The sequence below is a fragment of the Bufo gargarizans genome, chromosome 9, assembly GCF_014858855.1.
Source record: "Bufo gargarizans isolate SCDJY-AF-19 chromosome 9, ASM1485885v1, whole genome shotgun sequence".
In the NCBI taxonomy this organism is placed as follows: Eukaryota; Metazoa; Chordata; class Amphibia; order Anura; family Bufonidae; genus Bufo; species Bufo gargarizans.
In genome coordinates, this window is record NC_058088.1 from 131,922,525 (window position 1) to 131,994,613 (window position 72,089).

Consider the following 72,089-nt stretch of genomic DNA (forward strand, 5'->3'; position numbering starts at 1 on the left):
GGCAGACACTAGTTCCTCTGGGGCACACTCTGTAGATAGGGACCAGGCCTGATGGTATGTGAGGTGCCCTGGATGTTGTAGGTGTTTTGAGTGCCTTAGGTAAGGTCCCTTTAAGGATCGTGACGCCAGTGCCTGTAACGGTGGCACACCGGTTTGTAGGAGGATTAATAGAGTACGCAGTTAATAAACCAAACGTTGCTTTACTTTATGGAAACAGTCCAACTTTATACATACAGTTGCAGTAGATGAAAATAATGCAGTCCTTTCTAGTGCGAACGCGCTGTAAAACGCATAACCGATGCAGACCAATGCTTCCCTATGGGACTGGTTCACATTTTCGCGTTTTACAGCGCGTTCGAACTCACTGAAAAACGCCCGATGTATAAACAAGTTCTTGAGCTTTTTTGGGGGCGTTTGTCGCGCGTTTTGGCCCATAGACTTCAATGGGAACGCGCAACGCTTGTATTTTGCGCGTTTTTGACACAGAAAACGCGTGAAATAATAAACAACCAAAATGGAAAATAAAATAATATTGAAACACTCTTTTCAGAAGAAAAATATAAATTAACATAAACTTAGATGGCTTCCAATTGCCAGAGTAACGCCCCATGTGGTGATAAAAAATATGCGGTGAAGTGGTCCCGGACAGCCGCACCATGTCTGGTCCCACGCACACCGCTCGGATTAGGACTCTCCAAAGAATGGCTGAGGGAATCTTCAAAATTAAAGCCATTCCGTACACGGACAAAATTATGCAGAGCACACGCTGCCTTCACGGCCACGATGGCGGTCTCCAATTTTAAATGAATGGGAGAATGGAGAAAGCGCCATTTGTTTGCTAAAATGCCGAAGGCGCACTCCACCACCCTGCGTGCCCTTGTCAGCCGGTAATTAAATACCCGCCTGGCAATGGAGAGTCCCCGGCTGGAGTACGGCCTCATCAGATGCTCCCCCAGTGCAAAGGCCTCGTCCCCAACAAAAACAAAGGGCATAGCCGAATAAGTGGTCCCAGGCAGTGTGGTGTTCCCCGGGAGGTCCAGCTCATTATTATTGAGCATTTGCCCAAAGAAAAACAGCTGAGTCTGAGCTGCTGCCGTAGGACCCCACGTCAATGTACCTGAAGCAATAGTTTGCATCACACACTGCAAAAAGAACAAACAAAAATATTTCTTATAATAAAAAAATTGACTCCCGCTCCTGATGGGCTTCTTAACGCGGATGTGCTTGCCGTCTATTGCGCCGACACAGTTCGGGAAATTGCAGGATTGAAAAAAATGATCGGCAATTTGCAGCCAGTCCTCCTTCTGTGGTTGGGCCATCACAGCAGGATGAAGGACGTCCCAAATTGCCACGCAGGTTTCCCGGACGACCATACTGGCTGTGGACTTCCCGATGAGAAAGGCGAAGTGTAGACTGGCCAATGACTGTCCGGTAGCTAAATACCTGAAACAAATGTAAGAAAATAAAGAGACATTAACGGATGTTTTTTTTTTCTTTTTTCATAGTCAAATGGAAAAGCCTGAAAGACGCCTTTATCCGCCATAGGCACAAAGAAAGGGAGCAGAGGAGCGGATCGTCCCTAAGCGCACGCTCCAGTTACGTGCATGCCCAACAGATGTCATTTTTGATACCGTGCACGGAAATGCGGAGGTGAGTCAAGGGCATACACATTGAGGAGAGGATGTGGTATGACATACATTCAATTTCATATGGGGAACATACTTACCTATATTTTCCACTTCACAGCACCGATAGTAGCTGGGAACCTAGCCAGGCGCTAGATGACGATGAAGAGGACGAGGGCACAACCATGGACAGTGAGCCCGGAACCATCTATGGGGCCAATGAGTCCTCCAGGCCCCCCACCCACTCTGAGTTTCGTGAGCCCCATGCAGACTGTCCCAGCCGTCCCAGAGGCAAGTCGGCAGCCCCGACATTAAAGGAGGAGAACAGAGAGGCATGAGGACAGCTAATAGGCTGCCTGGATGCCCTGGCACATCCTGTGCGAAAACTTACAAGTGATGCCTATTTTCTCATCAGTCTAGAGGAGAAAATGCTGGTCACACAAGTAAGGGATGAGTTAACTAAGACCATTGATAAATATTGCATCCCTTATGAGATCCCAACATCTATCAGTGCCCCACAGCAGGCCCCACAGCAGCCAGCACAATATGGGCAACAATATGGCCCACAATATTGCCACCAATATGGGCCACAATATGGGCCACAATATGGCCCCCAATATGGGCCACAATATAGCCCACAATATGGGCCACTACATCCCCAACATGCACAACAACACCCTCACACATACCCAGCACACACATACACACAAAGTAACATACAACACCCTCTTGACACATGGCAGACACAACACACATCATACCCATATCCCTCTACAAGCACGGGCCCAAGCACCTCCACCACCACCACCACTGAAATGCCACCCGCCAATCAGTCTCGCGGAGCCAGAGAGACACGGCGGGATCCCGAAGCGGAGTTTTCGGGACCGCAATATGAAACCCTTTGAAAATTATACGAGGGAAATTCTCAGGCTCAAGGGTTTTGGAGCCAAAAAGGTCACATATATAGGAAAAGGTTTCTAATATTTTTATGTTATTTAAAAAAATGCTCCTTTGTTTGTTAAACAACACATTTTAGTTGGAAATGTACGATATTAATACATTCACCAAAGATAAAAAAAATTGAAGCAAATGTTTGGACTATTTTTTGAAAGTGAGGGGTAAAACATGACCAAATGTGGATACATGATGCATGTATGGGATATCTATGCCACACGTTGACAACATACACATCACATACCCCCCGCACAAACACTCATACATCACAAACAACAAGAGAAACACGGCGAAACTCAGATCCTGGCACAACACACTGCAAATGGTTTAAATGGCCACGATAATAGGCTACTTACCGCAAAGTAATGACCAGTCTTTCCACTGGTGGGATGCAGTCTCGCATGAAGGTGTCCTGACGCTGCAAATAAGGGGACAACAGCACCAGGAGCTCGTCAAAGCTGGGAAACAATAAAATGTTCATGGTTAACAATACAAAAAGCACAAAACACTTAGCTTAACCATTGAAAAACATTGCAACAGCGTATACGTACTAACCTGTGGATGGACATCCTTGTGTAGTCAAAAAACTTGTCCTCATGGGCACGGAGGTTCACATACAGTGCCCAGAACTGGCCCCTCTCCTATCTATTGGCAATGACAGGATGGACCCAAAAACGTTGCCCGCTGTCCCGCCTTCTCCTCAAGCGTTCCAGGTCGATAGCTGCAACAAGTGCCGCAACACGTAGCCGTCTATAGCATTCCATGACTCCAAACCACACACTCTACCAACACACATGGAATTTCACACCTACAATGCCTTATGATTGGCCAAACTTCATATAGACAGGGATATTTGCTCATTGGACAACACTGCAGTCAATCACACAAACGCGCGTCAAATGAGCGTTTACTATTGCAAAAAACGTGCATAAAAACGCACATAAGACGCGCGACAAATACGCGCGTAAAACGCACATCTCAGAAACACTCAGGTGTGAACCCAGGGTAAATGAACCAGCAAATACTGGCAGTCTGACAAAGAAAGCTTATCCTGAGTCCCGACCAATAGGACACAAATTATAATATATAAAGTCTGTGTGTGTGCGGTATATAGTGTGTGTGCGTTATATAGTGTGTGTGTGTGTGGTATATAGTGTGCGGCATGACAATGGATGTGCAATGTGCATGTGAAATATATTTCTCTGCTTTCCATACAAATATTCTACTACAACAGTAGTGGGTGTGATGTCACAGGAATACTTAGTGCAACAATCACTAATATCTTGTGAGACCTTATAAAATGTGACGTTGAGTGCATTTGAATCGCCGAAGTTTGCACTGGCAATTTTTTTTATAACACTCTTTATGCATATAAAGCGATTGTTCAGACATGCAGGTGAAATGTATCAAATACACTACTTTAATGTAAGATTACTTACAGTCACCAGGAGTTCTTCTTTGTCACTGAACTTGGTTCCAACCATCGCATCCATTTAATTTCTAGTCGGTGCAAACCAATTGCTGTAAACCACGCCCTCCTAGCGCATGTGCTCTTGCGATTGATACTTTACCGAAATTTTGCATATAAAAAATAATGCTTGTAGATCACAGATTCGCTTAATACTTCTGTCCATGTTGTGGGACTATGTGTGCACATCTAGTAAGTATTTTGTGGCTGCAAATTTTTCAGGTTCGCCTGCCATTAAAATGAATAGGACCCACCGCGAACCTGCGGTTAGCGAACATTTGATTGCGTTCGCGAACCGTCCCAGCAGATGTTCGTCCATCACTACCATTTAATACCGCCATTACATTTTTGGGCTTCAAATTCCCAATTTTTGGTGTAAAGTACCTCTGAGACCTGCACATGTGACAGGCAGGCACATAAATTCAGCAAATCCATCTGCTGCATTGTAGGTATGACATATCCATAATTTTTTTTTAAAACCTGTGCTTCATTTGTGAGAGTGCAATATAATCTCAGTTAAATCCATCTGTTTCATTTAGGGTTAAAAAAAACTTTGGCTGCCAGACGCCATACATCCGGCCTCAGTAAAACGGATTGATGCCGGCCTAGCCAGTTGGATGCCATATGCACCAAGGCCTGACTATGTACCTGGATTTTGCCATACGCACTCTAGTTACAGTATCAACCACGTTATTCACTATTAAGTGGTTAGAGGTAGCCAGTACCTCCCTCCTAATAGCCTAGCATTAGCTCAGTTTCTTATGTGGCTGTGAGGTCTCTTTTAAATAGACTAAGTTAACTAAATGACCTTCTCAAGTCTGTCCTAAGCCACGGGCATCTAGTAGTACATCACCGACACCTAGTGACTCAGACAACAGCCACTAGTACCAACCCCCGTCCCCTGACGAATCAAGAGGTTGTCAGTACTAGTATTTTTTCTATGTATGTTCTACTTTTGATGAAACGCGTAGGGACATATGAGCATACTCTCATTTATCCAGGGACATATGAGCACATCCTTATTTTGTCCACGGTGTTATCACCACCATTAGTCTAACTAGATTAGGTGTTCCCCTCCACATCACCCTGACAGGGTCTCATAGGGACCTTAGTTCAGGGTAAGGTTCCGTACAGGACCACCCCTTGCGGGGCACGGATCCCATGTTAGGTTAACAGGGTCACAGTAGGTCACGTAGGGCGCAACAGGGACAGCTATTCCCCTTGCGGCCCCCCTCTTCAAAAGGCATTTCCTTACCTACGAAGTACCCTTCCCTCAGATCGGAACACCCTCTCCATGTGCGAGAATAAGAACTTACCTTGGTCGTCTGCATTGCCCGTTCGTCACCAAGCACGGCTTGCCCCGGTACCGGTAAGATCCATCCTTATTTCTTATCCCGACTGGGCTCTCTCCTGCTCTCCAAGCGGGATCCAGGACACCCTTGCCGGGGTCTATTAGCACTTTTGTGGCATCTCGTGACCCTTGGGGTCCACACAGCCTTATAAAGGGGACTCTGAGTACAGTGAGTCACTGCTCTAGTGGCACACCTGTACACAGTACCCGACCGTGTCTGTTTGTTTGTCTTGTAAGGGGACTACACTTGTTTTAGTCATACCAATAAATATCACGTTTTAATTGTTACTGCCCCTTTGATTTTCCTATTATGCTTGACAGCAGTACCTTGGGGAGAGGTGCGCTTGCACCGTTCTCACCCTCACAGGACAACTCAAATTTTTTCTTTTGCTATTCCAGCGCACCTACTCTCTTTGTTTTATTTTTTATATTTCCGAATGTTTTGTGGTCTACCCAAATTTAAACAAAAAAAAAAACAACTAATAAAATAAAAAACAAAACCAAAAACAAGCCAAAAGTGTTGGCTACATCCTCCTCCTCCACCGCCGCTTCCACCTACACCGCCACATCCACCGCCTCCTCAACCTCCTACTCCATATGGATCTCCCCCTCCTAGATCAAGATTATTATTTTAAATATTTACGTATTTTATGTTATTTTAAGTCATTTCCCTATCCACATTTGTTTGCAGAGCACTTGCCAAACACTTAACCACATTTTGCTGCCCTCTAGCCCTTTCCATGACTTTTTTAGAGCCATTTTAGTGCTCCAAAGTTCGGGTCCCCATTGACTTTCATGGGGTTTGGGTTAGGGGTCAAGTTCGGGTCCTTAACTCAAAATGTTTTGCGAAGTTCGGCCGAACCCGAACCTCCATGTGTTTGCTCAACTCTAGCTGACAACCCTAAGGCTCCAGGCAGGTATGGTTGTCTGTACAGTTGAGCGGACACCTGGATGTTCGGGTTCGACGGGTTCGTCCGCACTTCACAGAAAAGTTCGAGTTAGGGACCCGAACTTGACCTGAACTTGACCCCGAACCCGAACCCCATTGAAGTCAATGGGGACCCGAACTTTTGAGCACTAAAATGGCTGTAAAAATGTAATGGAAAGGGCTAGAGGGCTGCAAATGGCATAAAAATGTGGTTAAGAGCATGGCAAGTGCTCTGCAAACAAATGTGGATAGGGAAATGACTTTAAATAACATAAAATACATAAAAAATAAAAATAAAATCTTGATATAGGAGGACGAGGTCCATATGGAGTAAGAGGTTGTGGAGGCGGTGGATGTGGTGGTGTAGGTGGAAGCAGAGGTTGAGGATGAGTAGGTAGCCGACACTGCTTTTTGGTTTTAAATGTATTTTTTTTATTTTTAATTAGGGCAAACCCCAAAACATTTGGAAATATAACCTGTGATAACCTCCTCCAGTCATGCTAAACACACGTTCAGACAATACACTGGCTGCAGGGCAGTCCAGCACCTCCAAGGTGTAAAGGGCAATATCAGGCCATGTGCCCAATTTAGAGACCCATCAGTCAGTTTGTGTAGCCGTGTGCACACATACTGCCCCACCATGTCATCCACGATCCATTTGGATATCTTCTCTATCAACTTTCGATGTTCTTTTCTGAACTTTCCATGTTGATCACGGTTATCGGAGAATCAGGGTTCCACTTTGGAGAGGGAGCGTGAGAAAGAGAGACCACATCTAAGGGGGGTTAATTTTGTGAAATTAAATATGATCGAGCGGAAAAGTGGGACAAATTATTGAAGCGCAAATGTGGGACAATTAAAGAAGATTTTTTTGAAATTTAGGTCCCTAACACCTATGCAGAGCTGGGGTTTAATCACGGCAAAAAATGGTCAAATTTCACCCAAAAATGTAACAGACAAATTAGTGTTTTTTTTTTTTTTTTAACTCTCTACAAGTTATAGCAGTGGTATATCACACCCGGAAATTGGTGAATTTCACCCGAATATGTAACAGACAAATTAGTGATTTTTTTTTTTACCTGTCTACTAGGTATAGCAAAATATATATTTTTGAATTTTTTTATTTTAATCAATTTTTTTTATTTCTTTTATGAATTATGCTTTTCACACCAATATTTGTCTTATTATGTTTTATTATGAAATATACTCCCTGTGCACTTTATATTTATTCATATGATGTGTAATCATGTATCATGAAGTTTTTCTGTAATTATGTACTACGAGATTTTGTATAATATGTCTACTTGTATGTATTTTAATACTAATCCATCTATAGAATGAACACCTATATACTTTTGGGCTTTACTAATATACACATTGTTATTATCTTAGGTGATGCCCAGGAGAGAGGGGGTATAATATGCCAAGGAGACGTATACGAGAGACATTTAGTATGGGATTACCATGGAACGCTTGTTCGCTCAAATTTTCTTCCCGTGCGATGTGTGCAGATGACGTACGAGGCGATGCGTGGCACCTCCCATATGGCGTCTTGACGTCGGCCAGCCACATGACAAGAGACGTCACGTGTCATGGGGGGTACGACGTGCCGCCGACTGGGGGGAGGATCACATGCCAGATTGCGTCCATCAGGTCCTTGCTGCCGAACATCCAGGTGACTAAAATACCTATATGATTGGAGATATTGTGAATGCAACCTGATTGGAGGATAGACATTCATAATCACAAGATCCACGGTGATGGCACTACCCCCTGACGAAGGCACGCCAAAATGCGCGTTGGGGTAACGCCATCCCGGTTTAAATACATTAGCTTCTCTGGTTAGTCTCCTCCACGTATGATTACTTTTTGTTCTTTATGGTCAGCAGTCTGCCAGATGTTATGGTTCCAATTAGGCTTTACATGTCTTTGTTATAGCTGTAGGTCTGACTACTGGTGCCATCTCTAGTAGTGATTGTCCTACACAGAGATATTGATTGTATATAACATAGGAGACTCTGCCTCATGTTATAGAGCTTTACTAGTATTGCTTATTATGTTATCATTTATAGCGTAGTGTACCACTGGGATGGTGGTTTTTCCTGCTGCTAATTCTTTGTAAATATAACGTCTTTTATGTATTAAATCATGTTATTTAATAAAGTATATATTTTTTGCATCTGTAACCGTGGGCTTTGCTATTTGTAGGTTTAGGTAGCGCAGTGGTATATTGCACCTAAAAATGTAACAGACAAATTGCTGATTTTCTTTTACTTGTCTACTAGGTATAGCAGTGGTATATACCACCCAAAAATTTCACCCGAAAATGTAACAGACAAATTAGTGAATTTATTTTACCTGTCTACTAGGTATAGCAGTGGTATATCACACCCAAAAATTGGTGAATTTCACCCTAAAATGTAACAGACAAATTAGTGAAATGACTAGAGTTGAGCGAACACCTGGATGTTCGGGTTCGAGAAGTTCGGCCGAACATCCCGGAAATGTTCGGGTTCGGGATCCGAACCCGATCCGAACTTCGTCCCGAACCCGAACCCCATTGAAGTCAATGGGGACCCGAACTTTTCGGCACTAAAACGGCTGTAAAACAGCCCAGGAAAGGGCTAGAGGGCTGCAAAAGGCAGCAACATGTAGGTAAATCCCCTGCAAACAAATGTGGATAGGGAAATTAATTAAAATAAAAATTAAATAAATAAAAATTAACCAAAATCAATTGGAGAGAGGTTCCATAGCAGAGAATCTGGCTTCCCGTCACCCACCACTGGAACAGTCCATTCTCAGATATTTAGGCCCCGGCACCCAGGCAGAGGAGAGAGGTCCCGTAACAGACAATCTGGCTTCATGTCAGCAGAGAATCAGTCTTCATGTCATAGCAGAGAATCAGGCTTCACGTCACCCACCACTGTAAGAGTCCATTTTCATAAATTTAGGCCCAGCACCCAGGCAGAGGAGAGAGGTCCCGTAACAGACAATCTGGCTTCATGTCAGCAGAGAATCAGTCTTCATATCATAGCAGAGAATCAGGCTTCACGTCAGCCACCACTGCAACAGTCCATTGTCATAAATTCAGGCCCAGCACCCAGGCAGAGGAGAGAGGTCCCGTAACAGACAATCTGGCTTCATGTCAGCAGAGAATCAGTCTGCATGTCATAGCAGAGAATGAGGCTTCACGTCACCCACCACTGCAACAGTCCATTTTCATAAATTTAGGCCCAGCACCCAGGCAGAGGAGAGAGGTCCCGTAACAGAGTATCTGGCTTCATGTCAGCAGAGAATCAGTCTGCATGTCATAGCAGAGAATCAGGCTTCACGTCAGCCACCACTGCAACAGTCCATTGTCATAAATTTAGGCCCAGCACCCAGGCAGAGGAGAGAGGTCCCGTAACAGACAATCTGGCTTCATGTCAGCAGAGAATTAGTCTGCATGTCATAGCAGAGAATCAGGCTTCACGTCAGCCACCACTGCAACAGTCCATTGTCATAAATTCAGGCCCAGCACCCAGGCAGAGGAGAGAGGTCCCGTAACAGACAATCTGGCTTCATGTCAGCAGAGAATCAGTCTGCATGTCATAGCAGAGAATGAGGCTTCACGTCACCCACCACTGCAACAGTCCATTTTCATAAATTTAGGCCTAGCACCCAGGCAGAGGAGAGAGGTCCCGTAACAGAGGATCTGGCTTCATGTCAGCAGAGAATCAGTCTGCATGTCATAGCAGAGAATCAGGCTTCACGTCACCCACCACTGCAACAGTCCATTGGCATATATTTAGGCCTAGCACACAGGCAGAGCAGAGAGGTCCCGTAACAGACGATCTGGCTTCATGTCAGCAGAGAATCAGTCTGCATGTCATAGCAGAGAATGAGGCTTCACGTCAGCCACCACTGCAACAGTCCATTGGCATATATTTAGGCCTAGCACACAGGCAGAGGAGAGAGGTCCCGTAACAGACAATCTGGCTTCATGTCAGCAGAGAATTAGTCTGCATGTCATAGCAGAGAATGAGGCTTCACGTCAGCCACCACTGCAACAGTCCATTGGCATATATTTAGGCCCAGCACCCAGGCAGAGGAGGGAGGTCCCGTAACAGAGAATCTGTCTTCATGTCAGCAGAGAATTAGTCTGCATGTCATAGCAGAGAATGAGGCTTCACGTCAGCCACCACTGCAACAGTCCATTGGCATATATTTAGGCCTAGCACACAGGCAGAGCAGAGAGGTCCCGTAACAGACAATCTGGCTTCATGTCAGCAGAGAATCAGTCTGCATGTCATAGCAGAGAATGAGGCTTCACGTCACCCACCACTGCAACAGTCCATTGGCATATATTTAGGCCCAGCACCCAGGCAGAGGAGGGAGGTCCCGTAACAGAGAATCTGGCTTCATGTCAGCAGAGAATCAGTCTGCATGTCATAGCAGAGAATGAGGCTTCACGTCAGCCACCACTGCAACAGTCCATTGGCATATATTTAGGCCCAGCACCCAGGCAGAGGAGGGAGGTCCCGTAACAGAGAATCTGGCTTCATGTCAGCAGAGAATCAGTCTGCATGTCATAGCAGAGAATGAGGCTTCACGTCAGCCACCACTGCAACAGTCCATTGGCATATATTTAGGCCCAGCACCCAGGCAGAGGAGGGAGGTCCCGTAACAGAGAATCTGGCTTCATGTCAGCAGAGAATCAGTCTGCATGTCATAGCAGAGAATGAGGCTTCACGTCAGCCACCACTGCAACAGTCCATTGGCATATATTTAGGCCCAGCACACACACAGGCAGAGGAGAGAGGTCCCGTAACAGAGAATCTGTCTTCATGTCAGCAGAGAATTAGTCTGCATGTCATAGGAGAGAATGAGGCTTCACGTCAGCCACCACTGCAACAGTCCATTGGCATATATTTAGGCCCAGCACCCAGGCAGAGGAGGGAGGTCCCGTAACAGAGAATCTGGCTTCATGTCAGCAGAGAATCAGTCTGCATGTCATAGCAGAGAATGAGGCTTCACGTCAGCCACCACTGCAACAGTCCATTGGCATATATTTAGGCCCAGCACACACACAGGCAGAGGAGAGAGGTCCCGTAACAGAGAATCTGTCTTCATGTCAGCAGAGAATTAGTCTGCATGTCATAGCAGAGAATGAGGCTTCACGTCAGCCACCACTGCAACAGTCCATTGGCATATATTTAGGCCCAGCACCCAGGCAGAGGAGAGAGGTCCCGTAACAGACAATCTGGCTTCATGTCAGCAGAGAATCATTCTGCATGTCATAGCAGAGAATCAGGCTTCACGTCACCCAACATTGGAACAGTCCATTGGCATATATTTAGGCCCCGGCACCCAGACACAGGATAGGTTCATTCAACTTTGGGTAGCCTCGCAATATAATGGTAAAATGAAAATAAAAATAGGATTGAATGAGGAAGTGCCCTGGAGTCCAATAATATAATGGTTAAGGGGAGATAGTTAATGTCTAATCTGGACAAGGGACGGACAGATCCTGTGGGATCCATGCCTGGTTCATTTTTATGAACGTCAGCTTGTCCACATTGGCTGTAGACAGGCGGCTGCGTTTGTCTGTAATGACGCCCCCTGCCGTGCTGAATACACGTTCAGACAAAACGCTGGCCGCCGGGCAGGCCAGCACCTCCAAGGCATAAAAGGCTAGCTCTGGCCACGTGGACAATTTAGAGACCCAGAAGTTGAATGGGGCCGAACCATCAGTCAGTACGTGGAGGGGTGTGCACACGTACTGTTCCACCATGTTAGTGAAATGTTGCCTCCTGCTAACACGTTGCGTATCAGGTGGTGGTGCAGTTAGCTGTGGCGTGTTGACAAAAGTTTTCCACATCTCTGCCATGCTAACCCTGCCCTCAGAGGAGCTGGCCGTGACACAGCTGCCTTGGCGACCTCTTGCTCCTCCTCTGCCTTGGCCTTGGGCTTCCACTTGTTCCCCTGTGACATTTGGGAATGCTCTCAGTAGCGCGTCTACCAACGTGCGCTTGTACTCGCGCATCTTCCTATCACGCTCCAGTGCAGGAAGTAAGGTGGGCACATTGTCTTTGTAGCGTGGATCCAGCAGGGTGGCAACCCAGTAGTCCGCACAGGTTAAAATGTGGGCAACTCTGCTGTCGTTGCGCAGGCACTGCAGCATGTAGTCGCTCATGTGTGCCAGGCTGCCCAGGGGTAAGGACAAGCTGTCCTCTGTGGGAGGTGTATCGTCATCGTCCTGCCTTTCCCCCCAGCCACGCACCAGTGATGGACCCGAGCTGCGTTGGGTGCCACCCCGCTGTGACCATGCTTCATCCTCATCCTCCTCCACCTCCTCCTCATCCTCGTCCTCCTCGTCCTCCAGTAGTGGGCCCTGGCTGGCCACATTTGTACCTGGCCTCTGCTGTTGCCAAAAACCTCCCTCTGAGTCACTTCGAAGAGACTGGCCTGAAAGTGCTAAAAATGACCCCTCTTCCTCCTCCTCCTCCTCCTGGGCCACCTCCTCTTCCATCATCGCCCTAAGTGTTTTCTCAAGGAGACATAGAAGTGGTATTGTAACGCTGATAACGGTGTCATCGCCACTGGCCATGTTGGTGGAGTACTCGAAACAGCGCAACAGGGCACACAGGTCTCGCATGGAGGCCCAGTCATTGGTGGTGAAGTGGTGCTGTTCTGTAGTGCGACTGACCCGTGCGTGCTGCAGCTGAAACTCCACTATGGCCTGCTGCTGCTCGCACAGTCTGTCCAGCATGTGCAAGGTGGAGTTCCACCTGGTGGGCACGTCGCATATGAGGCGGTGAGCGGGAAGGCCGAAGTTACGCTGTAGCGCAGACAGGCGAGCAGCAGCAGGATGTGAACGCCGGAAGCGCGAACAGACGGCCCGCACTTTATGCAGCAGCTCTGACATGTCGGGGTAGTTGTGAATGAACTTCTGCACCACCAAATTCAGCACATGCGCCAAGCAAGGGATGTGCGTCAAATTGGCTAGTCCCAGAGCTGCAACGAGATTTCGCCCATTATCACACACCACCAGGCCGGGCTTGAGGCTCACCGGCAGCAACCACTCGTCGGTCTGTTGTTCAATACCCCGCCACAACTCCTGTGCGGTGTGGGGCCTGTCCCCCAAACATATGAGTTTCAGAATGGCCTGCTGACGTTTACCCCGGGCTGTGCTGAAGTTGGTGGTGAAGGTGTGTGGCTGACTGGATGAGCAGGTGGAAGAAGAGGAGGAGGAAGCCGAGAAGGAGGAGGTGGCAACAGGAGGCAAAGAATGTTGCCCTGCGATCCTTGGCGGCGGAAGGACGTGCGCCAAACAGCTCTCCGCCTGGGGCCCAGCTGCCACTACATTTACCCAGTGTGCAGTTAGGGAGATATAGCGTCCCTGGCCGTGCTTACTGGTCCACGTATCTGTGGTTAGGTGGACCTTGCCACAGATGGCGTTGCGCAGTGCACACTTGATTTTATCGGATACTTGGTTGTGCAGGGAAGGCACGGCTCTCTTGGAGAAGTAGTGGCGGCTGGGAACAACATACTGTGGGACAGCAAGCGACATGAGCTGTTTGAAGCTGTCTGTGTCCACCAGCCTAAATGACAGCATTTCATAGGCCAGTAGTTTAGAAATGCTGGCATTCAGGGCCAGGGATCGAGGGTGGCTAGGTGGGAATTTACGCTTTCTATCAAATGTTTGTGAGATGGAGAGCTGAACACTGGCGTGTGACATGGTTGAGACGCTTGGTGACGGAGGTGGTGGTGGTGGTGTTGGTGGTACATCCCCTGTTTGCTGGGCGGCAGGTGCCAACGTTCCTCCAGAGGCGGAGGAAGAGGCCGAGGCGGCAGCAGCAGAATAGGCCGAGGCGGCAGCAGCAGAAGAGGTAGCAGGGGGAGCCTGAGTGACTTCCTTGGTTTTAAGGTGTTTACTCCACTGCAGTTCATGCTTTGCATGCAGGTGCCTGGTCATGCAGGTTGTGCTCAGGTTCAGAACGTTAATGCCTCGCTTTAGGCTCTGATGGCACAGCGTGCAAACCACTCGGGTCTTGTCGTCAGCACATTGTTTGAAGAAGTGCCATGCCAGGGAACTCCTTGAAGCTGCCTTTGGGGTGCTCGGTCCCAGATGGCGGCGGTCAGTAGCAGGCGGAGTCTCTTGGCGGCGGGTGTTCTGCTTTTGCCCACTGCTCCCTCTTTTGCTACGCTGTTGGCTCGGTCTCACCACTGCCTCTTCCTCCGAACTGTGAAAGTCAGTGGCACGACCTTCATTCCATGTGGGGTCTAGGACCTCATCGTCCCCTGCATCGTCTTCCACCCAGTCTTGATCCCTGACCTCCTGTTCAGTCTGCACACTGCAGAAAGACGCAGCAGTTGGCACCTGTGTTTCGTCATCATCAGAGACATGCTGAGGTGGTATTCCCATGTCCTCATCATCAGGAAACATAAGTGGTTGTGCGTCAGGGCATTCTATGTCTTTCACCGCTGGGGAAGGGCTAGGTGGATGCCCTTGGGAAACCCTGCCAGCGGAGTCTTCAAACAGCATAAGAGACTGCTGCATAACTTGAGGCTGAGACAGTTTCCCTGGTATGCATGGGGGTGATGTGACAGACTGATGGGGTTGGTTTTCAGGCGCCATCTGTGCGCTTTCTGCAGAAGACTGGGTGGGAGATAATGTGAACGTGCTGGATCCACTGTCGGCCACCCAATTGACTAATGCCTGTACCTGCTCAGGCCTTACCATCCTTAGAACGGCATTGGGCCCCACCATATATCGCTGTAAATTCTGGCGGCTACTGGGACCTGAGGTAGTTGGTACACTAGGACGTGTGGATGTGGCAGAACGGCCACGTCCTCTCCCAGCACCAGAGGGTCCACTAACACCACCACGACCATGTCCACGTCCGCGTCCCTTACTAGATGTTTTTCTCATTGTTATGGTTCACCACAACAACAAATATATTATTTGGCCCAATGTATTGTATTCAAATTCAGCGGGATATAAATTTGAGGCCTAGTATTTAGGCGCTGGGTGACCGGTATGGATTTAGTGACAGAATTAGACTTGGAAATGCACAGAAGCGTGTGTGTGTGAAGTTATTCTGAATGACCCAATGTGCACCTTGAATATTATATACCCTTTTAGGGATAGATTTCAAATAGCTCTGATATAGCAGAAACCACTAAATTATGAAATTGCTAAATTGGGAATTGTATTTCAACCCAGAACAAAAAATGTGCTTTGACGGACACTAAATAACTTTCCCAGCCACAACAGGACAGCGTTAACGAGAGATTTAGCAGGATATAAATTTGAGGCCTAGTATTTAGGCGCTGGGTGACAGGTATGGGTTTAGTGACAGAATTAGACTTGGAAATACACAGTAGCGGGTGTGTGTGAAGTTATTCTGAATGTCCCTATGTGCACCTTCAATATGATCTACCCTTTTAGGGATAGATTTCAAATAGCTCTGATATAGCAGAAACCACTAAATTATGAAATTGCTAAATTGGGAATTGTATTTCAACCCAGAACAAGAAATGTGCTTGAACGGACACTAAATAACTCGCCCAGCTACAGCACTAACGAGAGATTTAGCAGGATATAAATTTGAGGCCTAGTATTTAGGCGCTGGGTGACAGGTATGGGTTTAGTGACAGAATTAGACTTGGAAATACACAGTAGCGGGTGTGTGTGAAGTTATTCTGAATGACCCAATGTGCACCTTGAATATTATATACCCTTTTAGGGATAGATTTCAAATAGCTCTGATATAGCAGAAACCACTAAATTATGAAATTGCTAAATTGGGAATTGTATTTCAACCCAGAACAAGAAATGTGCTTGAACGGACACTAAATAACTCGCCCAGCTACAGCACTAACGAGAGATTTAGCAGGATATAAATTTGAGGCCTAGTATTTAGGCGCTGGGTGACAGGTATGGGTTTAGTGACAGAATTAGACTTGGAAATACACAGTAGCGGGTGTGTGTGAAGTTATTCTGAATGACCCAATGTGCACCTTGAATATTATATACCCTTTTAGGGATAGATTTCAAATAGCTCTGATATAGCAGAAACCACTAAATTATGAAATTGCTAAATTGGGAATTGTATTTCAACCCAGAACAAGAAATGTGCATGAACGGACACTAAATAACTCGCCCAGCTACAGCACTAAGGACAGATTTAGCAGGATATAAATTTGAGGCCTAGTATTTAGGCGCTGGGTGACAGGTATGGGTTTAGTGACAGAATTAGACTTGGAAATACACAGTAGCGGGTGTGTGTGAAGTTATTCTGAATGACCCAATGTGCACCTTGTATATTATATACCCTTTTAGGGATAGATTTCAAATAGCTCTGATATAGCAGAAACCACTAAATTATGAAATTGCTAAATTGGGAATTGTATTTCAACCCAGAACAAGAAATGTGCATGAACGGACACTAAATAACTCGCCCAGCTACAGCACTAAGGACAGATTTAGCAGGATATAAATTTGAGGCCTAGTATTAAGGCGCTGGGTGACAGGTATGGGTTTAGTGACAGAATTAGACTTGGAAATACACAGTAGCGGGTGTGTGTGAAGTTATTCTGAATGACCCAATGTGCACCTTGAATATTATATACCCTTTTAGGGATAGATTTCAAATAGCTCTGATATAGCAGAAACCACTAAATTATGAAATTGCTAAATTGGGAATTGTATTTCAACCCAGAACAAGAAATGTGCTTGAACGGACACTAAATAACTCGCCCAGCTACAGCACTAACGAGAGATTTAGCAGGATATAAATTTGAGGCCTAGTATTTAGGCGCTGGGTGACAGGTATGGGTTTAGTGACAGAATTAGACTTGGAAATACACAGTAGCGGGTGTGTGTGAAGTTATTCTGAATGACCCAATGTGCACCTTGAATATTATATACCCTTTTAGGGATAGATTTCAAATAGCTCTGATATAGCAGAAACCACTAAATTATGAAATTGCTAAATTGGGAATTGTATTTCAACCCAGAACAAAAAATGTGCTTGAACGGACACTAAATAACTCGCCCAGCTACAGCACTAACGAGAGATTTAGCAGGATATAAATTTGAGGCCTAGTATTTAGGCGCTGGGTGACAGGTATGGGTTTAGTGACAGAATTAGACTTAGAAATACACAGTAGCGGGTGTGTGTGAAGTTATTCTGAATGACCCAATGTGCACCTTGAATATTATATACCCTTTTAGGGATAGATTTCAAATAGCTCTGATATAGCAGAAACCACTAAATTATGAAATTGCTAAATTGGGAATTGTATTTCAACCCAGAACAAGAAATGTGCTTGAACGGACACTAAATAACTCGCCCAGCTACAGCACTAACGAGAGATTTAGCAGGATATAAATTTGAGGCCTAGTATTTAGGCGCTGGGTGACAGGTATGGGTTTAGTGACAGAATTAGACTTAGAAATACACAGTAGCGGGTGTGTGTGAAGTTATTCTGAATGACCCAATGTGCACCTTGAATATTATATACCCTTTTAGGGATAGATTTCAAATAGCTCTGATATAGCAGAAACCACTAAATTATGAAATTGCTAAATTGGGAATTGTATTTCAACCCAGAACAAGAAATGTGCTTGAACGGACACTAAATAACTCGCCCAGCTACAGCACTAACGAGAGATTTAGCAGGATATAAATTTGAGGCCTAGTATTTAGGCGCTGGGTGACAGGTATGGGTTTAGTGACAGAATTAGACTTGGAAATACACAGTAGCGGGTGTGTGTGAAGTTATTCTGAATGACCCAATGTGCACCTTGAATATTATATACCCTTTTAGGGATAGATTTCAAATAGCTCTGATATAGCAGAAACCACTAAATTATGAAATTGCTAAATTGGGAATTGTATTTCAACCCAGAACAAAAAATGTGCTTGAACGGACACTAAATAACTCGCCCAGCTACAGCACTAACGAGAGATTTAGCAGGATATAAATTTGAGGCCTAGTATTTAGGCACTGGGTGACAGGTATGGGTTTAGTGACAGAATTAGACTTAGAAATACACAGTAGCGGGTGTGTGTGAAGTTATTCTGAATGACCCAATGTGCACCTTGAATATTATATACCCTTTTAGGGATAGATTTCAAATAGCTCTGATATAGCAGAAACCACTAAATTATGAAATTGCTAAATTGGGAATTGTATTTCAACCCAGAACAAAAAATGTGCTTGAACGGACACTAAATAACTCGCCCAGCTACAGCACTAACGAGAGATTTAGCAGGATATAAATTTGAGGCCTAGTATTTAGGCACTGGGTGACAGGTATGGGTTTAGTGACAGAATTAGACTTAGAAATACACAGTAGCGGGTGTGTGTGAAGTTATTCTGAATGACCCAATGTGCACCTTGAATATTATATACCCTTTTAGGGATAGATTTCAAATAGCTCTGATATAGCAGAAACCACTAAATTATGAAATTGCTAAATTGGGAATTGTATTTCAACCCAGAACAAGAAATGTGCTTGAACGGACACTAAATAACTCGCCCAGCTACAGCACTAACGAGAGATTTAGCAGGATATAAATTTGAGGCCTAGTATTTAGGCGCTGGGTGACAGGTATGGGTTTAGTGACAGAATTAGACTTGGAAATACACAGTAGCGGGTGTGTGTGAAGTTATTCTGAATGACCCAATGTGCACCTTGAATATTATATACCTTTTAGGGATAGATTTCAAATAGCTCTGATATAGCAGAAACCACTAAATTATGAAATTGCTAAATTGGGAATTGTATTTCAACCCAGAACAAAAAATGTGCTTGAACGGACACTAAATAACTCGCCCAGCTACAGCACTAACGAGAGATTTAGCAGGATATAAATTTGAGGCCTAGTATTTAGGCACTGGGTGACAGGTATGGGTTTAGTGACAGAATTAGACTTAGAAATACACAGTAGCGGGTGTGTGTGAAGTTATTCTGAATGACCCAATGTGCACCTTGAATATTATATACCCTTTTAGGGATAGATTTCAAATAGCTCTGATATAGCAGAAACCACTAAATTATGAAATTGCTAAATTGGGAATTGTATTTCAACCCAGAACAAAAAATGTGCTTTGACGGACACTAAATAACTTTCCCAGCCACAACAGGACAGCGGTAACGAGAGATTTAGCGGGATATAAATTTGAGGCCTAGTATTTAGGCGCTGGGTGACCGGTATGGATTTAGTGACAGAATTAGACTGGGATATGGCCAAAAAATAACCACACTATTGCTGGTTAAATGCACTTGGTGATGGGCGCAGCTTGCCCCTGATTTTGTATATGGCCAAAAAATGAACAGACTATTGCTGGTTAAATGCACTTGGTGTCACAGCTTCACCCTGATGTAGGCTTTAGCCAAAAAACAACCACACCATTGAGGGTTAAATGCACTTGGTGACAGGCGCAGCTTGCCCCTGATTTTGTATATGGCCAAAAAATGAACAGACTATTGCTGGTTAAATGCACTTGGTGTGACAGCTTCACCCTGATTTAGGCTTTAGCCAAAAAACAACCACACCATTGAGGGTTAAATGCACTTGGTCGCAGCTTGTGCTGGCGCACCACAAGACACAAAATGGCCGCCGATCACCCCAGTAGAAAGTGACTGACAAACGGTCTGGGCAGCCTAAAAACAGTGAGCAATTGAGGATCAGCAGCTCAATGATCCACAGCTGCAGATCGATCAGTTAATCAAGTCCTTTGGAGGAGTTAATCTGCCTAATCTCGCCCTACTGTCGCAGCCGCAACCTCTCCCTACGCTAATCAGAGCAGAGTGACGGGCGGCCCTATGTGACTCCAGCTTAAATAGAGGCTGGGTCACATGGTGCTCTGGCCAATCACAGCCATGCCAATAGTAGGCATGGCTGTGATGGCCTCTTGGGGCAAGTAGTATGACGCTTGTTGATTGGCTGCTTTGCAGCCTTTCAAAAAGCGCCAAGAAAGCGTCACAAAAGCGCCAAGAAAGCGACGAACACCGAACCCGAACCCGGACTTTTACGAAAATGTCCGGGTTCGGGTCCGTGTCACGGACACCCCAAAATTCGGTACGAACCCGAACTATACAGTTCGAGTTCGCTCATCCCTAGAAATGACATAAAAAAAATATGTACAAATAAAATATATATTTGTGGTCAAGGCTCCGGGGGGAGTGTGGGAACAAAGGAGGAGACACCAGACGTGGTGGGACCTAACTGGCTAGTGGTGTGCCTTTAGCCATGTGACGCGGGTAGCCAAAAAAGAGGGCTAACCCGGGGAGTCTGAGTTAAGAGTGAGACTGGAGATGAGGGAGGGTCGGGTGGGACACTGCGCGATGCCGACACCTGGGAGGAGAGCGTGGGGCCGGCTAAATACCCTACGCCCCTCCCACAAATGCAGGCTGGGAATCCAGCCTGCCATACTTGTGGTCAAGGCTCCGGGGGGAGTGTGGGAACGAAGGAGGAGACACCGGATGTGGTGGGACCTAACTGGCTAGTGGTGTGCCTTTAGCCATGTGACGCGGGTAGCCAAAAAAGGGGGCAAAACATGGATTTAGGCAGTTTATTGATTTGAGAATTTACAAGACCAAACTGGAGAAAGCTTTGGCGATCTCGACCCGTGGATGTGGGATGTAACGGGAGAAACATGAAGATTGCCATCGTCCCATCTTTCGTATGACGTGAGCGGGAACGCCATGTTTGGAAGCTGCGGATGCGGCCCCTATCCGGAAAGAGTGCCCGGAGATGGAGGCAGCGTGGAACCCCAGACCTGAAACTATGGGACGAATGTGCCTGTTGAACTGCGCGGATGTCAGTGAAAGCACGGGGAAAGGCAGTAAGGGGCTGTCGGGAGTTCTCTCGTGGAGAATGGAGAGTAGCTGATTGAACACTGACACTGGGCACCAAGGATTGGACGAATTGAAATACTCGATCTGTACCGGTGGACCGACTTGGGAGGTTTTGGAGGAAAGTAGAGAGAAGGTGAAGTGGTCTGAACTACGACGTAGCTGACTGATTGCCGGCCCTGGGTTCTGGGCTGAGGTGCAGCAGAATTCCCCAGGCCTGAGGAACCCATAGAAGCTGAGATAGAGGGCAGCTTTGAGGATCAGACTTCGGAAAGGGCCAAAAGGACTGCCATCTAGGGCGGCAGAAATTTTTGGAATAAATCCCCTGTGACTGGTTGTCTGGAGGGAGTGGAAGGAGAAGAGAGCTTCTGGATGCCTCTCAAGGCCGCCTTGACCGCCTGGGAGGAAAAGAAAGAGGTATGACTGGGGTGACTGATCATGTGGTGGTGCTGGATGCCCGCTAGGTAAAGTCTGATGGTGTTGTGGGACAATCGGAGCTCTTTGTGGCAGTATGCCAGGAAGGCCAGGATGAAAGAGACTCTGTCCCTGTCCCCCCTGGGATGAAGGTGTGCGAACCGCCTGAAGGTGTTCCACCCCGTTAGATAGTTGCGGGCTGAATTGACCGAGAGTGACCTGCGGATGAGACCGTGGGCTGCGGAAATGTACTCCTCTAGTCCATGATCAGGGCTTCGAACCCTGGTGGGTTGATCCCGACTCTCTGTGCTCCCGGCATGACCTGAAAAAACAAATTGAAGTTTAAACGGGACAGAGCATCGGCTGCGGTATTTTTCTTTCCCTCTATGTGCCTGCAGGTGACATGAAAATTGTTCTGGAGAGACAGCCAGGTGAGCTTACGGACCAGACGCATGACCTTCGGTGAGCTGGACCTACCCCTGGCGAGGATGTCGACGACTGCCTGGTTGTCGGTCATGAAGCACACCGGCCTGTTACTCCATGACTGCCCCCAGATGAGAGCGGCTGCGACTATGGGGTAGACCTCGAGCAGGGGAGAGGACCTGGCAGCCTCCTGGTCCGAAGAGACCTGCGTGGGCCAAGGACCCGCAAACCATTGGTCCCCGCAGATGGCCCCGAAACCGAGAGAAGCAGCAGCATCGGAGAAAACCAAGGGGGAGGCATCGTCCCACTGAGGAACGAAGAGGGAGATGCCATTCCAACTGGACAAGAATAGGGACCACATGGCCAGATCTGCCAACGCATCGCGTCCGAGGTAAATGAGGGCATGCTGATCAGAGGCTGTTGGGAGGAGTCTGAGCAGGCCGGCGGTGAATGATCTGCCCTGTGGCATGATCCTGGCGGCAAAGTTGAAGGACCCCAATAGAGACTGGAGTTCCAACTTTGACACCGTGCGGGTACCCACAAGCCTGGCCACTGAGTCCTTTAGCCTGCTTAGTTTGTCCAGGGGAAGGCTGGCCTCCATTTTGACTGTGTCCAGGGTGATGCCCAGAAAGGTGATTACCCTGGAGGGGCCTTCCACCTTTGCTGGGGCCACTGGAACTTTCAGGTGATCGAACAGGCTGAGGAGGCTGTCCAACCTATCCGGGGCATGCTCGGGCTGCTCAATGAGCAAGAAGTCGTCCAGATAGTGGATGACCCTCGGGCAGTGGACGTGATTGACCAGGACCCAGTGAAGTGCTTGGGCGAACTGGTCAAAGAGCCAAGGACTGCTCTTTGACCCGAATGTCAAGCAGGTGGCAAAATAATATTTTGCCCTCCATTTGATGCCGTAGAACTTCCACAGGTGGGGCAGGATAGGCAGCAACTTGAAGGCATCGGAGATGTCCGCTTTTGACAACCGAGCTCCTGCCACGACCTGTAAGATGAGCTCCACGGCCTCGTCCAGCGAAGAGTACTGCATGGAGAATTCGTCCGACGGGACCAGGGAATTTAGGCTGGGGATGCTGGATGCATGAGGAGCGGACAGGTCGTAGATCAATCTCTTTTTATTAGATGATTTTTTGGTCACCAAACCTATGGGGCTGACTCGGTACACAGGGAAAGGGGATTCAGCAAATGGACCGATCATGAAGCCCTTCTGTAACTCCGCCTCCAGCAGTTCATCCACCGCCCCGGGATCCGCAAGAGAAGAGAGAAGGTTGGGGCACTCATGAGTGGACTGTGGAAGGGTGACTAGCCCTGTATGAAACCCCTCCGCAAAACCCTGTTTGAGGAACAGGACAAAACTGGGGTCATGATGTTGCTGGAGGAGGGAGAGTAACAGGTCAATGTTGACTCCGCCTAGTCACGGGCGTTTGGCCGTGCGTTGGGAACAAGAGGACTGAGGGTGGGCCCTAAAACAAATGGAGCATATGTGCAAGGCTTTGCACTTATCGAAACTGCAGAAACCCAGGTTGAAGTTATTGCAAATCTGATTCTTCCCTAGAAAGGTGATGGGACGACCTAGTTTGTCCGTGGCGGGGTTGGGTTTCTGCGCTCCGGAGCTAAACATTGGCCTGGCAGGGGATGGGTTAGGGACATGAGGGCACCAGTCAGAAGAATGGAGAACTGACAGGCAACCAGCACAGGCAGGGGATTTCAGCCCGGCGAAATGCCTGCAAAAAATCTCCATGTCCAAAACCGCCCAGTTGGTGACATGCTGGTGCTGGAGGAACGCTGCTGCCGCTTTGGCGGAGAAGGACCGGTGATACTCATAAAAAGCGGAACCGCCATATTTGTATCCCAACTCGGTGACCTTGTACATGTATGTGTCCAGTTCCTCCCTGCGGTGGGGATGAATGGAACACACGATGTCCTGGTACAGGCTGAAGGTCAGCATGAATTCGGGGATGGTCAGCTTCTTATTGAGGCGGACGTCTTTGGACCTCAGTACCACTGACACATCACCGCAGGCGATTGTCCGGTTTTCGACCGTGTCATGGGTGGAGATCAGGATGGCGGCCAAATTGATGTCCTTCCCTGCCAGGATATCCCGCCTGATGTTCTCTGGTATGAAGAAAGCGGGGGCGATGTCGGGCGAAGCAAGGCTTGTACCTGGGGTGTTAGCGTGGGAGGTCGAAGGAACAGCTTCGGGCTCTGCGGGAGGAGGAGGCGTGGCAATCGTGTTCTCGACGGCCTGGAGTCGATGTGCGATATTGAAGACGCCAGGTTGTTGATGGTTGCATGGAGTTGGGTCAAGGAGAGCTGAATAGTTGACATGGAGACCAGGTCTTCGGAGGCTCCGGGTGGTTCGGGAACCCTGGGTGACTGGGGAAAGGGCAGGCGATACAATTCCGCCTTTCGCGCTGATGCCGAGTGGCGGATCCCTTTCCTTTTGAGCTCGGCGACCAGCCTGGGGATGGTCCAGTGTCTGTAGGACGCGCGGCTGGCTGCCTTGGAGACCGCTGATTCTGGGATGGACATTGAGTCCTCAATGTCCGATACGTGAGACATGGTCTCGGGGAGAGGGCACGCCGTTTGAGTCGGACCCTGTTGGGAGGATCTGAATTGAAAAGACAAACTCATGCAAGAGAAACCCCAAAAGGGGGGAAAAAATAAAAATAAAAATTCTTACCTTGAGCCAAGCGGAATTTGGGGTGGAAAAGGGGAACCTGGGAACGAGCAAGAAAAACCCGGGAAGGTCCGCAGGGAGGGTGAGACTTTGCACCTCGTAACCTGGGATTTGTGAGTGAGGTGGAAATTTAACAGGTACCTGCGTGGAGAGGTACACCAACAACATTTCTGAAAATGGAACTTACGCGGATGACGATCAGGAAAAGAACGAGACCTGAATGGGGGAAGAAAGAAATGACAACCTGAGCGGGTCAGGAATTACACGAGAGTGATGGAACGTGCCGGATGATCGGACTGAAGACCCCATGGTGTGCCGGGAGATGGTTGCTGGAGAAGAAGAAGACGGTGCCATAGCCGAGTGGCCCTTGTGAAGCCGTGATGGCAAGATAAAAACGAGAATGGAGGTAAGTGAAAGATGAAACATGAAAAACAAAAAGGCCTGAGCGCGTGAGGAAAGAAGAAGCAAGAGCTGTTTGACAGGTGACTGGAAAGAGTTGGGTCCTGTGAAACAAACCGAAGGCCGAGATGCCTCTGGTGACGAGGCCTCAACTGGACGCCAAAGTGGACTCCTACCAGAGCGACGGCCAGTGAGGCGACATGACCCGCGCATGGCAGCAACGGAGAGCCACACGGGACCTGAGTGTGAGAGGTGAAGAGCCTGACCGTGATATGTACACATGGAGCAGAAAAGAAGGCGTAACAGGACGGTGAGAGATGAGTTGAAACGTGGGTGTAACAAAGACAGGTGAAGGCCCTGACGGGGATGGCCATGGAACTGAGTGAGTGTGGGAGTGTCAGGCAACCGGCCCTGAAAATCCGTGCGTGATGGGAAAGAGACAAGAACGGGGCCTGACAGGGCAGGCGGACATGAAAAACCTGAACGTACCAGGTGAACAGGACATGAAGAGTGACGGAAAACGAAAAGAACCTGAACGTATCAGGTGACAGGACATGAAGTGGAACCGAACGTAACAGGAGACAGGACATGAAGCGAACCTGAACGTATCAGGTGGCCGGACGTGGAAAGTGACAGGACAGGAAGGGAACCTGAATTCAAGGTGACTGGACAAGAGGAAAACCTGAACGAGTCAGGTGACAGCACATGAAAATGAACCTGAACGTATCAGGTGACGGGACATGAAGACGAGCCTGAACATATCAGGTGACGAAACGAAGAGAACCTGACATAATGGGTGACCAGACACGAAATGAACCTGAACGTATCAGGTGACTAAAAACGAAACGAACCTGAACGTATCAGGTGACAAGACAAGAAAACGAACCTGAACGTATCAGGTGACAAGACAAGAAACTAACCTGAACGTATCAGGTGAGAAAAACGAGAAACGAACCTGAACGTATCAGGTGACAGGACGTGAAGAGTAAAAGGGACATGACGAGAACTTACTCAGGTGACAGGACACGAAAGAGAAACCTGAACGTATCAGGGGACGGACACGGATATTTTTACGCGCCCAGGAGCGGAGCCCGGCTGCAAACCCCCACAAGGCCGGGGGGCGTCACTTAGGGGAATGCATCCGGGCTCCCAGCAGGGTGATCCCGGGCGTCAGAATGCGCAGTCAGTCCCCTGAGAGGGAAAAGGCGCGGCAGGGGTTAAAAAATGGCAGAGACGGTGCGCCTCCTGACAAATGGCTCAGGGACGCCCAGCAGTCCGAATGTCTGTGCCGGACAGAGTTCATATCTGCTGACATTCCCAGCCATTTCAGGGTCTGCCAATCTGGGAAGTATAATTCTTATGCAAGCATATATGCAGGACAATTTCGCACCCACTGACCAACAATGGACACCCAGACTGCCCTGACACGTGTTCCCAAGACCGGACCCCCACGCCCCAGCGGGGGGAGTGATGAAAGAGACCGGTCCCGAGAAACGGCGCAGGAGCGGGCGGGAGATGGGCAGGAAAGGAGGCGTGTCGTTCCGGCCGGTTTGGAATGCAAGGCAGCGGGCGGTCATGCGCAGATGCGGGCGGCAGTGAGCGGCAAACTTCTCAGGCCCGGAGGAATGCGTGGAGGCACCACGCACCGCGCAAGCACCCGACCTGTAAGGAAACAAAGGCACGGTGCCTACTTACCGACGCCGCAGAGGAGATCGACGAAGCCGGGAGACGCGGTCGCCGCTACACGCTGGAGCTGGGAGCCGGAACCAGAAGTCGCACAGGTAAGACGTCACACTGCGCGATGCCGACACCTGGGTGGAGAGCGTGGGGCCGGCTAAATACCCTACGCCCCTCCCACAAATGCAGGCTGGGAATCAAGCCTGCCATACATATATTGATTTATGAGATGGAGGTCCATATGAAGTAGGAGTTTGAGGAAGCGGGTGGAAGCGGCGGCGGAGGAGGACGAGGTAACCAACAATGGATTTTGGTTTTAATTTAATTTATTTTTTATTTTTATTAGGGTACACTTCAAATGAGTGTGAAATATCCAAAATACAGGAATGAGCAATTGCGCTGTAGTATAACAATGGCTGGTTAAGGCCGGTATACATGTCTATTCTGCACAAGGTACGGACAAGTACTGTGGGATCCAAGCCTGGTTCATTTTAATAACATAGTAACATAGTACATAAGGCCGAAAAAAGACATTTGTCCATCCAGTTCGGCCTGTTATCCCGCAACTTGATCCAGAGGAAGACCCCTCTCTAGTAGCTATAGCCTGTAATATTATTAAGCTCCAGAAATACATCCAGGCCCCTCTTGAATTCCTTTATTGTACTCACCATCACCACCTCCTCAGGCAGAGAGTTCCATATTCTCACTGCTCTTACCGTAAAGAATCCTTTTCTATGTTTGTGTACAAACCTTCTTTCCTCCAGGCGCAGAGGATGTCCCCTCGTCACAGTCACAGTCCTGGGGATAAATAGCTGATGGGATAGATCTCTGTACTGACCCTTGATATATTTATACATATTAATTAGATCTCCCCTCAGTCGTCTTTTTTCTAAAGTGAATAACTCTAATTTTGATAATCTTTCAGGGTACTGTAGTTGCCCCATTCCAGTTATTACTTTAGTTGCCCTCCTCTGGACCTTCTCCAGCTCTGCTATGTCTGCCTTGTTTACAGGAGCCCAGAACTGTACACAGTACTCCATGTGTGGTCTGACTAGCGATTTGTAAAGTGGTAGGACTATGTTCTTATCACGGGAATCTATGCCCCTTCTGATGCAACCCATTATCTTGTTGGCCTTGGCAGCAGCTGCCTGACACTGGTTTTTGCAGCTTAGTTTGCTGTTTATTAAAATTCCTAGATCCTTTTCCATGTCAGTGTTACCGAGTGTTTTACCATTTAGTATGTACGGTTGACTTGCATTTTTCCTTCCCATGTGCATAACTTTACATTTATCAGTGTTAAACCCCATCTGCCACTTATCTGCCCAAGCCTCCAGTCTATCCAGATCCCTCTGTAGTAGTATACTGTCCTCATCAGTGTAAATTACTTTACACAGTTTAGTGTCATCTGCGAAAATTGATACTTTACTATGCAAGCCTTCTACAAGATCATTAATAAATATATTGAAGAGAATAGGGCCCAATACTGACCCCTGAGGTACCCCACTAGTGACAGTGACCCAATCTGAGTGTGTACCGTTAATAACCACCCTCTGTTTTCTATCACTGAGCCAGTTACTTACCCACATACAGATGTTTTCTCCCAGTCCGAGCATTCTCATTTTATATACTAACCTTTTATGTGGTACAGTGTCAAATGCTTGGGAGAAGTCCAGATATACGACATCCATTGATTCGCCGCTGTCAAGTCTAGAACTTACCTCCTCATAGAAACTGATTAAATTAGTCTGACATGACCGATCCCTCACGAAGCCATGCTGATATGGCGTTATTTGCTTATTTCTGTTGAGATGCTCTAATATAGCATCTCTCAGAAAACCTTCAAACAGTTTACCCACAACAGATGTTAAACTTACCGGCCTATAGTTTCCAGGCTCTGTTTTTCGCCCCTTTTTGAATATTGGCACCACATATGCCATGCGCCAATCCTGTGGGACATTCCCTGTCAGTAAAGAGTCTGCAAATATCAGAAATAAGGGTCTGGCTATGACATTACTTAATTCCTTTAGGATACGGGGGTGTATGTCATCCGGTCCTGGCGATTTGTCTATTTTAATCTTTTTAAGTCGCTGATGTACTTCTTCCTGGGTCAGACAGGACACTTTTAATGGGGAATTTATTTTTGCATTCTGCATGTCATCTGACAATTTATTTTCCTCAGTGAATACATTGGAGAAAAAAATATTTAACAGCTTTGCTTTCTCCTCATCGCTCTCTGCGACTTCCCCCTCATTACTCTTTAAAGGGCCGACACCTTCAGATTTATACTTTTTAACATTTATATAATTGAAGAATATTTTAGGGTTAGTTTTACTCTCTTTGGCAATTAATCTCTCGGTCTCTAGTTTGGCCGCTTTTATTTGTTTTTTACATGTTCTATTTTTTTCCTTATAGTTTTTCAGTGCTTCCGTGCTCCCCTCCTGTTTCAGTGAATGATATGCTTTCTTTTTGTCATTCATTGCTTTTGTTACAGTTCTATTTATCCACATTGGTTTCTTTTTATTCCTTAACCTTTTATTAGCATACGGTATGTACCTCTCACAATGAGATTTTAGGATGTTTTTAAAGATATCCCATTTTGTGGCTGTATTTTTATTTTTGAGGACTTTGTCCCAGTTAGTTTGGCCTATGAACGTGAGCTTGTCCACATTGGCTGTGAACAGGCAGCTGCGCTTGTCTGCGATAACGCCCCCTGCCATGCTAAACACACGTTCAGATAATACACTGGCTACAGGTCAGACCAGCACCTCCAAGGCGTAAAGAGCAAACTCAGGCCATGTGCCCAATTTGGAGACCCAGAAGTTGAAGGGGGTAGACCCATCATTCAGTACGTGTTGGCATGTGCACACATACTGCTCCACCATGTTGCTTAAATGCTGCTTCCTGCTAAGATGCTTTATATCAACTGGTGGTGCTGGTTGTTGTGGCGTGCTGACAAAACTTTTCCATATTCCGGCCATGCAAACCCTGCCTTCTGAGGTGCTGGCGGTGCCCCAGTTGGGTTGGCGATTTCTTCCTCCTCCTCAGCTTTCGCCTTGGTCTTCCACTGTGCCCCCAGCATGCGCTTGTACTTGCACATCTTACGATCACGCTCCAGTGAGGGAATTAAGGACGGCACGTTGTCCTTGTAACAGGTATCTAGCAGCGTGGCCACCCAGTAATCAGCAAGTTAGAATGTGGGCAACTCGGCAGTCATTGTGGAGACAATAAAGCATGTAATCGCTCATGTGTGCCAGGCTGCCAAGAGGCAACGAAAAGCTGTCCTCTGTGGGAGGTGTATCGTCTGTGTCATCTGTATCCCCCCCAGCCACGCACCAGTGATGGCCATGAGTTGATCTGGGTGACTCCCTACTGTGAACATTGTTCCTCCTCCTCCATCTCCTCCTCCTCATCCTCCACCTCGTCATCCTCCAGAACTGTGCCCTGGCTGGACAATTGTGTACCTGGCGTTTGTGAGTGCAGGAACCCACCCTCGGAGCCACTTGTGATTGACTGGTCAAAAACCCTATGAAATGATCCCTCTTCCTCCTGCTCCTCCTGTGCTGCATCCTCTTCCATCATCGCCACCAGCGTTTTTTCAAGGAGGCATAGACGTGGGATAGTAACGCTGAGAACGGCATTATCGGCACTGGCCATGTAGGTTGAGTACTCGAAACAGCGCAACAACGAAAACAGGTCTCGCATGGAGGACCAGTCATTGGTGGTGAAGTGGTACTGTTTCGCAGAGCGACTCACCCGTGCGTAGTGCAGCTGAAACTCCACTATCGCCTGCTGCTGCTCGCACAGTCTGGCCAGCATGTGCAAGCTGGAATTCCACCTTGTGGGCACGTCATATATGAGGCAGTGAGCAGGAAGGCTGAAGTCACGCTGCAGCCCTGACAGGCGAGAAGAGGCAGGGTGAGAACGCCGAAAGCGCTCACAAACGGCCCGCACTTTATGCAGCAGCTCTGACATATCGGGGTAATTTTTAAGGAATCTCTGCACCACCAAATTCAGCACATACACCAGGCAAGGGATGTGTGTCAAACCAGCTAGTCCCAGAGCTGCTACGAGATTTTGCCCATTATTGCACATCACCAGGCCGGGCTTGCGGCTCACTGGCACCAACCACTCATCAGTCTCTTGTTCAAAGCCCGTCCACAGCTCCTGCGTGGTGTGGGGTTTGTCCCCTAAATAGATACGTTTTAAAACTGCCTACTGTCGTTTACCCCTGGCTGTGCTGAAGTTGGTGGTGAAGGTGTTATGCTGACCGGATGAGGAGGTGGTAGAGGATGAGGAAGCGGATTAGGAGGAGGAAGCAACAGGAGGCAAACTGAAGCGCCGTGCAATCCTCGGTGGTGAAAGGACATGCACCAAACTGCTATCCGCCTCAAGCCCAGCCGCCACTGCATTTACCCAACATGCTGTTGGGGAGATATATAACGTCCCTGACCGTGCTTACTGGTCCACATATCTGTAGTGAGGTCTCCCACTTGGTTGTGCAGGGAAAGGATGGCACGACTGGAAAAGTAGTGGTGGCTGGACACGACACACTGTGGGACAGCCACCGCCATAAGTCTTTTAAAGCTCTATGTCTCCACCAGACGGAATGACAGCATTTAAAGGCCAGTAATTTTGAAATGCTGGCATTTAGGGCCAGGGATCGCGGGTAGGTAGGGGGGTACTTCCTCTTCCGCTCCAGTGTTTGGGAGATGGAGAGCTGAACGCTTCCGTAGGACATTGTGGAGATGCTTTGTGACCCGGGTGGTGATGTTGCTGGCAGATCCTCTGTTTGCGTGGTGTCAGGTGCCCACTGTCACTCCAGAGGTGGATGAAGAGGCCGAGACTGCAGCAGAATAGGAAACAGTAGGAGCCAGTGACCTTTCTTTGTTTTTGAGGTGTCTTCTCCACTGCAGCTTGTGCTTTGCACTTAGATGCCTGGTCATGCAGGTTGTGCTCAGATTGAGAACGTTTTTTCCTCGCTTCAGGCTCTGATTGCACAGCGTGCAAACCACTCATGTCTTGTCATCAGCACATTGTCTAAAGAACTGCCACACCAGAGAACTCCTTGGAGCTGGCTTTGGTGTGCTTAGTTCCTTGCTGCAGTGGGCAGTAGCAGGCATACTGTCTAGAGGACAGCTGCTCCGCTTTTGCACGCTGCTCCCTCTTCTGCTGTGCTGGTGGCTCTGTGCGGCCACCGCCTCTTCCTCCGAACTACACAGGTCACTCGCATGACCTTGATTCCATGTGGGCCCGAGGACCTCATCGTCCTCCACATCATCTTCCACCTAGACTTCACCCCTGCCTCCCTGTCGGTCTGCACACCTTCGATAGCCCCAGCAGTTGGCACCTGTGTTTCGTCATCATCCGAGACGTGCTGCGATGGTCCTCCCATGTACTCATCTTGAAACAAGTGCTTGGGCATCGGTGCACTCAATCTCTTCCACTTCTGGGGCAGGGCTAGGTGGAGAGGCCTGGGAAACCCTGCTAACAGAGTCATCAAAAAGCAGAAGAGACTGCTGCATAACTTTGGGCTCAGACTGCTTGGCTGATTTGCATGAGGGTGAGGTGACAGACTGATGGACATTGGCTGCAGGGTCAACTCTGATCTTTCAGCAGAAGACTGGGTGGGAGACAATGTGAAGGAATCGGAGGCACTGTCAGCAACCCAATCTACTATCGCCTTTACTTGTTCTGGCCTCACCATTCGTAGAGCCGCATTAGGCCCGACCAAATACCACTGTAGGTTCTGTCACCTACTCGCACCTGAGGAAGGTGTTTCACTTGTGCGTCTAGCTGTCACAGATCGACCACGTCCTCTCCCTGCAACAGGAGCTCCACCAGCAGCACCACGACCGGGGCCACGTCTCCTCATATTTCTCAAATTTAGGATCCTGCCACACTTACAGATGCAGACTAGGCTGCAATTTATGATTTTTGCCCAAAATGGGTATTTATCTAATAGCAGAATATAACAAAAGTATCTAAATGGTGTATCTCACAAGTACAGATGCAGACTAGGCCGCAATTTAAGATTTTTGCCCAAAATGGGTGTTTTTCTAATAGCAGAATAGAACAACAGTATCTAAAGGGTGTATCTTGCAATGACATATGCAGCAAAGGCTGCAAAATTAAGAATTTTGCCCTAAATGGGTGTTTTTCTAATAGCAGAATAGAACAACAGTATCTATATGGTGTATCTCACATGTACAGATGCAGACTAGGCCGCAATTTAAGATTTTTGCCCAAAATGGGTGTTTTTTTTAATTGCAGGATAGAACAACAGTATCTAAAGGGTGTATCTCACAATGACGTATGTAGCAAAGGCTGCAAAATTAGGATTTTTGCCCAAAATGGGTGTTTTTCTAATGGCAGAATAAAACACAGTATCTAAATGGTGTATCTCACAAGTACAGATGCAGACTAGGCCGTAAGTTAAGGTGTTTGCCCAAAATTGGTGTTTTTCTAATAGCAGGATAGAACAACAGCATCTAAATGGTGTATCTCACAATGACATATGCAGCAAAGGCTGCAAAATTAAGAATTTTGACCTAAATGGATGTTTTTTTAATAGCAGAATAGAACGACAGTATTTAAAGGGTGTATCTCACAATGACTAATGCAGCAAAGGCTGCAAAATTATTTTTTTTCGCCCTAAATGGGTGTTTTTCTAATAGCAGAATAGAACAACAGTATCTAAATGGTATATCTCACATGTACAGATGCAGACTAGGCCGCAATTTAAGATTTTTGCCCAAAATGGGTGGGTTTTTTTTATGGCAGGATAGAACAACAGTATCTAAAGGGTGTATCTCACAATGACGTATGTAGCAAAGGCTGCAAAATTAGGATTTTTGCCCAAAATGGGTGTTTTTCTAATAGCAGAATAAAACACAGTATCTAAATGGTGTATCTCTCAAGTACAGATGCAGACTAGGCCGTAACTTAAGCTGTTTGCCTAAAATTTGTGTTTTTCTAATAGCAAGATAGAACAACAGTATCTAAAGGGTGTATCTCACAATGACATATGCAGCAACGGCTGCAAAATTAAGAATTTTGCCCTAAATTGGTGTTTTTTTAAATAGCAGAATAGAATGACAGTATCTAAAGGGTGTATCTCACAATGACATATGGAGCAAAGGCTGCAAAAATAAGATTTTTGACCTAAATGGGTGTTTTTTTAATAGCAGAATAGAACAACAGTATCTAAAGGGTGTATCTCACAATGACTAATGCAGCAAAGGCTGCAAAATCACGTTTTTTTTGCCCTAAATGGGTGTTTTTCTAATAGCAGAATAGAACAGCAGTATCTAAATGGTGTATCTCACACGTACAGATGCAGACTAGGCCGCAATTAAACTTTTTTGCCCTAAATGGGTGTTTTTTTTAAATAGCAGAATAGAACGACAGTATCTAAAGGGTGTAGCTCACAATGACATACATAGCAAAGGCTGCAAAATTAAGATTTTTGCCATAAATGGGTGTTTTTCTTATAGCAGAATAGAACAACAGTATCTAAATGGTGTATCTCACACGTACAAATGCAGACTAGGCCGCAATTTAAGATTTTTGACCAAAATGGGTGTTTTTCTAATATCAGAATAGAACAACAGTATCTAAATAGTGTATCTCACATGACATATGCAGCAAAGGCTGCAAAATTACAATTTTTGCACTAAATTTTTTTTTTTTTTAAATAGCAGAATAGAACAACAGTACCTAAAGGGTGTATCTCACAATGACATATGCAGCAAAGGCTGCAAAATTAAGATTTTTGCCCAAAATGGGTGTTTTTCTAATAGAAAAATAGAACAACAGTATCTAAATGGTGTATCTCACACGTACAGATGCAAACTAGGCCGCAATTTAAGATTATTGCCTAAAATGGGTGTTTTTTTATAGCAGAATAGAACAACAGTATCTGAAGGGTGTATCTCACAATAACATATGTAGCAAAGGCTACAAAATTATGTTTTTTTGCCCTAAATGGATGGGTTTTTTTTTATAGCAGAATAGAACAACAGTATCTAAAGGGTGTATCTCACACGTACAGATGCATACTAGGCAGAAAATTGAAGTTTTTGCCCAAAATGGGTGTTTTTTTAATAGCAGAATAGAACAACAGTATGTAAAGGGTATACCTCTCAATGACAGATGCAGCAAAGGCTGCAATATTAGTTATTTTGCCCAAAAAGGGTGTGTTTTTTACTAACAGAATATGATAGCAGTATATAACGCTTGAATTTCACACGTGCAGATGCAGCAAGGGCTGTAAAACTGTGTATTTTGCCCAAATAGGGTGTTTTTTTTTAAACTCTGAAAATTATAGCTGTATTTATAGTTTAAAATGCACACTGACTATTGCAGCCAAGGCCCCAGATGAAGTATTGAAGTATTTCAAGCTTGTTTTTAACAATAACAGATGCAGCAGCGGCTGCAATATTAGGTATTTTGCCCAAAAAGGGTGTGTTTTTTACTAACAGAATATGACAGCAGTATATAGCGCTTGAATTTCACATGTGCAGATGCAGCAAAAAGGGTGTTATTTATAACCCTGAAAATTATAGCTGTATTTCTAGCTTAAATTGCACACTGACTAATGCTGCAAAGGCACCAGATGTAGAATATTGCCAAAATAAGGGTGTTTTTTTAAAACCAGATTATTATTGCAGTATTTCTAGCTTGGATTTGAATGTCACAAAATAATGCAGTGCTGGTGCACTGAGCTTGCATAAAATGGCCGCCGCCGCCCACCTAACAAACAGACGGATAAAAGTTATTTTTCTCTGTCACTGGGCTCAGGGAAGGGTAAAAAGATTGTGCACTGCACCCACACAACAAAATCTATGTAGATCGCTGAGTTCATTGGAGTTCTGATTAAAGATTCTGTCCTATTCTCTCACAGCAGCAACATACCATCCCTACACTAAGTACAGCAGAGTGACATGCAGCGCTATGTGACTCCAACTTATATAGAGGCTGGGTCACATGCTGCAATGGCCAATCACAGCCATGCCATTAGTGGGCATGGCTGTGATGGCTTCTATGGGCACACAGTTAAACGCTTGTCGATTGGCTGATTGGTTGATTCAGCCTTTCAAAAAGCGCCAAGAACTCACCGAACACCGAACCCGAACTTTTACAGAAACTGTAGTTGTCTGTGACAACAGCAGCAACCTCTTCGCCGCCCTCCATGATTGCAGTCTAACACACGTTCCCTGCAAGGCAGATGTCCTCAACCTTGTTGTACAGAAGCTCCTACGCACATACCCAAGGTTGAGCAACATTGTGCCAAGGGTACGGAGAATTGCCAGCCACTTCCGACACCCCCCAACTGCCACCACACCCCTGTCCAAACTGCAGCAGGACAACAGCCTGCCACCTCGCAGGCTGATTTTGGACAGCGTGATGTGGTCGAACTCCATCCTCCAAATACTGGAGAGGTTGTGGGAGTAGCGATGGGTGGTGAAAGAGTACCTGCTGGACCAAGGCACTTCCGGGCCATCACACCCACTCCCCTACATCACCAATGAGGAGTGGGGGCAGATACACCAGGTCTGCCACGTGTTGGCCGCATTCGAGCAGGCAACCAAGATGGTCAGCAGGGAGCATGTCGGCCTCAATGATGTGCTGCCCATAGTTTTCCTGCTGGACAGGACACTGGAACGCCTGCTCGTTTCTAAGAAGAGTGCCTTGGTGGAGCAAGAAGAGGCAACACTGCTCCACCAAGACCAGGCCCAGGTCGAGGAGGAGGAGAAATTTGTTGAAGAGTTTGCTGACATCTAGGAGTCTGACCCTGGTCAGGAGGGAGAGTAGGTGCTGGGGGCACCATTAGTCTGGGGGTGGGGCGACTCCCACAGGGAGCAGCAGCAGGAGGACCAAGTTGTCATGGTCCCAGGCAGCCAAGAAAAGTCATAGTGGGCTGTCCTCTTCCCCATGGCTTCCCACATGCTGCGATGCCTTATGAGGGACCCCCGGAACAGGAAAATTAAGGAGAAGGAAGATTTTTGGTTGGCCACCCTTTTAGACCCTCACTGCAAGGGAAAACTGGAGCAGTTCATACCAACCAGCCGGAGGGATGCTCGTATGCAAAACCTGTGGCCTGTCTGCTCCTCCGGCTGGAGCAGGCAAACCCTCAGCCTCACGCTCCAGTTCTCCCCACTCATCTAACCCAGCAGTTGGTTGGCCCAAGCAGCTCCAACTGAGTAGGTGATCTTATAGGTGAGATGAGCTTGTTCTACCAGTTTGCACGATTCTGTAGCAGCAGCAGCAGTTACCACCAGTGGCTGGCCCGCATTTCGGCAGACTACATGGGGTCCGTCGGTGCTTCCGACAGTATGATCACCGACGGCCCCATGAAGTACTGGGTTGCCAGGCTGGCTTGCTCTGTATGCACTGGAAGAACTGTCTTGTCCCCTCTCCAGCGCAGTGTCTGAGCAGACATTCAGTATGTCAGGTGGGGTGGTCACTGACAAGTGGACCCGACTCCATGGACAGACTGACATTTATCAAAATGTCCTGGATCGGCAGTGACTTCTAGGCCTCCTCCGTTGGTTCAGGGCGCTGATGGGTCCCTTGTCAATCCCTCTCCTTGGCTGTCCCTCCCTAACATCGTTTTTTAACTTCTGTATATATTTCTGAATGATTTTATTTATTTATTTATGGATGAATTTTTTATATATTTATTTATTGATGACTTTATATATTTCTGTATTGATGAATTTCTGTATTTATTGATTTATTTCTTTATGTATTTATTTATTGATCACTTTTTCATATATTTCTGTATTGATGAATTTCTTTATGTATTTATTTATTGATGACTTTATTTATATATTCCTATATTGTTGAATTTCTTTATATATTTATTTGGCTTTTTTTATCTATCGATGAGTTTATTTATCTTTTTTTAAATTAATTTATTAAACATCTTATTTATTTATTCATTCAATTAACTAATTGTTGAAATATATAAATATATATATATATATATATATATATATATATATATATATATATACTGCACATTAAGCCCGTTCATCTTTGTGGACTTGACATAGAAATTCATATCCTTTAAGTTCCATAAAAACATACAATAATCCGGTCCTATACAATGCAGATGTCTGGAGGGGGAGAATATTTCAGGGATTCCTGGGAGAGATGGAGTAGATAGATAGATTATAGCATGATGGACAACATGTATATATCTATATCTATAAGTCCACAAAGATGAAGCACAGCTGCATTTGTTTTGTGGGTAAGTTTACCAGCAGTTCTATGTAACTCGAGAACACATGGTGCCTTCAAAACAGACTACAAACTCTGTTCTGCTGGATGACAGTGTAGGTGCTCCCCGATGCCTGTCAGTCCCTTCCTGGTGAAGTCTGCCCAGGACTGTGTGACACTACCCCCCATGTATAGCCAAGCCTTGCAGCTAAAGGTTTATTCAGCAGCCTGACCTGCGATTGATGATCCGGGCTGAGCACTGGAGGCAGCCGCCGAGGACCCCCTCAACAGCCGGGGACCGTGACTGAGTCATCACCAAGGTTTTTACTTGGGTTTTGGGTGGCCCTGGTATGGTTCTTACTAAAACTAGGTGGGGACCGCATGTGGGCTTCCCTTGTTAAAAGGTCTTGTGCAGTTAACATGGCATAGAACTAATTGAGGAAACTAATTAAATTGTATTATTTTACTATTTTCTTGTTTGTTTTAATCAGGATTTAGGTTCAAACTTGGTGTCTTCTGTTATCCTGAACAGGATGCCTGACTTCCATGTTGACCTCTCCACATGGTTGAGTGTGACTGGCGTTATACTCATCCGTGTGGTAATCCGGTTTTGGGAATGGAGCGTTATTGCCACATGTACTATATATATCTATATTTACATTTACATTTTCTATGACTTCTTGACAACTATGTAATGATATGTAGCACAGCTTTTTACTTTGCAATATAAACTGTGGTATATATAATATTCGTGAAGCCATGTCACCATTTTGGGAGTTATTCTTCTCATTTCCATTGTTGCTATCATGTGACCGCATAGACAAGATGCGTTTGTGGCTCAGCTTGTGTTAAATTTCAGGTGCGAACACGTAATCTGTTATCATGTGAACGCCCTATCTATAGATACTCACAGTCTGTGTGTGTTCCTCCTTCGATGCAATCACATGTTTCTTTATGTGATGTGGAATCAATGCGCCGACATGCACTGTTAAAGAAATGGGACTCTATATAGGATCCATGCTGGTTAATTCTTGGCCCCCTCCATTATGTTTTAATCAGTACACCTAATATTGTAATGACACAATTGGTTTTGGACATAATTTTTTTTAACCCCTTAAGGACCCTGCCATTTTTCACCTTAAGGGCCAGGCCATTTTTAGCAAATCTGACATGTGTCACTTTATGAGGTGATAACTTTAAAACGCTTATACTTATCCAGGCCATTCTGAGAATGTTTTCCCGTCACATATTGTACTTTATGACAGTGGTAAAATTGAGTCAAAAAAGTAATTTTTATTTATAAAAAAATTCCCAATTTACCCAACATTTTAAAAAATTTAAAAATTTCCAAATTTCAATTTCTCTACTTTTATAATAGAAAGTAATACCTCCAAAAATAGTTATTACTTTACATTCCCCATATGTCTACTTCATGTTTGGATCATTTTGTGAATGACATTTTATTTTTTGGGGGACGTTAGAAGGCTTAGAAGTTTAGAAGCAAATCTTGAAATTTTTCAGAAAATTTCAAAAACCCACTTTTTGAGGACCAGTTCAGGTCTGAAGTCACTTTGTGAGACTTACATAATAGAAACCACCCAAAAATGACCCCATTTTACAAACTACACCCCTCAAGGTATTGAAAACTGATTTTACAAACTTTGTTAACCCTTTAGGTGTTCCGCAAGAATTAATGGAAAATAGAGATAACATTTCTAAATTTCACTTTTTTGGAAGATTTTCTATTTTAATCCATTTCTAAGGGGATCACCATTAGCAACGGGCCACATGTGCAGGATTTGCTCCCTTGCATATATATGCACAACTGCATATGGGTTTGAGCACTTCCTGCCTATTTAACACCACACCATTTTTTCAGTTTGTTTGTATATAGAGATGCCTGGAGGTGTATAAACGCCAATTTAAATGAGCCTGTTTTTCATCCACAGGCTACATTTAGGTGCACCTGCGTGGCCTGGAACATATCGGCCAGTCTTGAGTGGGACTTGTAGACTCCTCCATTGTTAGCATGATTCCATGCTGGAGGTAACTGGTGAGTTGTCTGTGAGTCGGACCTCACACTCCTCTAATTCGCCCACTGGCCCCTGGTATTTCCCATACGGCTCAGGTAGGTGAGTGTTAGGACCCGAGCTACCTGAGAAACATTTGTGCGGTGCTCGGGCTCAGACATGTCCTCCTAGTAGGATATGTTGGCTAATCTCTCAAATTTATCATCAGCTTGAGGGTTTACTAAGTCTGCAGAGTGCACCTGTCTTTGCAATTATTATATTGTTATATTGGTTATCACATACATATAATTTCTATCTTGTGTAGGATGTCTATTGTGGTACTTGTGGTCTGCTGCGGGCATCATCCACTGTATGCATTTTGGCTGGGGATCGCCATTGGAAACAGGCCACAAGTGCAGGATTTGCTCCCCTGTATATATATGGACAACTGCATATGGGTTTGAGCACTTCATGATAGTGGTACTTTTTTGACTCAATTTTAATTTAAATTTATAAAAAAAAAACCCAAATTTACCACCACACCATTTTTTTCAGTTTGTTTGTCCTATTTTGGCAGGCATACGCCTTTTTGTTCACTTGGTGTTGTACTTTTAGTGATGTAAGGTGACAAAAAAAAAGGTTTATTTAGCACAGTTTTTATTTTATTATTTTTATGGTGTTCATCTGAGGGGTTAGGTCATGTGATATGTTTATAGAGTCGGTCGATACGGACGCGGCAATGCCTAATATGCCTACTTTTCTTTTTTTCCCTATTGTTAACAATTTTTTTTTACTTTATTTGGGGAAAATGACGTTGTGTTTTTTTTTTTTTTTACTTAACCGCCTCCCGACCGCTGAACGCACGGATGCGTCCGGGAGGCGGTTGATTGATTCCTCCTGGACGCATCCGTGCGTCCTCTCGCGAGAAGCGAGATTTCGGTCTGAGCCGGCCCGCGCATGCGCAACGCGGGCCGGCAAATGAACGAGAACAATTTCGTCACCAGCCTGCCAGCCAATGATTGTGGCTGGCGGGCTGGCGATTTTAAAAATGTCGAATCAGAAGCCATCTAACACATCATATTAGTAAATATGATGTGTTAAATGGCTTCCCTGCTCCTCTGCTGGTCCTTTTGGTCGGTTGGTTCCAGCAGAGGAGCAGGCTTCACAGTGAGTAGCACCAACAGTACACTTTAGCTCCAGATCACCCCCCTGCACCCCAATTAACCCCTTGATCTCCCCTTCTTGCCCCTGTCAATCACTAGTGAAAGGAAAAAAAGTGATCAGTGTAAACGGTCACTTTTTTTTTTCACTGGTATTGACGGTTAGGTATTAGGATAGCTTAGGCCCCTTGGTTAAGTAGTTTAGCGATCGGTTAGCGCCCAGCCCACCGCACCGCAGTCACTTATTTGCTGATTAGCGTATCGCTAATCAGCATTTGTACTTTTATAGTATCTGTAAGTGATCAAAACTGATCACAGTCAGATCTATAATAGTGTTAGTGTCACCTTAGTTCGCCCTCCACCCAAAACGCAGTGTTTGCCCGATCAGGCCTGATCGGTCGCCCACACGTGCGTTCACCCACGCCCTGCCGCAGTGACAAAAATATATATTTTTTTTTATCACTGCACATTCACTTTACAAGCGCTGCGGCGATAAAAAAAATCAGTTTTGATATTTTTTATGAACCACAGCGGCCTCCGGTACTTCGCTAGCCTCCCATTTGTAAGACAGGCTTGCTTTTTTTCTTGGGTAGTCTCAGGGAATACCCCAAAATGTAGTTGCCCAAATGACAAACAGGGGGTATTCTTCTGAAGAGGCCTACAGGCTTCTGACCCAGTTGGATGAGGAATGGGAACCCTCATCTGATGAATCTAGCGGGTCAGAATATGAACCTGTAGAAAGCAGTGGCAGTCTGACTCAAAGTTCGGACGAGGAGGCTGAGCTCCCTGATACCACCAGGCGTACCCGGCCCCGTGTCGCCAGACCACAGGTTGCGCAGGATCCGCTTCAAGGGCAGCAGAGTGGGGCTGGCACTGTCGGATTACGTGGTAAGGCATACACCAGCAGTGCAGCCCATTCTGGACCTAGTACCAGCACTGCCGTACAACATGGTGTAGTGGCGAGCACCAGAAGGGCAGTTGAAGCTGGTTCGGTGGCACGTGCATTAGTTATCCCCGTCGCAGCCACCGCAAAGATGGGCACGTAGACCCCCTAGAATCCCTGAGGTGCTGGCAAACCCTGATTGGCAGTCCCCAACTTCAGCCGCACCTGTAGTTCCCCCTTTCACCGCCCAGTCTGGAGTTCGGGTTGAGACAGCTCAGATCGGTTCGGCCCTGGGATTTTTCGAGGTGTTCTTGACTGCGGAGCTCTGGGACTTAGTTGTGGCAGAAACAAATCGGTATGCCACACAATTTATAACCGCCAACCCGGGAAGCTTTTATGCCCAGCCTTTCCGGTGGAAACCAGTCCAAGTTTTCGAAATTAACATTTTTCTGGGCCTTCTCCTCAACATGGGTCTAACTAAAAAGCATCAATTGCGGTCATATTGGTCCACGAACCCAATTCATCACATGCCCATGTTCTCTGCTGCTATTTGAGACCATCCTGCGTTTCCTGCACTCTTTAGCGACAATAGCACCTCTCGTCCCAGAGGCCACCCAGCTTTTGACCGGCTCCACAAAATTCGGCCCCTCATAGAACACTTCAACCAGAAATTACCCAGGAGGTTCCGTGGCCCCATCCACCAGTGTAGTTAGCCGTCTACACGAGCAACATTTCCCCAATGTCATTGCTGGTACCTCAACCCAACCGTCACCCCGAAAAAAATGTTGTGTCTGTAGCAGGAGTGGAATTAGGCGTGACACCCGCTATTTCTGTCCTGACTGCCCTGACCACCCTGCCCTATGCTTAGGGGAGTGTTTCTGGAAGTACCACACACAGGTACACCTAGCATAGGGATCACATCTCACCAGGACAGGCACACAGGGCTATTAGGGCCCATTTACTCACAGAGCTGCTGCAAACCTCTCCTTTCACCTGGGACAAAGTGCATAACGCACTTCGCCACATCTTTGGGCGATTTGCGCTTTGCACATTGTCCCATGGGGAAGGAGAGGTTTGTCCTATAAAGGTAAAAAAACAACAACAACAAAAAAAATCACCAGTAAGCAAAAAGGTTAACGCTCAGTTCAAAAAGTTAAAGTTTACATGTTCTGTTCAAAAGTTATTAAAACTTTTAAACGTTGCGGCCTGGTTTTTTCTTTTTTCTTTTGTTTTTTTTACCTTCCAGGTGGACCAACCAATCGACTAGCTGCAGCACTAATGTGCATTCTGACAGAAGCATTGCGCTGCTGTCAGATTTCACACAAGTCGGTGTATGCGGCGCTGCAAGACGAGATTTCTCCTCTGCAGTAAAAGATACGTTCGCCGAGGCATATGAGCTGAGGAGGTGGCTGTGTTCATATGCTTTGGCAAACACTTTGTATATAAAAAAATCCCGGCAATGATTTATTCATCCACATCAATTGATGTGAATGGAGAAATCGGGTTTGCCAGGGCATACGAGCTAAGTGGGTATGGATGTTGGGCGGAGCTCCTATGTCCTGGTCCAGACGCCTTTCCCCTCCTTTTTTTTTTTGGGCAGAAATTTTTTCATCCAGATTGATCGATGCAAATGAAGAAATCTGTGCCACTCAGTTTTATTTTCAGTCCAGAGGCTGAACTGGAAAAAAAAATCTCCTGTATGGTCAATATAAGGAGAATAGCAGAAACTCCTAATGCTGGCCATACATGTAATGATTGCGGAGACCCTCAAATGCCAGGGCAGTACAAACACCCCACAAATGACCCCATTTTGGAAAGAAGACACCCCAAGGTATTTGCTGAGGGGCATATTGAGTCCATGAAAGATTGAAATTTTTGTCCCAAGTTAGCGGAAAGTGAGACTTTGTGAGAAAAAACAATAAAAAAATCAATTTCCGCTAACTTATGCCAAAAAATAAATAAAAAATTCTATGAACTCGCCAGGCCCCTCATTGAATACCTTGGGGTGTCTTCTTTCCAAAATGGGGTCACATGTGGGGTATTTATACTGCCCTGGCTTTTTAGGGGCCCTAAAGCGTGAGAAGAAGTCTGGGATCCAAATGTCTAAAAATGCCCTCCTAAAAGGAATTTGGGCACCTTTGCGCATCTAGGCTGCAAAAAAGTGTCACACATGTGGTATCGCCGTACTCAGGAGAAGTTGGGGAATGTGTTTTGGGGTGTCATTTTACATATACCCATGCTGGGTGAGAGAAATATCTTGGCAAAAGACAACATTTCCCATTTTTTTTTACAAAGTTGGCATTTGACCAAGATATTTATCTCAGCATGGGTATATGTGAAATGAAACCCCAAAACACATTCCCCAACTTTTCCTGAGTATTTCACCGGTCATTTTTTACAGATTTTGATTGCAAACTACTTCTCACGCATATGGGCCCCTAAAATGCCAGGGCAGTATAACTACCCCACAAGTGACCCCATTTTGGAAAGAAGACACCCCAAGGTATTCTGTGAGGGGCATGGCGAGTTCCTAGAATTTGTTATTTTTTGCCGCAAGTTAGTGGAATATGAGACTTTGTAAGGAAAAAAAATAAAAAAATAATCATTTTCCGCTAACTTGTGACAAAAAATTAAAAATTCTAGGAACTCGCTATGCCCCTCACGGAATACCTTGGGGTGTCTTCTTTCCAAAATGGGGTCACTTGTGGGGTAGTTATACTGCCCTGGCATTTTAGGGGCCCATATGCGTGAGAAGTAGTTTGCAATCAAAATCTGTAAAAAATGACCGGTGAAATACTCAGGAAAAGTTGGGGAATGTGTTTTGGGGTTTCATTTCACATATACCCATGCTGAGATAAATATCTTGGTCAAATGCCAACTTTGTAAAAAAAAATGGGAAATGTTGTCTTTTGCCAAGATATTTCTCTCACCCAGCATGGGTATATGTAAAATGACACCCCAAAACACATTCCCCAACTTCTCCTGAGTATGGCGATACCAGATGTGTGACACTTTTTTGCACCCTAGGTGGGTTTTCGGATTTCACCGGTCATTTTTTACAGATTTTGATTTCAAACTTTTGCTCACGCATCTGGGCCCCTAAAATGCCAGGGCAGTATAACTACCCCACAAGTGACCCCATTTTGGAAAGAAGACGCCCCAAGGTATTTTGTGATGGGCATAGTGAGTTCATGGAAGTTTTTATTTTTTGTCACAAGTTTGTGGAATATGAGACTTTGTAAGAAAAAATAAAGTAAAAAAATAAATCATCATTTTGTGACAAAAAAATAAAAAGTTCTATGAACTCACTATGCCCATCAGCGAATACCTTAGGGTGTCTACTTTCCGAAATGGGGTCATTTGGGGGGTGTTTGTAGTGTCTGGGCATTGTAGAACCTCAGGAAACATGACTGGTGCTCAGAAAGTCAGAGCTGCTTCAAAAAGCGGAAATTCACATTTTTGTACCATGGTTTGTAAACGCTATAACTTTTACCCAAACTATTTTTTTTTGCCCAAACATTTTTTTTTACAATCAAAGACATGTAGAACAATAAATTTAGCGAAAAATTTATATATGGATGTCGGGGTTTTTTTTGCTACATTTTACAACTGAAAGTGAAAAATGTCATTTTTTTGCAAAAAAAATTGTAAAATTTCGATTAATAACAAAAAAAGTAAAAATGTCAGCAGCAATAAAATACCACCAAATGAAAGCTCTATTAGTGAGAAGAAAAGGAGGTAAAATTCATTTGGGTGGTAAGTTGCATGACCGAGCAATAAACTGTGAAAGTAGTGTAGTGAAGAAGTGTAAAAAGTGGCCTGGTCATTAAGGGGGTTTCAGCTAGGGGTTGAAGTGGTTAAAACATAAAAAAGTAACTTTCTTTTTTAACTTCTTTTTTCACTTTATTTTTTCTCCCACTATGGGACAGGGTCTGATCCCTGTTTCCATACTGCACAATACATCTGTATTGTGCTGTATTGAAATGTCAGTGTCTTACACTGTAAGACGCTAACAGTTGCCTAGGAGACCCAGCCCTGGGGTCGGATTTCATGGGCTTCCGTAGCGTGCAGTCCCGATGCCTGTTCAAGGCATCGGGTCTGCCATGGCAACCATTGGGTCTCCATCAACGCAGCACGGGGATCCAAGGGGGATGTACAAGCTTTTGTGTACAAGCAGTTGTGGGGGAGCGCGTTAACCATAGGACGAGAATGCTCGTCCTTGTGCGTTAAGTACCTGCAAGTTAGGACGAGCATTCCCGTCCAGGGTCCTGAACCTGTTAAATGTAATTTTGATTGATTAAGCACATATTATGAATTCACATGAAGTTATTAATATCTTCACAGTATGTATACTTTTATATTATGTCAATTTATTTTTTTAACTAGATTTTTTTTATTTTTAGACACAATACTAATCAAACACATAATTGTAATTCAATTATTAATAGTTTTCATTAAATAATCACCCGAGTTTGTATTTGTATTTGTACTTGGCACTATTCAATTTGAACACTGTTTGAGAAAGGTCCAATTGTGTGGACCGAAACGTCACGTTTGGGTAAATAAATGCACATTTACTGGAGGCTGTGCCATGGTATGTGTTTATATATATATATATATATATATATATATATATATATATGTATATATATATATATATATATACACACACAGTACAGACCAAAATTTTGGAAACACCTTCTCATTCAAAGGGTTTTCTTTATTTTCATAACTATAAAAATTGTAGATTCACACTGAAGGCATTAAAACTATGAATTAACACATGTGGAATTATATACATAACAAAACAGTGTGAAACAACTGAAAAAATGTCATATTCTAGGTTCTTCAAAGTAGCCACCTTTTGCTTTGATTACTGCTTTGCACAGTCTTGGCATTCTCTTGATGAGCTTCAAGAGGTAGTCAAAGCAAAAGGTGGCTACTTTGAAGAACCTAGAATATGACATATTTTCAGTTGTTTCACACTTTTTTGTTATGTATATAATTCCAAATGTGTTAATATATAGTTTTGATGCCTTCAGTGTGAATCTACAATTTTCATAGTCATGAAAATAAAGAAAACTCTTTGAATGAGGTGTGTCCAAACTTTTGGTATGTACTATATATATATATATATATATATATATGTATATATTTTTATATATATATATATATATATATATATATAAAACCAGAAAACGGACGGCACTCCGACAAGATGATAGTGAAGGGTTCCTTTATTGAACCATATGGTGCAACGTTTCGGCTCCACAAAATGAGCCTTTTTCAAGCTTGAAAAAGGCTCATTTTGTGGAGCCGAAATGTCGCACCGTATGGTTGAATAAAGGAACCCTTCACTATCATCTTGTCGGGGTGCCGTCCGTTTTCTGGTTATATTGAGTGGGGTAAGAGGTTGATTCCCCTGGAGCGTGCACCCACTTTTTCCTGTTTGTGTGTATATATATATATATATATATATATATATTTTTTATGTATTGTGTGCTTTGCAATTTTAAACATCCTTTGAAATAAAAATTGTCAAAGGAATATATTGCAATTTGTATGCATGGTAAGACATTCCTGCTGTAGACAAAGAACCTGCTGCTGTCTGATGTGTATAAGTTTATTTTTGGTGTTGCCTCGGTTTGGCAGAGGCCCATTCCTGTGAACATATTTCTGCTACAAACAAAGACCCGGCTGCTGTCTGTTATGACTGAGCTTGGCCCAGCCATATATAGGCCTTATACTACCCTATTACCATTTACATGCTGCTGCTGTGTGTCCTGATGATTTTGGCCCAGCTATGTATAGACTTTATACTACCCCGTTACCATTTACATGCTGCTGCTGCCTGTCCTGATGATTTTGGCCAAGCTATGTGTAGGCCTTATAATACACCATTACCATTTATATGCTGCTGCTGCTGCTATCTGTCCTGATGATTTTGTCCGAGCTATGTGTAGGCCTTATACTACCCCGTTACCATTTACATGCTGCTGCTGCTGTCTGTGCTGATGATTTTGGCTGAACTATATGTAGGCCTTATACTACCCCTTTACGATTTACATGCTGCCTCTGCTGCTGTCTGTCCTGATGATTTTTGCTGAGCTATATTTAGGCCTTATGCTACACCATTTAGAAGATAAAAATAGCATTTTTTTAACCTTTTGTAGTGGCGCTGAATACAGGAGGCCATGTTCCGCGTAGTATTGTAAAAAGAGAAGTAAACTTTTATTCTTTATTCAACGTGTTTCGGGGGCGCACAGTTAGTTACTACCTACATGGTCTATGTAATTGCCAGGCGGAGCAGCTGCTTATCTCTGCTCCGCCTAGCAATTACATAGACCATATAGGTAGTAACTAGAAAATGTACAGCAACTAGCCTTTATCTCCGCTGTCAGTCAGGCAGATATGGGCGGCGTCTACCTGACATCACTACTAACGTCACGCATACTGGCTCTCTGCCTACAAACCACTGGCCTGCGCGCCAAAATGCTGTTTAAAAGACGAACCCTTGACACTGTTCTGTACATGCTATTATTGTCTTATTGAAGAGGGCTGTGCGCCCTTGAAACGCGTTGACTAAAGAATAAAAGTTTACTTCCCTTTTAACAATACTATGCGGAAAATTGCCTCCAGTTTTTGGCGCCACTACAAAAGGTTCGGAAAAAAATGCTATTTTTATCTTCTAAACTTTATCTCTCTTGCCACATCTGGAGCAGAGAAAAGGAACATTGGCAGCAGTACAAGACCCCGCATGCTGGACGGGAAAATACTAGCAAAAGCTTCATACAGTTGTTGTGGCTCCTCCCAACAATAAATGGTAAGCACTTCTTATATATAGTGCCTTAAAACTGCTATACAGCCACACACACAAGGCGCAGCCTCCTGTCTCCTTTTTCTTCTCTTTCTATATTTATACTACACCATTACCATTTACCTGCTGCTGCTACTGTCTCTCCTGATCCAGATAAGTTTCACCCTCGTCTAAAGGGCCATTATTGCAACCTTATCATTCAAAGTTACGCAAAAACAAAACAAATGGAAGCACACATTACTACAGAATTTTTTTATTTATTTACAAACATTGAAACTTCCCACATCTCATTCACCCGTTTGGGGTGCAGCGCCTCCATCTTCCGGATTTGCTGGGATATCAGCATCCGCATCTCGTGCCTGCCGGCTTCATGTTCCTGTTGCATCTGCCGCATAAAAAAAATAATAATAATAATAATCAGTACTGTTAGGATAAAAAAATATGAAAATGACTTGCTATTCAGATTAAGTGGCATGGATACAGAATGATATTGCTATGTGCACATATTTACCCTCCTGGCAGGGGTGATGACAACCTCCTCATCGTCATCAGGAGCTGGGGGGTGAATCTGGCTGCTGGGTGGGTCCAGCCTCTTCCACCTCCACCTCTTCACCCATATCAGGTGGGGGTGACGCCTCATGCTGCTGCTGCTGGGAGGGTCCAGCCTGCTCTCCCTCCTCTCCCTCCTCTTCCTCAGCAGACAACACATCCACCTTCGGATCCTCTGTTGAAGACCTGTGGCGGATAGAGGGATTTGGATCGGCCGAACTTCGGAAAAAGTTCGAGTTCAGTACCCGAACTTGACCCGAACTTGACCCTGAACCTGAACCCCATTGAAGTCAATGGGGACCCGAACTTTTGAGCACTAAAATGGCTGTAAAAATGTCATGGAAAGGGCTAGAGGGCTGCAAATGGCATCAAAATGTGGTTAAGAGCATGGCAAGTGCTCTGCAAACAAATGTGGATAGGGAAATTACTTAAAATAACATAAAATACGTAAAAATAAAAATAATAATCTTGATCTATGAGGACAAGGTCCTTATGGAGTAGGAGGTTGAGGAGGTGGTGGATGTGGTGGTGTAGGTGGAAGTGGTGGTGGAGGAGGAGGAGGTAGTCTACACTGCTTTTTGTTTTAAAATGTATTTTTATTTTTTAAATTAGGGTACACCCCAAAACATTGGGGAATATAACACTCTAGTTGTGCTAAACACACCTTCAGACAATACACTGGCTGCAGGGCAGGCCAGCACCTCAAAGGCGTAAAAGGCAAGCTCAGGCCATGTGCCCAATTTGGAGACCCAGAAGTTGCAGGGGCAGACCCCTGTCTGTTAGTTCGTGTAGGCGTGTGCATACTTACTGCCCCACCATGTCGCACGTCCCCATGATGTTCACAATCCAATTTGATATCTGCTCTATCAACTTTCAATGTTCTTCTATGCGCTTACCATGGTGATTACGGGTGGCGGGGAATCAGGGTTCCAGGCCAGAGAGCGAGCGTGAGAAAAAGAGACCAAATTTAAGGGAGATAATTGGGATCGAGAAGAAATGTTGGAAAAGCTATTGAGGCGCAAATGTGGGACAAATTGCAGAAGCCCACATGTGGGCCAAAAAAAATCAAGTGGAATTGTGGGAAAAGATACCGAGGCTCAAATGTTGGCCAAAAGAGTATAGCGGAAATGTGGAACAAAGTATTGCAGCTTAAATGTGGTACAACTTGTTTAAGTTTAAGCATTGAATCAAAGTAGGTGGCGTGCATGAATTAAAGAAGCATTTCAGAAATTTTATTCCCTGCCACCTATGCAGAGCAGGGTTTTTTTCACGTCTAAAATTGTATAAAGTCAAAGAATGCAACAGAAAAATTACAGAAATTAATTAACCTGTCTACTTGGTAGAGCAGGGATCTATGACAGAAAACAATTGTTTATTGTCACCCGAAAATGTAAAATAAAAATTATTGAAATTTATTAAGCTGTAAACTAGGTAGAGGAGGGGTATATTACACCCAAAAATTGGTGAATTTGACCTTAAAATGTGACTGACAAATGTTTTTGGGTTTTTTACCAATCTAATAGGTATAGAGAGGAAAAAAATCACCAAGTGGCGCCTGACTGCTATTAAAATAAATGTATATTAGTCTAAAATGTATCTATATATATATATATATATAGAGAGAGAAAGAGACTCTGAAAGATAAAAGTAAAAACTGGAGATAAGTAGATACCCCTTACCATAAAAGAAGGGGGGGAGGCATTGGTGCTCAGTAACCATATGATAGTGCAATAACACATCTAGTGGATAGAATCACATAAAAAACGTATAAACGTATAAAAAGGTGATAACACCACACTCACTTCACTTGTAAGGGGTGTAGTGGGATAAAGCTCAAGACACCCAAAACAACCACCTCCCTAGCCTGGCTCATTTGTAGAATAACTGGAACATACGGCAGTCCACAACTTTGGTATATTCCTTTAATAAATGAATAAGTCAGGTGGGCTCAACGCGTTTCGGAGATTAACAGACCCCTTCCTCAGGAGCAGAGAAAGTATTGAGGATATACAAAGTATTACATCAAACACACATCTAGATATAGCAAGTCACACTCAATCAAACAGAGGGGGTTTTTGGCACCAAAAAAACGTCAGTGTCACTTCCGGCCCCGGAAGTGACATCAAGAGTATAATGAAATAACACAGAATCCAATACAAAATAAGAAAAATGGAATGAAAAATACAAGGGCAGGACGAAGATAATATGTGGTGAACATGATATTGTACATATTGGCCCTGTTTAACAAGACAAAGGGACATAGACCAATATACCTAAAGCGACGGACGGGCAGAGGCTGGAGTTCCGGTATGTGGAACGCACCAACCGGAAGTGCGTTCCAACTAACTTCGTCACAGAGTATTAGACAAATGAAAAAAGAGAGAGGCGGGAGAGGGGTAGTATTCAAAGAAAAATAAATAGGTGGTGATGGTCTTAAAATTATTAAATCTTATGGGCCGAACGGGGGACCGTTACTTACAGTCATGCACGGAATGGAGACAGTGGTTCCGGTGTGTGGAACGCATCAACCGGAAGTGCGTTCCACCTCGTGTCAGTGCCAGAGTTCCGGCAGTTGGACCGCAAGAACAAGGGGGGGCGGGATTAGTGTAGAAGTTCCAACGAATTGAACACAAATAGAGAGCATAAAGATACAGATTTCAATAAGCCAGTATGGCAAAGATATCTATAGGTAAAAAAATTATTTATATATAAAAAAGTTATAAAAATTAAATAAAACTATATATTTGTGTATACAAAGGTATAAGTATATAAAACAATATATATATATATATATAAAAAAAAAATATATATATATATATATATATATAAATATATAAAAAAATAAAAAATTATAAATAAGAAATAAATCCATAGAAACCCTATAGATGATAAAATATATATACACATCTTGATTAAAAAATGATGTTAAGAGACCTTCGAATTGATGTTTGGGAGAAAATGTAAGGACCATGTGTATATATATATATACATACATACATACATATAAACATACGCACACATATACATATATATATATATATATATATACATATACACACATACACACAACCATGCATCCATGAGATGCATGTTGGAAATAAAAATTTATAGTATTAGTAGCAGGTATACACCTAATGTAGAAAATATATATATATAACCGTATGTATAAAAAAAAAATATGTGTGAAAATACAAATACAACCGTACCCACAGGATGCATTCATAAAATGAGTCAAGAGGGACCACCAGAGGGAATAATTAATATTTTGTGTACTTTAAACTCTCGTTTAGACCAAAGGGTGTCAGTGTATTCATGCGGTAGATCCAGAACATTTCTTTTCTAGCCAAGTTCTGAAATGAGGACGGGACCTATTCAAGTGGAGTAACATTCAAGAAATATGGGTTACCATCGTGTATTTCCGAGAAGTGTCTAGAGACACTATGGGTCAATACTTTCCTTTTTATATTCGACCGGTGGTCATTCATACGTTCTCTAACCGTCTGGGTCATTCTACCTATATATTTAACCCCTTAAGGACTCAGCCCTATTTCACCTTAAGGACTTGGCCATTTTTTGCAAATCTGACCAGTGTCATTTTAAGTGCTCATAACTTTAAAACGCTTTGACTTAGCCAGGCCGTTCTGAGATAGTTTTTTCGTCACATGTTGTACTTCATGACACTGCTAAAATTGGGTCAAAAAAGTAAAATTTTTTGCATAAAAAATAAAAAATTTACCCAAAATTCGGAAAAATTAGCAAATTTCAAAGTTTCAGTTTCTCTACTTCTGTAATACATTGTAATACCCCCCAAAATTGTGATGACTTTACATTCCCCATATGTCTACTTCATGTTTGTAGCATTTTGGGAATTATATTTTATTTTTTGGGGATGTTACAAGGCTTAGAAGTTTAAAAGCAAATTTAGAATTTTTTCAGAAATCTTCAAAATCCCAGTTCAGGTTTGAAGTCAGTTCTGTTCCACAAGAGTTAATGGCAGATGGAGAAACAATTTAGGAATGTCTATTTTTTTGAAAATTTTCCATTTTAACCCTTACTTTATTACTGGAAAAAATGTGTTAACAGCCAAACAAAACTCAAAATGGTTGCCCTGATTCTGTAGTTTGCAGAAACACCCCATATGTGGTCGTAAACTACTATTTGGCTAAACCCAGGACATAGAAGAAGGGGAACGCCATATGGTTTTTGGAAGGCAGATTTTGCTGGACTGGTTTATTTACACCATGTACCCTTTCAAGCCCCCTGATGCACCCCTAGAGTAGAAACTCCATAAAAGTGACCCCATCCAGGAAACTACAGGATAAGGTGGTTGTTGTTTTGGGACTATTTTAGGGGTAAATATGATTTTTGGTTGCTCTATATTACTCTTTTTTGGGGCAATGTAACAAAAAAATGTAATTCTAAAATTGTTTCTACATTCGCTATTTAGTTTTGTGGAACACCTAAAGGGTTAACATAGTTTGTAAAGTAACTTTTGAATACCTTGAGGGGTGTAGTTTCTTAGATGGGGTCACTTTTTTGGAGTTTCTAGTCTAGGGGGGCTTCTAATGGGACACGGTGTAAAAAAAAAAAAAAACTGTCCATCAAAATCTGCCTTCCAATAACCGTATGGAGTTCCCTTCATTCTATGCCCTGCCGTGCGGCTATATAGCCATTTACGACCACATATGGGGTGTTTCTGCAAACTACAGAATCGGGGCAATAAATATTTAGTTTTGTTTGGCTGATAACCCTTGTTTTATTACTGGCAAAAAGGATTCAAATGGAAATTTTGCCCAAAAATTGGTGTTTTGGCACCGTTTTTATTTTATATTTTTAACACCGTTCATCCGAGGCATTTGGTCAAAAGTTATTTTTATAGCAACGACTTTTACGCACGCGATGATGCCCAATATGTATGGCTCTCAGACTTTGGAGACACTAAGCAGGCATCCTAAAACTGCGGCCCTCCAGATGTTGTAAAACTACAATTCCCACCATGCCCTGCTGATGGCTGTAGGTTGTCTGGGCATGCTGGGAGTTATAGTTTTACAACATCTGGAGGGTCGCAGTTTGAGGATGCCTGCACTAAAACTAATATTTTTTTGGGAAAAAAAAATTGTTTCCGTGTCTCCAAAGTCTGAGAGCCATAGTTTTTTATGTTCTCTAGTGGACTGTTGGGGATTATAAAAATGTTGTACTCCATGGAAGTGTGATACTCCCTGAAGCAATCGATAACACAGAGGCCCGGATGATCGGGGCATGTGTCGCACTTAGTGGTTGTGTCCTTCCATATCCCCCTCCTGCGACACACTCTGCACTTTTTTGGGGTTCGTCCCTTCTTTCCAGTATGGGGGACCACACCTGGAAACTTTTGGCCAGGGACGATCCAGGCGCCTCCAGTTCCCGAGGTACTCCGGCCTGCTCTTTCCCGGTCCGAAAAGATCAGGGCCTTGAGGACTGCCTCATAGAACTGGAGGAATGTCCCTGTGCTGCCAGCGCTTCGGGATAGTACAAAAGAGTTGTACATGGCAACCTGCACCAAGTAGACCGCAACTTTTTTGTACCATGCCCGGGTTTTGCGCATGGCGTTATATGGCTTGAGGACTTAATCAGAGAGATCAACTCCTCCCATATACCGATTGTAGTCGACTATACAATCGGACTTGAGGACCGTTGCCGTGGTACCTCGCACAGAGACGGGGGTGGTGCTGCTACCGTGGATTGTGGACAGCATAAGGACATCCCTCTTGTCCTTATACCTGACCAGCAACAGGTTTCCACTGGTATGTGCACGGGTCTCACCCCTGGGGATAGGTACCTGGAGGGGGTAGGCAGGGAGGCCGCATTGATTTTTCTGCACGGTCCCACAAGCGAACGTGGATCTGGTGGCAAGGGACCTGAACAAGGGAATGCTGGTATAAAAGTTATCCACGTACAAGTGGTAACCGTTATCCAGCAGTGGGTACATAAGGTCCTACACGAGTTTCCCGCTAACACCCAGAGTGGGGGGACATTCTGGGGGTTGAATACGGGAATCTCGCCCCTCGTACACACAAAATTTGTAAGTGTACCCTGAGGTACTCTCACAAATTTTGTATAGCTTCACGCCATACCTCGCCCGCTTTGTGGGAATATATTGGCGGAAACTGAGTCTCCCCTTGAACGCAACGAGAGACTCATCAACCGCGACCTCCCTTCCAGGTACGTAGGCCTCCATGAATTTGTCCCCAAAGTGATCGATGACCGTCCGTATCTTATACAGGGGGTCATAGGCAGGATCACGTCGGGGGGACATGCTGCATTATCTGAATAATGCAGACATTTCCGGATGGCCTCAAACCGGGGACATGTCAAGACCATACTGTACAGTGGGGTCTGGTATAGGACGTCCCCGACTCCAGTATTGCCTGACACTGGGTTTTTGGACTAGACCCATATTCAGCACGAGGCCCCAAAATGTCCTCATCTCGGCTGCACTGACCGGCGTCCAGCCACCGGGTCTAGCCAAAAATGAGCCTCAGTTTTGAGCGACGAACTGTTGGGCGTACAGATTCGTCTGCTCGACCATCAGATTCACCAGTGGGTTACTGAAAAAAAACTAAAATAGTCAATTTCAGTAAACCCCACTGTGGGAATCTGGATTCCAGGATTGCCAGCAAAATCCGGAATCTCAGGCTCAAAGTCCACTGGGGGACACCAGTGGGGGGGCTGGTGGTGGGGGGGGGGGGGGGGCAAGTGGCAGGGGGGGGGCTGGGGTCTGATAGATGGATCAAAGAAAGTTTTGAATAAAAGTGCTTTTTTTTCTAACTAACTTTTCCCTTCTTTACCTGCCTAACAGTGCCTCTCCCTCACTAACCCTAACCTACCTGGGTGGCTATGGGTGCAGGAGGGTGATGGATGGCAATTAGGGGGACGCAGGAGCTGGTGCTGGACGATGCTGCCAGGTGCTAGTGCAGAACAGGAAGAGGAGGGGAGAGAGGAGCGCAGGAAGTTTGAATCTCGCGCCTCTCTCCCCTGCATCAATCAGCACCCTGGACAGCAGTGTTCAGCACCAGGGCCAGCACCGCCTCTCCAAATCTTTGTACTGCGATTGGTGGTGTGTAATCACACTACCGATCGCAGTCTTTTCCCGGTTCATCGAGTCACAGGACACCCGAATGGACCGGAAATGCAGAAAACCGCAGGTCTGAATTGACCTGCGGTTTTCTGCGATCGCCGATATGGGGGGGTCAAATAACCCCCCCCCCCCGCGTTGTTACGGGATGCCGGCTGAATGATTTCAGCCGGCATCCCGTTGCGATTAACCCCCGCGGTGCCGGAATCCCGATTTAAATTTAGGACGTACCGATACGCCCTGAGTCCATAAGGACTCGGGAAATAGGGCGTACCGGTACGCCCTGCATCCTTAAGGGGTTAAGCTGACATGTGCATTCTAATAAATATATAACGTCTTTTGAGCAACAGCTCAAGTGGTGTTTAAAAGTGAAGATTTCCTGTGTTACTGGGATATTTATTTCCTTCCTTCCATGTACAATCATATTGCAACATTTACACCTAGTTTTGTTACATTTAAAGACACCTGGGGGGTCGGCAATAACTGTCGTGGGTCCTAATGGGTCTCTGGAGATAGACGTTTTAGCATATTTATGTTTTAGTTTGGGACAATAAGGAGCTAATATGTTTTTCAAAGTAGGGGCTCGTCTAAATGTAAGGGAGGGAGTGGGGGGAAGAATTTTCCCTAAGATAGGGTATTTTTGTAGAATAGGCCAATGTTTGGCTAATATTTCCCTAATCTTTATGTGTTCAGTGTTGTATCTAGTGACAAGGTAGGATTAAGTGTCCGTTCTTTTGGTAGAACGTTCATTCTTGTCGACATTCCTCGGCCTGAGTGATTCTTCCTGATCTAATTGCAAAACCCGTTGCTCAGATCTTACTATAAGCGATTTGGGGTAGTCTTTTTCTCTAAAGCGATTTTTTTAGGGTCGTTAATTGCGTCTTGAGGGTCTGGTCCTCTGAGCAGTTCTTTCTCAAGCGTTTCATTTGGCTGAAGGGAATATTCCTCTTCCATTTCAGGTAATGACAACTGGTAAAATCTAAAAAGCTATTGGCGTCCACTTTCTTGAAGAAAGTTTTTGTCTTAATAATGTTGTTGATGGAATTGATATTAATATCTAAAAATATAGCTTCTGACAGATGATGTTCCACACTAAAAGATAAACCCCAGTCGTTAGTATTAAGTATATTAAAAAAGGCTAAAAGTTCGATATCAGTACCCTCCCAGATAAAAATAATGTTGTCAATATAACAACGATAAAATTTGATCTTGGGGTTATGTAGGAGATTATGTAATTCTTCAAACAGACCCATAAGCAGATTAGCGTATGACGGCGCGAATTTCGTCCCCATCGCGGTCCCTTTCTGTTGAATATAAAATGTATCATTAAAAGTAAAATAGTTATGGTGAAGGATAAAATAGACCCCCTTGCAAATAAATTATTTTTGTGCATTTAGTAGTGACAGATCTCTTTCCAAAAAATGTTTAACTGCCATTAAGCCTAAGTCATGTCTAATATTACTATATAAGGATGTTACGTCAAGGGTAACCCAAATGTAATTCTCTTGCCATTGTATATTCTTAAGGAGATTGATCAAATGAGAAGAATCTCTTAGGTAGGACGGCAGTAGTTGTACACACTTTTGGAGAAAAGAGTCAAAATACTCCGAAAGATTAGTGGTGAGGGAACCTATCCCAGATATGATAGGTCTGCCCGGAGGCTCTTTTTCATTTTTATGAATCTTGGGTAGAAAATAAAAAATAGCGGTGGCAGGATGAAAAGGAATGAGAATTTTTTTCTCCTTTTTATCTATAATCTCCGAGACATAGCCTTGTTCGATCAGAGTTGTGAGGGTCCCCATCAAGGGTCCTATAATAATCTGGATCTGTCAATATTTTATTTGCCTCTTTTAGATAATAATCAGTATCCATAATTACAACTCCCCCTCCTTTGTCGGCGTTCTTGATGACAATTTTATTACTACTTCTCAGATTCTTCAGAGCTTTTTTCTCATTGGCAGTTAAATTATGGTGTTTGGCTACAAGGGGTGATTTATTAGTAGTGGTGAGGGATTTGAACTTATCAAGAACCATGTTATAGTAGCTCTCAAGATGTGGACCTTTACTCTCTAGAGGATAGAAGGTAGATTTCATAGATAGTTTCGATTGGATAGGAGTGGGGCTAGTAGGGGACTGAGGATCTTGTCTACCTTCTGGTTGGGTGAGGGGGTTGACGGTAGGTAGTGTAACTTCTATCATGGTGTCGGCAATGGCTGTATTGGTCAGTTCTTAAATTTTGAAATGGTGCTTGAGGGTGAGGTTACGTATAAATTTGTTACGGTCAACAAAAAGTTCAAAGGGGTCTGGTTGGTTGGATGGACAAAAGGACAGCCCTTTACTGAGTAATTTTATTTCATCTGTAGAGAGAATGTGTTTGGAATGGTTAAAAATACCTTTGGCAGTAATAGCTTCAGTAGGGGGGGGGAGTGATTCCTGTTATATTGATCAAGGAAGGAGTGGGGGCCTTACCAGGATGCACCCTATTGTGACTGTGGACTTTTCATTTTTATTTTATTTTTTTGGGGTATTAAGTTTTCCTCCACAGCATCCTCTTAAACGTTTCGCCTTTTTCTTGATTGAGATAGAGGGGTGAAAAATTGGGTAATCTTGTGGTTCTGTTTGTCGGATATCCCCCTGTGTGGTGATGGACTTGTCGGTGTAAGGAATGGAGTGAGTTGTTGAATACTGCACAATGTGGGTCTGGTTGGTGGTGTGGGAGGAAGTGGGGTGGTGTTTGGTGCAATTTTCCCTAAAAAAGGACTCTCGGACAGATTTTTTGGAAGAGCTAAAAAAAGATCGTCATGGGTAGTGGATGTAGAATATATGGAAAGATTGAGTGTGGAATCTGCTGGGTGTTCCTCTGATTGTTCTGAAGCCTCGTGGTATAAGTCCCAAAGAAACATAGCAAGAAAGAAAAAAACTGTCAATCCATCTGGATTGTCTGTTGATGGTCATCGGGAGTCGGTTGGGCTCCCAAGATGTGGGTATCCAGTTTATAAAAATCCTCCTTGGATAGTGTAGAGCTAAGCTCCCTTTGAATTCTTTTATGGTAAGGGGTATCAACTTAACTCCAGTTTTTGCTTTTATCTTTCAGAGTCTCTACATATATATATAGATACATTTTAGACTAATATACATTTATTTTAATAGCAGTCAGGCGCCACTTGGTGATTTTTTTCCTCTCCTTTATTGCCTCCCCACTATACTGCATTCTTGCTTATAGTTTATCACCTAGGCTGCCCTGCTTTTGTCTTAAAATCTCACTGGTCTTTATCTTCTGGACCCTAAAGCATTTTTATTTATTTATTATAAACCTTTTCCTCGACTCTGGTCCCCACCTCTGGCGCCCTGCGCATAAATCCTACTTCTCCTTTCGCAGGAGGACAGGATTAACCCTCTCTTTTTTCTTCCTTTACCGGTCTACTATGTATAGCAGTGGTACTTTACACCAAAAAATTGCTGAATTTTACCAGAAAATGTAACTGACAAATTATTATTTTTTGTTAACCGGCCTACTAGGTATAGCAGTGGTACTATACACCCAAAAATTGGTTAATTTCACCCGAAAATGTAACTGACAATTTATTAATTTTTTAAACGGCCTACTAGGTATAGCAGTGGTACATCTCACCTAAAAATTGGTGAATTTCACCATGAAATGTAACAGACACTTTTTTTATTGTTTAACCTGTGTACTAGGTATATCAGTGGTACTTCACACCCCAAAATTGTTGAATTTCACCAGAAAATGTTAATGACAATTATTATTTTTTTTTAACCGGCCTACTAGGTATAGCAGTGGTACTATACACCCAAAGATTGGTTAATTGACAAAGTAGTGAAATGATATAAAATAAAACATGTACAAAAAAAAATTGATTTATGAGGTGGAATTCTATATGGAGCAGGAGTTTAAGGAGGCGGTGGACGTAGCTGAGTAGGTACTGTAGGTTTGGTGGACCAAGGAGGTCCAAGAGAAAGCGGACAGAGTAACGGGCGCAAATCCACAACCAGAGATCGAGAACAAATTGGTTTATTCAGGACAACGCGTTTCAGGGGGGATGACCCCTTTATCAAGTCTGGTGGAGCCGCTCGTACCACAGCACGTGTGGTGTCTGGAGCAGTGGGTGAAACCACTGCTCCAGACACCACACGTGCTGTGGTACGAGCGGCTCCACCAGACTTGATAAAGGGGTCATGCACCCCGAAACGCGTTGTCCTGAATAAACCAATTTGTTCTCGATCTCTTGTTGTGGATTTGCGCCCGTTACTCTGTCCGCTTTCTCTTGGACCTCCTTGGTCCACCAAACCTACAGTTCCCACACTCGCCCTTTTGGCGGTTCGGCACCGACCAAAGGGTGTTTTTTAGGACAGAGCCGGCGGCACCAACCCTAATATTTACTCAGCTCTCATTGTAGTTGCATCCAATAGGTGCAACTTTAACAGGTGAGCACATTACCTCTCGTCTGAAAAAAGGAAAATAATCCCTTACATATTCACCCTATGAGCGCCTTCTCTTTCTTTTTGTCTACAACCGCTGTAGCTGAGTAGGTGGAAGCGGAGGTGGAGGAGGACAAGATAGCCAACACAGGTTTTTGGTTTTAATATATTTTTTTTAAATTAAGGTACACTACAAAAGAGTGTGAAATATCCAAAATACAAACATGAGCAATTGCGCTGCAGTATAACAATGGCTGGTTAGTGCCGGTATGCACGTCTATTCTGGACAAGGTACAGACAAATCCTGAGGTATCCATGCCTGGTTCATTATGAACGTGAGCTTCTCCACATTGGCTGTGGACAGGCAGCTGCGCTTGTCTGTGATGACGCCCCCTGTCGTGCTAAACACACGTTCAGATAATACACTGGCTGCAGGGCAGGCCAGCACCTCCAAGGCGTAAAGGGCAAGCTCAAACCATGTGCCCAATTTGGAGACCCAGAAGTTGAAGGGGGCAGACCCATCATTCAGTACATGTAGGCATGTGCACACATACTGCTCCACCATGTTGGTGAAAAGCTGCCTCCTGCTAAGACGTTCCATATCAGCTGGTGGTGCTGGTTGTTGTGGCATGCTGACAAAGCTTTTCCATATTTTGGCCATGTTAACCGTGCCTTCTGAGGTGCTGGCGGTGCCCCAGCTGCGTTGGTGACCTCTTCCTCATCCTCTGCCTTCGCCTTGTGCTTCCACTGTGCCCCTGCTGTTAGGTGGGAATGCCACCAGCAGCGCGTCTGCCAGCGTGCGCTTGTACTCGCAGATCTTGCGATCACGATCCAGTGACGTCCACTCGAGCATGAGAGCGTCAGATTTGCAATGCTAGGCTCTGCCCCCTGCCCCCCCCCGCATGCTGGCCACCCGGATCGCATGTTCGCTAACCTTGCCATGTGAGTTGTAGCGCCGTCTGAGACGCCGAGACGCTGAAGTCTGGGGATTCTCCTGCCACTGCCTCTGCCCTGCTTCCTAGCCTGCCGGCGTCCGGAACCGCCTGATGCCGAGGTCGACGCTGCTGCTTGTGAGCCACGGGGGTGGTGAGTTACTGAGTTGCTGAGGCTGACTGGGGCTGACGGGAGTGGAGTGGCGGTGAGGCGTGCAGATGATACGGGAGAGCGGTGCAGGCAGTGGTGAGTTGGAGGTCTTGGTGCACCTGTAGAGGCTTCAGTGTTTTTCGTGGGACTTGTGGGGAGGTTGCTCCCACTGTTTAGCATTTACCTTACGCCAGTTGACACAGCTGCCCCCCCCCCCGGTTTGATAAGTGGTGCTGGAGATGTCTAAAAGGGGGTGAAGAAAGATACGGATGGGGCTGAAAATTGGGCTGTGGAATGTGTAAGACGAAGGTGGTGATGTGTCTCTAATATTGGTGGAACAAGTTAACGAAGATAAAGAGGGGAGAGGGAAGCGAAGGAAAGAAAGAGAAGAAAAGAAGGAAAAGAAAGAGAAGAGGAAGGAAAAAAAAAAAGGGGGCTGGGAGGAGGAAATATCCAGCTGGTTGTCTATCATAGTATATGGTAGTTGCTGTAGCCATCGACTCCCCCAGCTTGACTGTGTTTAACCTCATGAAGAACTCCCCTTTATGGTACTAACTTTTAACCCTTCTAACATTTCCATCCCTAAACCCCTCCCGGACTAAACCAGGACTAAGGATCATCACCTTCACCTTCAGCGTCACTGAACTCTATCTTATGTTCAAGATTTAATAGATAAGTGGACATCAAGTGGAGACAACTCTGGGTGCCCCTGAGGAAAACAAGATAATACCTACAACTTAGTTGTTGGGTTCTGTTGGTGCTTCTGTGTCACCCTCACCCCCCTCTTTTTTTGTGAATAATAACTTTTTTTCCTTGTGTTATTAACAAATTGCTATTATTTTATTGTCATTTCTTTGTTCCCTGTGGTTTGTGGTGGGTGGGTAGAAGGGAGGAAAGAAGGCAAGGGAGATAAGGGGAGTTTAAAATGTCACCCAAGAAAAAGGAGGAACAACGTGGCCCCACGGGCGGCAGTAGTAGGAGATCAGCAACAGGGTTAGAGAGCGGGCCCAAACAGCAGGGTTTAAATAAATGTTTAGCTCCTAACTCACCTGGTTTTAGATCCCCACAAAAGGAAAGAACGATAGAACCAGGGTCCCATGGTCTGGCACAGGACAATGGGACTGTGGGGGGAGGGTGGGAGAGGGGAACTTTAGTGACATTCACAGAAACAGACGCAAGGATGATGAAAGACATATTTTGCACTGTCTCGAGGATGGAGAATGTAATGGGGAATATAGTGACCCAGATCGGGGCAGTGCAAACGGATGTCAGTGTAATACGGGACGAGATGGAGAAAATAAGGCAGCGTTCACATGAGATGGAGAAAAAGGTCCCTGTTTTGGAACACTCGGTACAGAAATTAGAGAAGGAGGTGGTCTCCCTAAAGGAAATGAACACTAGGATGGAACGAAAATTACTAAGTCAGGGAGATAGATCAAGGAGATCTAACATAAGATGTGTAGGGATCCCAGAGCGCGCAGAGGGCGATAATTGCACTGAATATATGGAGAGATGGATAAGGGAGAACTGTAAGGAGGGTATTCTCTCCCCACTGTGGGTGGAATATAAAAGGCAGGACTGTTTTTTTTTCAGACCCCGGAGGAGGTTAGCGATTGGGCGGATGGGGAGGACCTTTGAGGTTGGGGGTCGCGGAGGGGAAACGAGTTAGTATGCTAAGATATGGAGTCGCCCCGACTGCTGGCTAGCAGGGGGGGGGGCTATTTATGGTGGGTGAGTATTTATGGGTTGAGGAAGAGGGAGACGTGTGTTGTTTTTTTTTGTTGTTTTTTTTTCTGTATATTTTGCTTTTCCCCCTCTGCTAGATGGTCAGGATTTTTTTGCTGAATGTGAGAGGTTTACGTGAGAGAGTAAAGAGATATGCTATCCTTGAGTGGATGAAGAGGTTCCTGCCAGCTATCATCTGCCTACAGGAGACACATTTGGATAAGGAATCTTTAAGAAGGTTGGAGAAGAGATGGATAGGGGAAAGTTACCATTCCGTATATACTACTTATTCAAGAGGGGTCTCAATTTTGATCCACAATAAAATAAAATTTTAGTGTCTGGTACATGAGGCCAATGATTATGGTAGGTGCCTCTTTCTGTATTGTAATATAGAAGGGGTTAAAATGGTAATTGCAAACATATATATTCCTCCACCATATAAGCCAGATGTTTTGTATAGATTTATGCTGAACAGACAGGAATCCATAATGATTGCGATAGGAGACTATAATGCAGTAATGGATCCACTCAGGGATAGAATGTCTAGCAGAGGGGGAAGAACACATAAAGTAGATTTTTATAAATTAGCCCATGAATTTAATTGGGTTGATGTTTGGCGCTTCCATAACCCGGATGAAACCATGTATTCCTGCTATTCTAAAACACATCAAACTTGGTCAAGAATAGATATGGTCCTGAAAAATAAAAACGTAATGTCTCAAAATAGGATTAAAATAAAGTACTTGCCCATGGCCCTATCAGATCACAATGCGGTGGTAATGGAATTAGATCGGAATAAAAAGAATGCTCTACCACTGTTTAAGTTCAACCCCCATTGGTTATTAATGATTCCAGATAAAGAGAGTATAACGGAAGAATAAAAAAAAAATAATTGGGGATAATAATGATTCCGCTAGTAGGTTAATTGTTTGGGACACTGCTAAAGCATATTTAAGAGGACTGCTCTTTAAAAAAGTGAATTACTGGAAAAAAAAAAACACTAGAGAAAGGGGGAATGTACTGGAAAAAAGTACAAGAAGCAGGAATAACATGCATAAGGCACCCTACTGATCAGAATAAGAAAATATGGAAGGAAGAACAGGAAAAGTTAAAGGTATATCAAATGGAGAGAAGTAGGAAAGAATTACTTTTTCAAGGGATTCGGTTAGCCTCAGAGGGAGAAAAGGTTGGTAAAATTTTGGCAAGTATAGTAAGAAATCAAAGAGGGAAATCCTGGATAGGGGCGATTAAAGATAAAACGGGTGAAATAATCAATACACCTGAAGGAATCAAAGAAGTGTTCCTGGAATATTTCCAGGAGTTATATAAGTCCAAGGTACAATACTCAAAACAAGATCTAGATCTATACCTAGACCAGAGTCCCCTTAGAGAGATATCCCAGGGCCAAAAAGAATTTTTAGAAAAATAAATATTGATGGCGGAAATAAATGAGGTTTTGGGGCAGGTAAAATGTGAAAAAGCACCAGGATGCGATGGGCTTCCTTTTGAAATATATAAAACTTTCTCCCAGGTGTTAGCACCCGAATTAAAAACAACATTGAATGAGGCTAAAAAAATAGGGGACCTACCAGATTCTATGAAAGAGGCAATTATTACACTAATCCCCAAAAAGGGTAAATAACAATTAGACCCTGGATCATACAGGCCAATATCTCTTTTAAACACGGTTGTTAAAATTTTGGCAAAAGTTTTGGCCGATAAGTTATCAAAGGTGGTTAAAGGTGTAATAAATGAAGATCAGACAGGCTTTATACCTGGTAGAACAATATATTCAAATATAAGAAGGTTGTTTTTAAATATTGAAGCTAATAGATTAGAAGTGGGGGGGAATGCGGTACTTTCATTGGACTACAAATCTCTGGAAATATAGAAGAATACGAAAAATTAAATGTACTCCCCTTATTAAAAGAACTTAGGACCAAAATACACATTTGGCAAAGACTACCAATGTCAATGCAGGGTCGGGTAAATTTAATAAAAATGGTCTTCCTCCCTAAAATACTTTATGTCCTCCAAAATGCCCCATTGAGGCTGCCGCAGAGTATTTTTAGGTTATTCGATAGCCTAATGGGAGATTTTCTTTGGAAAGGCGCTATTCCCAGAATAAAGAAAGAGATACTCCAGCTCCCAGTGAGAGAGGGTGGACTAGCTGTTCCGAATTGGTTTTTGTATTACTTAATCACACAATATGGTCATTAATGATGAACGGCAGGTGCCATATTCGATTTCGACGAAATTCGCGAATATTCGATAGAATATTCGTTTTATGTTCGTCAAAATCGAACATTCGTCATTATTCTTGTTATCGCGATTAATATACGATTTAAATAATTGCGATTTTAACTTAAAGGCTACTCTCCTTTTTTTTTGTTAAATTTTTTTATTGGTTTTTCATTTGGATAGACAATGGAATAACAAACACAGTACATTTCTGAGAGTGCTTAGATTCATCTGACGCAGCAGAAGAATGGAGCAAAGTAAAAGCATCAAGAAGTACAAGCAATAAAATGTACAAGGAGGCCAACGTATGAGAGAATTACCGTTGGTAAGTCATACAACCTAAAATTAGCACTCGTATGTAGTAAAACCGAGGGTTTACAATCAAAAAGCTTCAAATTAGAACCAAAAATCTATCATACAGAGGATAAGGCCGAAAGACATAAAGAGGTAACAGATCTGATTAAATTATGAAAAGCCTCTATAATTCCTCCAAGCCGACCATGTTGCAAGAAATTTCTTTCTTGTACCCAGTTCCCAGTTGGACAGTTCCTCCAGACGGTAGATTTGGTCGACCCTAGATTTCCAATGGTCTAAGGAAGGGACTTCAGATGTACGCCATTTGGTAGGAACCAAAAGGCGGGCAGCCGCTAGTAGGAATTTCAATAAGCCATGACATTTGTCATATCTAGTTAAACCTAAAGATAGCAGAGCAAGTTCAGGAGAACAGGGTGCATTCGAGTTGCAGATGGTGTTACAGGTTTGGAAGACTTGATTCCACCATAATGAAATAGGGGAGCAGTCCCACCATACGTGGATGAAGGTGCCTTTTTCTGATCCGCATCGCCAACACCAATCTGAAGCGTCAGGATAAAGGATAGTAATTTTGTCAGGGGTTTTATACCATCTCGACAGGACTTTGTACCCGTTCTCCTGAACTCGGACACATCTAGAAACCTTATGGGGAGCAATAAGTTGCGAATTGATCTCTCTCTATGAGAATTGTTTGTTTAGGTCCTTCTCCCAGTAGCCTATAAAATATATACTCTCCTATTGAAATAGCAATGCAAATTTTTCAAGTTATAATAATCGAATTTTGATTTTAACTTAGCACTGCTATATTCCATATTCGTTAATTCTAGCCTAATATGGAATATAGCAGTGCCAAGTTAAAATCGAAATTCGATTATTATAACTTGAATTAATCGAATTGCGATTTCAACTTGGACCTGGTTTACTATGGTTGGCTTGGTAGAATTAGCGAATATGACGAATGTATTTGTCATATTCCACAAAACTAATATAACAAATGTATTCGTCATATTCCACAAAACGAAGATAATGAAGTATTCTGCATCTTCGTTTTAGCTACCTATTCATCAACTTCGTTAATTCTAGCAATCATATAGGAAAGTTTACTATAGAGACAGCTAATTTTAATTCGCTATGCGATTATATTACTTTGCTTTTTTTTTATAAATAGAATAATTATAATAATTATCAGGTATTATAATTATTCTAGTTATTAAAAAATATATAATCGCATAGCAAATTAAACTTAGCTGTCTCTATAGTAAACTTTCCTATATGATTGCTAGAATTAGCAAAGTTGACGAATAGGTAGCTAAAACGAAGATGCAGAATACTTTGTTATCTTCGTTTTGTGGAATATAACGAATACATTCTAGTATATGGAGACGTTCCCATGGTGATGGGGACGCTCCATGAGCACGGAAGTCGGCAGAAGCGGCAACGGGCACTGACTGGAGCAGCCAGGAAGCCAGGAATCCAAAGGACGGGTAAGAACAACTTTAGGGAAGTGGGAAAGAAAAAAATATAACAATTTAAAAAAAAACAACAAAAAAAAGAATATTCGAAATATCGAATTTATATCACTATATTCAAAATATTCGCGAATTAGCAAAGTGCCGATATATAAAAAATTGGATATTCGAATATTCGCGCTCAACACTAATGGTCATATAAAAGGTAGTTTAAATGGGCTAGTGGGTAGGCAGGTAGTAAATAGATTGGGGTGGAAAGAAGAATGGAACTACTTAGAGGTGTTAGAATCGGGTACACTGGGGAAAAATAATATATCAAATAGAATTTTAAATTCACTGGAATACATATGGGTGGAAATTAAAAAAAATATTAGAGATTAAAGGGTTTCTGCACTATACACCTATTTGGAAAAATATTAATCTTAAGGAACTGCAAGGGATTAAGATGTATATACAGCGAGTGCAGAATTATTAGGCAAATGAGTATTTTGACCACATCATCCTCTTTATGCATGTTGTCTTACTCCAAGCTGTATAGGCTCGAAACCCTACTACCAATTAAGCATGTTAGGTGATGTGCATCTCTGTAATGAGAAGGGGTGTGGTCTAATGACATCAACACCCTATATCAGGTGTGCATAATTATTAGGCAAAATGGGTCAAAAGAAGGACTTTACAGGCTCAGAAAAGTCAAAAATAGTGAGATATCTTGCAGAGGGATGCAGCACTCTTAAAATTGCAAAGCTTCTGAAGCTTGATCATCGAACAATCAAGCGTTTCATTCAAAATAGTCAACAGGGTCGCAAGAAGCGTGTGGAAAAACCAAGGCGCAAAGTAACTGCCCATGAACTGAGAAAAGTCAAGCGTGCAGCTGCCAAGATGCCACTTGCCACCAGTTTGGCCATATTTCAGAGCTGCAACATCACTGGAGTGCCCAAAAGCACAAGGTGTGCAATACTCAGAGACATGGCCCAGGTAAGAAAGGCTGAAAGACGACCACCACTGAACAAGACACACAAGCTGAAACGTCAAGACTGGGCCAAGAAATATCTCAAGACTGATTTTTCTAAGGTTTTATGGACTGATGAAATGAGAGTGAGTCTTGATGGGCCAGATGGATGGGCCCGTGGCTGGATTGGTAAAGGGCAGAGAGCTCCAGTCCGACTGGTAGGAGTACTGGTTTGGGCTGGTATCATCAAACATGAGCTTGTGGGGCCTTTTCGGGTTGAGGATGGAGTCAAGCTCAACGCCCAGTCCTACTGCCAGTTTCTGGAAGACACCTTCTTCAAGCAGTGGTACAGGAAGAAGTCTGCATCCTTCAAGAAAAACATGATTTTCATGCAGGACAATGCTCCATCACACGCGTCCAAGTACTCCACAGCGTGGCTGGCAAGAAAGGGTATAAAAGAAGAAAAACTAATGACATGGCCTCCTTGTTCACCTGATCTGAACCCCATTGAGAACCTGTGGTCCATCATCAAATGTGAGATTTACAAGGAGGGAAAACAGTACACCTCTCTGAACAGTGTCTGGGAGGCTGTGGTTGCTGCTGCACGCAATGTTGATGGTGAACAGATCAAAACACTGACAGAATCCATGGATGGCAGGCTTTTGAGTGTCCTTGCAAAGAAAGGTGGCTATATTGGTCACTGATTTGTTTTTGTTTTGTTTTTGAATGTCAGAAATGTATATTTGTGAATGTTGAGATGTTATATTGGTTTCACTGGTAAAAATAAATAATTGAAATGGGTATATATTTGTTTTTTGTTAAGTTGCCTAATAATTATGCACAGTAATAGTCACCTGCACACACAGATATACCCCTAAAATAGCTAAAACTAAAAACTACTTCCAAAAATATTCAGCTTTGATATTAATGAGTTTTTTGGGTTCATTGAGAACATGGTTGTTGTTCAATAATAAAATTAATCCTCAAAAATACAACTTGCCTAATAATTCTGCACTCCCTCTAGACTGGGAAAAAAAAGGGATGAAATACTTAAGCCAGATATTTGAACAGGGTAAACTAAAAAAAGCTTCAATACAATGGTTAGAGAGTTTGGTATACCGCAAAAGGATAAATATATATAAATATGTCCAGCTTAGGAAAGCGTTAGAGACAGTTACGCAAGAGGACAAATATAAGATGGAAAGATCTGATACATTGCACAAATTTACCAACGCGGGTGAAAGAGGAGGAATAACGGCAAAAAGATATAGGATACTGATGGAGGGAAAAAAGAAACGGATTACAATACTTGCCAGAAAAAAATGGGAAAATGAACTCCAATTCTTTACGGAAGAAAAATGGAAGGATGCTTTAAAAAACTACTCTGGAGTTTCTAATAGGGGCTCACATAAGATCTCACAATTTTTTGTAGTTCATAGGCTGCATCGATCCCCACAGATGTTGAAAAGAATGGGTGTGAGAGTTTCGGATATTTGTACAAAATGTGGGGGAGAGGATGCTGACTCAATACATTGTTTTTGTAGATGCCCAAGACTGTTCAGATACTGGACAGAAATAACAGATACTGTATACTCAAATCTGAAGGTTCAAATATCAAAATTCAGCACATGCGCCAGGCAAGTGATATGCACATTATGCAGCAACTCTGACATATCGGGGTAATTTTTAAGGAATCTCTGCACCACAAAATTCAGCACATGCGCCAGGCAAGTGATATGCATCAAATGGGCACTACATACAGTACAGACCAAAAGTTTGGACACCTTCTCATTCAAAGAGTTTTCTTTATTTTCATAACTATGAAAATTGTAGATTCACACTGAAGGCATCAAAACTATGAATTAACACATATGGAATTATATACATAACAAAAAAGTGTGAAACAACAGATAATATGTCATATTCTAGGTTCTTCAAAGTACCCACCTTTTTCTTTGATTACTGCTTTGCACACTCTTGGCATTCTCTTGATGAGCTTCAAGTGGTAGTCACCTGAAATGGTTTTCACTTCACAGGTGTGCCCTGTCAGGTTTAATAAGTGGGATTTTTTGCCTTATAAATGGGGTTGGGACCATCAGTTGCGTTGTGGAGAAGTCAGGTGGATACACAGCTAATAGTCCTACTGAATAGACTGTTAGAATTTGTATTATGGCAAGAAAAAAGCAGCTAAGTAAAGAAAAACGAGTGGCCATCATTACCTTAAGAAATGAAGGTCAGTCAGTCCGAAAAATTGGGAAAACTTTGAAAGTCTCCCCAAGTGCAGTCACAAAAACAATCAAGCGCTACAAAGAAACTGGCTCACATGCGGACCGCCCCAGGAAAGGAAGACCAAGAGTCACCTCTGCTGCGGAGGATAAGTTCATCCGAGTCACCAGCCTCAGAAATCGCAGGTTAACAGCAGCTCAGATTAGAAACCAGGTCAATGCCACACAAAGTTCTAGCAGCAGACACATTTCTAGAACAACTGTTAAGAAGAGACTGTGTGAATCAGGCCTTCATGGTAGAATATCTGCTAGGAAACCACTGCTAAGGACAGACAAAAAGCAGAAGAGACTTGTTTGGGCTAAAGAACACAAGGAATGGACATTAGACCAGTGGAAATCTGTGCTTTGGTCTGATGAGTCCAAATTTGAGATCTTTGGTTCCAACCACCATGTCTTTGTGCGACGCAGAAAAGGTGAACGGATGGACTCTACTTGCCTTGTTCCCACCGTGAAGCATGGAGGAGGAGGCGTGATGGTGTGGGGGGGTGCTTTGCTGGTGACACTGTTGGGGATTTAGTCAAAATTGAAGGCATACTGAACCAGCATCTTGCAGGGGCATGCTATTCCATCTGGTTTGCGTTTAGTTGGAACATCATTTATTTTTCAACAGGAAAATGACCCCAAACACACCTCCAGGCTGTGTAAGGGCTATTTGACCATGAAGGAGAGTGATTTGGTGCTGCACCAGATGACCTGGCCTCCATAGTCATCGGACCTGAACCCAATCAAGATGGTTTGGGGTGAGCTGGACCGCAGAGTGAAGGCAAAATGGCCAACAAGTGCTAAGCATCTCTGGGAACTCCTTCAAGACTGTTGGAAGACCATTTCAGGTGACTACCTCTTGAAGCTCATCAAGAGAATGCCAAGAGTGCGCAAAGCAGTAATCAAAGCCAAAGGTGGCTACTTTGAAGAACCTACAATATGACATATTTTCAGTTGTTTCACACTTTTTTGTTATGTATATAATTCCACATGTGTTAATTCATAGTTTTGATGCCTTCAGTGTGAATCTACAATTTTCATAGTCATGAAAATAAAGAAAACTCTT